Source organism: Papaver somniferum, chromosome 4 (genome assembly GCF_003573695.1).
Source record: "Papaver somniferum cultivar HN1 chromosome 4, ASM357369v1, whole genome shotgun sequence".
In the NCBI taxonomy this organism is placed as follows: domain Eukaryota; kingdom Viridiplantae; phylum Streptophyta; class Magnoliopsida; order Ranunculales; family Papaveraceae; genus Papaver; species Papaver somniferum.
Genome location: NC_039361.1, coordinates 119,420,125 through 119,492,213, shown reverse-complemented (window position 1 = coordinate 119,492,213; position 72,089 = coordinate 119,420,125). Strand labels below are relative to the sequence as shown.

General features: G+C 35.2%; 3 protein-coding genes and 1 long non-coding RNA gene across 6 annotated transcripts; 2 read left to right on the top strand and 2 right to left on the bottom strand.

Moving 5' to 3' along the window:
- Positions 1 to 34,709: 34,709 nt before the first annotated feature.
- Positions 34,710 to 35,754, top strand: LOC113276450. Its single transcript, XR_003324395.1, has 2 exons — positions 34,710 to 34,892; positions 35,052 to 35,754. It is a non-coding gene; the product is annotated as an uncharacterized LOC113276450 (long non-coding RNA).
- An 821-nt stretch (positions 35,755 to 36,575) lies between these two features.
- On the top strand, positions 36,576 to 43,579 carry LOC113276449 (carbonic anhydrase 2-like). 3 transcript variants are annotated; one of them, XM_026526049.1, is made up of 10 exons: positions 36,576 to 36,898; positions 39,432 to 39,520; positions 39,906 to 40,055; positions 40,663 to 40,711; positions 40,910 to 41,026; positions 41,172 to 41,225; positions 41,783 to 41,868; positions 42,662 to 42,767; positions 42,883 to 43,041; positions 43,357 to 43,579. In XM_026526049.1, the coding sequence occupies exons 1-10, from the start codon at positions 36,668 to 36,670 to the stop codon at positions 43,396 to 43,398; spliced, it is 1,083 nt and encodes a 360-aa protein (XP_026381834.1). In that variant the 5' UTR covers positions 36,576 to 36,667; the 3' UTR covers positions 43,399 to 43,579. The 3 variants fall into 3 exon arrangements, with proteins under 3 accessions (XP_026381834.1, XP_026381835.1, XP_026381837.1); XM_026526050.1 differs by lacking the exon at positions 36,576 to 36,898 and adding an exon at positions 37,313 to 37,434; XM_026526052.1 differs by lacking the exon at positions 36,576 to 36,898 and adding an exon at positions 39,081 to 39,105.
- Positions 43,580 to 46,129: 2,550 nt separating this feature from the next.
- LOC113274226 (putative exosome complex component rrp40) lies at positions 46,130 to 50,855 on the bottom strand. Its single transcript, XM_026523681.1, has 10 exons — positions 50,558 to 50,855; positions 48,191 to 48,318; positions 48,006 to 48,080; positions 47,781 to 47,867; positions 47,432 to 47,488; positions 47,214 to 47,306; positions 46,953 to 47,025; positions 46,731 to 46,806; positions 46,541 to 46,631; positions 46,130 to 46,411 (listed from the first exon to the last, which is right to left on the bottom strand). Exons 2-10 carry the CDS (start codon positions 48,245 to 48,247, stop codon positions 46,292 to 46,294), a joined length of 729 nt encoding a protein of 242 aa, XP_026379466.1. The 5' UTR covers positions 48,248 to 48,318; positions 50,558 to 50,855; the 3' UTR covers positions 46,130 to 46,291.
- Positions 50,856 to 51,692: 837 nt separating this feature from the next.
- On the bottom strand, positions 51,693 to 54,566 carry LOC113276448 (protease Do-like 1, chloroplastic). The gene is made up of 8 exons (XM_026526048.1): positions 54,092 to 54,566; positions 53,860 to 53,982; positions 53,566 to 53,737; positions 53,024 to 53,061; positions 52,680 to 52,878; positions 52,390 to 52,542; positions 52,173 to 52,307; positions 51,693 to 52,015 (listed from the first exon to the last, which is right to left on the bottom strand). The coding sequence occupies exons 1-8, from the start codon at positions 54,505 to 54,507 to the stop codon at positions 51,938 to 51,940; spliced, it is 1,314 nt and encodes a 437-aa protein (XP_026381833.1). The 5' UTR covers positions 54,508 to 54,566; the 3' UTR covers positions 51,693 to 51,937.
- Positions 54,567 to 72,089: the final 17,523 nt, after the last annotated feature.

The following is a 72,089-nucleotide window of genomic DNA, read 5'->3' as shown; positions in this document are numbered from 1 at the left end:
ATTTCCTTAGTTGATGTCCTTTACAGCCTAAGAGTTGCGTCAACTCAATTGAAGACTTTAAACCAATCTGCCTCCCACAATGTGATTTCCTTTTTGATCGTAGATCAAGGTGAGACTTGAAATCAATAGCAATACACAAAGTCTAGCTAACCTCAAAATCCGGACTATGCTTCCTGAAGAGCAGCCTAGATTATTATTCACCTCACAGGTATTAAACTTGTGGAATCAACAAAGTCTGAGACGAAGAGAACTTTGTGATTTCTATCTATCTTGATTGATGGAGTAAGATCAACATTCAAACAAGATCAGGATACTCGAGCTATCAAGATAAAAGATAGCTGGACTTGGCTTCACGAATCCCTATGAAGTCTTTTTAGTAGCTAAAACCTAAAAGGGTTTTAGGAAGAGGACGACTCTAGTTTACAACTAGGACACACAAAAATAGTTTTGGGATTCAAAGATACTAGTTGTTTGAGGTTCCCTTTTATAGACTTTCAAAGCATAGGTTGCTTTAGGTTTAAGCTAAGATAGATTTGGAACCAAGCAAACAATATTCATCGTTAGATGAATCTTTGAAATGTGATTGACATATCAATATATACACTCTGGTTAGGATAAACCGTAGCCGAACCGTGTACAAAGACATTTTTCATAAACAGTTAGTCGAAGCTAGCCGATTGAACCATAAGCTTAATGATTTTCATAAACACTTAAGACTTTTAAGTTTGAGTCACAACCATAGGTTATAATGTGATCAATCATGTCCATAGAGTGTTCTTAAAAATTTATTCAAATGCTAATTATCTCACATAAATAATTTTATGTGCATCTGAAAATATTCGACAGGGAAAGTACGTGTACCAGGTACGTGTACTCATCCTTGTTCGTGAGTATATTTGTCATGGTACATGTACCGGGTATGTGTACCCATAAGACAAATATATGTTCCGGAACATACATAACTTTTTCGGTTTGGGTATCGGGTATGGATACCACAACGGTTTCAGAAACGCCTGTTCTTTTTCGGTATGCATACTGGGAATGCGTATCATTCTAGGTTCACGAGTTCACAGACTTTTTGTAGTATGGATATCGGGTATGCGTACCACTAAGTCGCTGCCAAACTATAGCTACGTCGGTACGTGTAATGGGTACATGTACTACGGTTCTGTACCTATAAAAGTTTTCCCAATTTGTGAAACTGGTATGCATATTGTCTTGTATCCAGATTTTCAGTAGTTCTATATTTCTCTCTAGATCGATTCGAAACATTCCCAAATAACATCAATGACACATATCATTGTTCCAGGATATTTTCGAATGATAATCTTGAATATAACTTAGATTACGAACAATAAATTGTACTTAATCGAAATTCACCAAGTATGAACAAATGTTATTTAAGCTTAGTCATATATATTTCGAGAACTAATTACTAAGAAAAACTTGACTCAAAATTCTTGAATGCTTACTACAGTAAAACTTCGATAAATAATAACATTGGCACCAAGAAAAATTATTATTTTAGCGAAGTTATTAATTTATCGGGTTAAATTTTTGCTTATACAAGCCTAGTTGGGACCAGAGAATTTTATTATTTTATCGAAGTAATTAATTTATTGAGGATTAATTTATCGAAGTTCTACTTTATAGTTTAGTTAGTTATGCGACAACGTCTCATAGAGATGAATATAAATTGAGAAATGGGTAGTTCAGTCTTCACTTATCTTTTGTTGAAGAAGTTCTCCAAAAGCTTCGAATGATCTTCGCCTTCAAATGGTAGAACACAATGATCACTGTCGTGATGTCCATTTCTCAACTATATTTTTATCCTAATCTGATACTTAACTAATTCTAGACTAGAAATCAAGATATAGTTTTGATAACTAAATTTGACAACAAGCTTGAGATAAAAACACTTGTGAGTTCGACCGAGAAATGATTTAACAATCTCCCCCTTTGTCAATTGTGATAAAACTATAAGTACATATGGATAAAAAAAAATAAAGCTTCAAAAACTCTTTGAATGCATCACGCTTGATTTCCTTGGTTTCTTCAACACCTTGAATTCTTCGTTACTTCAAGATGCAATGATTCTGAACGTGTTTAATTCAACATCGTTGTTGTTGAAGATCCGTGGCAATAACAACTTTGAAAACCAATATTCTCAGTCATCGTTATACACAATCATAGTATTATTATCTTCTTCAGAGTTAAATTGTATCACAACTTTGAAGTAATACTACAATGATATGTTTCTCCCTCTTAATCAATACTTACATCTTTTGCATAATAAGTGAAACATATAGATATTGATTCACTCCCCCTTACATAATGATTCTTAAACCATATGTATGTAGTGCGAAACTACTAATTAATTCTCCCCCTTTTTTGTCAATAAAAATTGGCAAAGGTATGAAAATCATGGGATCGTAATGAATTCAACCAAAAGATATTTCAGGATTTAGAGAGAATTAATATAAACTTTATTTAGATGATATCACATAGTATGAATACTTAGCGCTCATCTAGGAGATTTAAGATACAAGCATCCCCAGTAAATTCCACAGCTACACACCCCACAAAGATATAGCAATTAAGTTCATTTAAGAACTCTCCCCTATTTGATGTCATTCCCAATAAAACAACATGAGTGACCTTACTTTGGTAAAGAAGGATTTTGTCGGACATTAAAAAACACATGGATTTGTATCCTGAACATTGATCTCAATGCCAGTTACGGACAAGGAGGTAATTTCAATTGGTATGACTCAACATAATAAAATCTTACGGAGTGTATAGTGCAGTAATAATACAAAAGTGTGATCACGAGTAGATCGGTACTGCAAGAAAATTCTCAAAGAGTTTTAGTTTATAGAAAACATAATAGATTTAACTTCTGAGCATATATGAGATATCATTTCAATTTACAAAAAGTAGAGGACACATATATCTCATAAGACTTTGCAATATGTTAAACCAATAATGATTACATACTGCAAGTTCATCTTCCAAAAACTCTAGAATTTAAATGAATAAATATAATAACATGAAAGATGAAAATCTTTGGAAATAGCTTATGTAATCACAATATTTTCTATACCAAACCCTAATTATCCTTCTCAAAAGCAAGAATAAATTCTCACAAGAAGTTTCCTAAAAACGCATCAGGTTATTTTTTATATCCTGAGCGGAGAATTCCTTTTCATTGTTGAAAAACTCGTTAATAATGGGATCATTCAGTTCTTCCAAGTCTTTTTAAATGTCATTTTAACTTACTGTTGTGCTCTCAAATTGCGCAAGGTATTTTAGACTGAGCCAACAAGTACTCGTAGTGAGTTACTTTGTCCAAGGATAGATTGATTCGAGATTTCAAATCATTCCTCTTAGACACAAATTTCTTTACTTTAGTCATGAAATCATTATCCCTATGACATATAGATAAAAGAAAAGTTGAGTTAGAACCTTTTTCTTCTCCAGACGATTTCTCCTTTATGATCCTTGATGATTTGATTCCTTCATACAGATAGACGTTAACAACTTCCAATACATCCGCTTTTGTGATACCTCTAGTTACAGAAGCCATTGAAGTTATCTTCAGGAAGAAGAAAGTAGCCCTAAATAGAAGAAATGACCATCCTTAAGACGGTACATAAACCAGTATGGCTTTAGAATGACCTTCCCGTCCGCGAGCCATAAGATACACAATTTTTTACGACCTTTTTACATTTTTTAATCATGCTAATTATTAGTTGGGTTATTTGGTTTTTGGTACCCAGGTTTGGTCTAAAATTTGTCCAGGCTTTGCATTTGGTACTTGGACCGGACGTTGACCCGCGTTGACTAGTTATACGATGATTATCTAACTGTTTGGCTAGGTTTGTTTTTTGTGCACCCCTTAAATAATTATATATTCACTACCAGGGTCCCAAAAAAATTGTTAACTCTTTTTGCAGCCCATCATATACATGGACGATCTAGATTAGATCTTCATCCATCAAAATAATTAACAACTTTGATTATAAAATTTGTTTTCTTTCTTCATCTCACAACTAATTAACCGAGAAATTCATTAAAACCATAAGTATATCCTTTTTATTCATCAGAGCCTTTACACACAGACAGAACCCCAAAATCTTAAAGCCATCTTCATCACCTTTTACCCGAATTTATTTTCTTTGATTTGTTTTTCCAAATCCTGAATCCTAATCTTTTTCCATTCGATCAAAACCTATTAATATTTTGATTTTTATTTATGATTTAACTGTTCAAGGAGCTCTGGTTTTGGGTATTTTAATTTGTTTGGTTTATGGAAAGAAGCTTAGTTCGGTGAAGTTTTGTAGAATAAGCTTATGTGAATCATAGTGGATTAAAAAGTAGGTAAATCATATGAATCAGACTTATGTAAGATAAATTAGTGGAGATTCGAAGAACACATTGACGTTGAAGTTTTTTTTTTAAATTGGTTGATGGGTTTTAATGTATTATAATTAAATCGTAGTGGGTTATGATCAGATTTTGCTTTTAACCAAAAATTGAAGAAATCAAGATTGAATTTAGGATTTTGGAGAAAATTGTTTCCCCTAAATCAAATTAGAAATTAGGGTTCTTAAGCATTTGTTCTGTTAAGAATCAGTTCATTGTGATTTGAGAATTGAACTAGGGATTGGGTTTATTTCAGATCGAGAAAAAAGAGGGGAAGCTATTGATAGACATGAGTATGAACAAACGATAGTGATTTCAACATAGAAACTCAGATAATGGAGAAGTAAGTGAAGAAATAATGGGAATGGTTTCGAAACCAAGAACACTAAGAAGGTATATAGTTGAAATTGCATATGAGGTGAATTTCGGATAGACATAAATCTTGTTAATGATCTTAACATATGTTGTTGTTGTAGCTATTGATTGTGGGAAATGAGCTTAACATATGTTGTTACTGTAGGTATATAGTTGGAATTGCAGATGATGGTGAATTTCTGATGGACATAAGTCATGTTAATGGTGTTGTTGTTGTCTTCAATGGATTGAAATTTAGATGAATGTTTAGGGTCTTGCATAGGGTGTGAATCTTGTTGGTAGGTTGAAGCTGTGACATTAGAGCTGGAGTTAAAATCAAGATTGTTGTTTGGTATAAGTGGTTGCAGTTTATAGAATGGACAGTGATGTTGCTGGGGTTGGTGGTGATTGTGACGACCCAAATCATAAACCTGCTTAGATGATAGGATTACAACCTAATTGAAAAATCCATTTCAAATTGACGATTTTAAGAATCATAATTTCATAATGTGAACTAAAACCAACTTGAACCCAATACTCTGATATTTATAAGTGAAGAACTCTCAAATGATATTAATATACTAGTACGTTGTTTTACAATAAATAAAGAAAACACATATACAAAAGATTCATAAATGTAACACAGTTCGGTAACGCTTTAAACTACGAAAATGGATATCTTCAAGTGCATCATTTCTTCTAGTAACTGAAACTGAAGTGGGAACGAGTGAGCACATTATCCCAAATGGGTGCTCAATGAAAACATCTCAAGTAATCACTAACATGTTTCACAGTTCTAAAAGAATATAAAACGAAAGAAACAAGAAGAAACTAATCATTCAGCTATTTATGCATCATGAATCAAGTATCACTCTAACCTCGCCAAACTCATTGGAGAAGAAGACGCGAGCGCAACCCTAATCAATAATAATAACATCGTCCACACATAGTGCCCATACAAACCATGATTCAGAATATTACCATCAAGATCAGAAAGTTAGACAAACAAGTATAATATTCACACGAGTGATTTCCCCAAAATGAATTAGTATATATAATAGCGAAATGGGGAAGAAGCCTCCCTACTAGGTAACAGGGAAGAAGCCGCCCTACTATCAATATTAATTATATACTGTCGAAACGGTGAAAAGCCGCCTACTAAATATATATTGAAACGGGGAAGAAACCGTCCTATTAAGTAATATTAAAACGGGGAAGAAGCCGTCATATTTAACTTAACAAAGAGCCGTGGGGAATCACATACACTCCTTGCGGGGAAACCTTACAACGCATATTACACGCACATCAAGACACATACAAACATTTACATAGATAGTAAAACACACAAACATGCCAAAAGTAACAAAAGCTCATCATGATCTCAGGTAGAAAGAAAGCTCATCAATTACAAGAAGGTTACAGAGTTCCCACCTAATTTGGTGACATGCCATGTCTACCTCAAGATTCGCAGTCCACTAGATCATCCTTTGAATCAATCATTGTTAATAAAGACCAATTGTTAATCATACAACCACTCTAAGAGTTTAGACAAAAGGCTCACACAAGAATCATACAAGTCTATCTAATGGTTCTAAACTCATTTATAGTCTTACACCTTTCATTATTTATCTCTAGCACATCTAAAGGTTTACTAGTTCAATCGGATTGGTTTCATAGTCGATTAAATAAGTCTTAAGAAGATCTATAACTTTGTATAAGGAACCAAAGGGTAATTCGAACCATAAGGGGTTGAAACAATCAATAATAGGAACACTAGCCCTAAGCCCAAGTCCACCGAACCGGCCCGCTAAATCTAAGGCCTAATCCATTCGGGTCAACTAATGGTCACTATCAGTCAAAGGAGTCAACTAACAGTCAACGTAAGTCAAGTCCATAATCAAAGTCCAAAGTCAAGTCTAGGTCCTGGTCAAATGGTAAAGTCTAGTCAACAGAGTCAACTCGGTCAAGGTCTACTGAGTCAAAACTGGCTAGGTCTGGTTATTGGGTTAACTCAGTCAGAAATTGAGTCAGACAAGGACAAACCGAGTCAGACTGCATAAATTCAGTCAGACATGCCAAAGTTTCAAGACTGAGCCAATGCACATGCCACAGAATCCTAATGCGCCACCTTGGTGCAACACATAACAACCTATGACAAAGTGAAGCATTTCTAATTTCCCTTAATTACCAATTCTAGTACCAACTGCAACACCATGCACTTCACCTCAACCGAATATAGTTATAACTCTCATTTATGTCACAATCCATTCATTCTAGTTCTAACTGAAATGGTACAGTTTTAACCAATCAACTATTATCTCACATCCTTAAAATCCCATCACTTGGAATTCATAATTCACCAGGGCTGCACAACATATTTCAGTCTCAAAAATGTTTGGTGTACCGAAAAGGTACACTGTGATGTGCACCGTGATTTTGGTGTGAGAGAAAAAAAGGTGGTGGACCCCACCTTTTACCCCACCCCCTGCAAATCTCCCCAGGGATGCCCTAATAGACCTTGGATTTCTTCACGGTGCACATCGCGGTACACACCTTCGGTGTGTGTATCATCTCTGTTTAAGTATTCTTTCCTTTTCATGTAGTCACTTCTCTTTCTCATTCCACCAGCACCATTATTAATAATTCAATCAACCTGCAACATATCCATCTGTTCAAGTCTCTCATCTGATACACATCTTCGTCTCATTACAATTTTTTACTTGCATCTTGACTGCAATTCAGAAGCCAAACATTCCATCTTCTTTGTCATACAACTCATAAGCTACAACACCTCCTAACACCACTAACCACTACTTCAGCTAAATCATAACATAACTCCTTCACAATAATCAAAACCAAACACTACAATAATATCAATTCACCATTCACAGCTTCACCTGCAAACTATTTCATTACCACCACTTGCGGTCATCTATCAACGATAACAACCCTCAAGAATTCTACTTAACTTCAATTCTAGCACCAACCTTAACTACAATCACAGTCATAACTTTTTACTCAACAAAACTCATCTCTATCTCATTTTTGTTGATTCCAGTACCACAATTTCAAACTCAGGCACTCTAAATCTTCTTCTAGTAATCAAAATTAACAGAAACCCTAATTCATCTTCAATTTATCGAACCCTAACTCGTGAATCTCAATTTCCTAAAGAAACCTAAATTAAAACCCCATATGACCTTTCCTACCCTACAACAACCCATGAAATAATTCACCAGAACAAACTCAATCTCATAAAGAAATAACAACAAATTAAGAACCCTAATTAAATTCTATGTTTACCTTTTCTATTGGGTTTGAATTCGATAATCATATCAACACCACCTCCATCAGATACCCCTAGATCATTCCCTACCTCGCTTGATCTCAAATTTTTGTTGACTCCTTTATCTCAATTATTAAACTCAAACCTAACTTTTTGATTCAGTTCTCATCGGCCACAAGAACTAAACCTAATCGAGTCTACAAACTCAGCAACCCAATTATTTCTACTAAATCTCTAATTATCCTCTGAATCTTCGGAGAAGAAGGAGAAAAGAAGAACAAAAGAAGAATGAAGAAGAAGAAATAAGATAATGAACTTATCTTCTCAATTTGATTCCGATAAGACGAAGAGAAGAATTAATGAGACACCCATTGAATCGGATATGGGCAGAATTCGATGCCCCAAGAAGAAAACCCGTCTGCCTTAATAAACTTTATTACAAAATGAATATTTTGCTCTTCATACTAAATTACTAATCTGATGATATCTTCTTCGTCCGGTATCCGAATGACACGCTCGAGCAGACCAATTCGCATAACTTTTCGAGATCTATCCAATGGGACTAGATTCGTATCTAAATTATTGTTAGATTAATTTTTATTCATTAAAATCTATATTAACTAACCGAGTTATTAGCGGCTAAAACATCTCTTGGCCGGTCAAATAGCGTTGACGATCTTAAGGGTCCTTACATTCTTCCCACCTTATATCATTTTCGTCCTCGAAAATCTAACCGTCCTTATGGTCTTCAAAACTCCCCACCTTATTAAAAAACTATCTCTCGACTAAATGAAAGTACTTCTCATACTTACAAACACGCGAAAATTAACTCATTTGAATGAGTTCAAAACAATATGAAATGTGGCTTTCTATAACCAAAATCTATAATTTGTAGATCTAGGTTCAACTATGTTGATTTAAATTATCACAAATAAGGAAGTCTAAGTTCCTCACACTGATTTTCTATTTAATAAATTAATGGTTACAGGCATATATAAGTATATTCAATATGTCTTTCTACAATTAAGAGTTAAAATTTGTAGCTCAGGGTTCAATTGACTAATTTCCCTTGTAAGGGATTATTGATTCTAAGTAAATTAACAGATACTCTATAATAGAATTTCAATATGAATCTGGAATCTATTAGAATTACTAATCTCATTATTTCTCTGGTTTTAGATTAACTACATGTTCATAATTCTAAACTAATTATTCTCTTTCTCCATTAGCTTCTAAATCATAATGTAATTGGTTTAACCTTCAATTTTTACTTCATACTATGTACGCATAACAAAAAAATAAATCAATCCATCAAATAAATCTTTTAGTTCTTGATAGCCTTTAGTGATTAAGATTTATCTCTCAACCCATCTTAGTTATAAACTAAACTAATACACTAACTGGCACTAACCATTATCTATTGTTGCCCATGTAAGATCTAATAGTGAGCTCTAATACCAAGTTGTGACGACCCAAATCATAAACCTGCTTAGATGATAGGATTACAACCTAATTGAAGAATCAATTCCAAATTGACGATTTTAAGAATTCTAATTTCATAATGTGAACTAAAACCAACTTGAACACAACACTCTGATATTTATAAGTGAAGAACTCTCAAATGATATTAATATATTAGTATGTTGTTTTACAATAAATAAAGAAAATACATATACAAAAGATTCATAAATGTAATACAGTTCGGTAACGATTTAAACTACGAAAACGGATATCTTCAAGTGCACCTTTTCAGTCATTGAATCAACCTGCAACACATCCATCTGTTCAACTCTCTCATCTGATACACATACACATCTTCATCTCCTTACAATTCTGTACTTGCATCTTGACTGCAATTCAGAAGCCAAACATTCTATCTTCTTTGCCATACAACTCATAAGCTACAACACCTCATAACACCACCAACTACTACTTCAGCTAAATCATAACCTAACTCCTTCACAATAATCAAAACCAAACACTACAATAATATCAATTCACCATTCAACCCCGCACTCAAACCATAGACAGCTTCACCTCCAGAAGAAAACCCGGGTGCCTTAATAAACTTTACTGCAAAATGACTATTTTGCTCTTCATACTAATCTGATGATATCTTCTTCGTCCGGTATCCGAATGACACGCTCGAGCAGACCAATTCACATAAATTTTCGAGATCTATCTAATGGGACTAGATTCGTATCTAAATTATTATTAAATTAATTTATATTAACTAAAATCTATATTAACTAACCGAGTCATTAGCGGCTAAAACGTTTCTTGGCCGGTCAAATAACATTGACGATCTTAAGGGTCCTCACAGTGATACTGAACCACGATGCGTCTAATGCCATGAATAAAGCTTTTTTATTGTCTTTTTTGTTTATGTTCTTCCTATTAGGGACCCTTGTTAATTGATAGGGTGTAGAATACATCCTATTTATTATCTATTGTTTATGCTTTCTCTGCTATTTTTCTTGTAAATTATGTATTTTACGCGTGTTTTGAGTTTTATAGCTACTTTGGAGTCATGCGGAAGAAAAGAAGAAGAAATCATCCAAATTGAGCGACAAGGGCAAACTAGTCATTTCAGAGGCGAACAGAATTCAGAGCCATTAAGATTGAGCTGACTCGTCTAACTCCCTTCCTTGACCCAGCTAACTAACAGAAGACCGTTAGATTGACAGTTAAATATAACGGTACCGGACGAAATATTCTGTCAGCGGCGATGAAGATTCCAGCGACCGGCAAGGAGCTTTCCGGTGCCGTATTCCGGTGGTACCAGTGAAGTTCCGGCGACTCAATTAATGAAGAATTTTCTAGACTCATGGGTTTGAAGGATTGGGCTTGGATTTGGAAAGAGAAGATGGAAGATTTGAGAAAGACTTGGATTTGGAAGTTGAGCTACAAAGGGAAAGTGGTGTTATTATGGAATGAGGATTCTATTCCTAAGAGGATTGCTAGGACATTGAAGCCTATAAATAGAGAAGTTCTCTACACAACTTTTACACACCTCCACACACACAACACTTGTGTTTTTGCTTGCTTTGAAAATTCTTCTTTTAATTATTTGTGTGAACTTTAAAAATTCTCCCTTTAATTATTTGTGTGAATTTCAAAAACATGAGTAGCTAATTGATTGAGGATGAATTCCTAGTTCTTAACATGTTTTGAGTTTTGTTTTTAAATCTACTTTGAAGTTTTTCACATGATTATCGTTTGTTTTTACTAATAGGAATGTTTATACATTCATGGTTGATTGATAGATTATTTAGGTGGACAACTAAATTGATTTGTTAATTGATCTAAAGCTAGTGAAAGTTAGGGGATAAGTAATCGTTTCTTGACTCTTTACACAAGTAGCAAACACGAGACCTTGAGGAGGGATTTCGTGGAGCAATTGTGTGTGGAAACAACGTTACCAAGTGGACCGTGAGCTAAGAGTCTAACTACTAATATCAACCTAATAAATTCATAAATCTTAATGTGTTTAACTAAATTACATCTTGAGTGAGCTACTACTAGGTGGTTTGGTGAATAGAATCCGGTAGTCGAGAACTTCCGTATCCGGTGATACTAGGGATTTAGAGGTTTAGCACTGAGCTAGCTGCTTTAACTACGGTTGGTGATAATCTGTGACTAATAAAAAGTGGAAAAGAACATAACTTGAATCATTGTTTTGCAACGAAGAAGGATTCCTTTATCTAATCTCTCTTATTGATTTCAACTTAAACTTTTAATTTCTTTATTTACTTTCTTTTGCTTTTCAAAACCACACCTCCCCCCTCCTTTTTGTGACAGCTAAACAAGTAAAACCTCTTGCTCATCGTGGGAACGAACTTGACTACACTATATTACTTGTTAATTAGGTGGAAAAATATTAATTAATTTGTTGTGGTTACGACACACATCAAATTTTGGCGCCGCTGCCGGGGAGCAGCGGAGCAACTTTAGTTGTTTTTTATTTTCGTTTTGTTTGCATTTTTAACTTTATATTCTAGATTTTTTTTCAGGTACCGGTTTTCCATGTATGGTGGACAAAATCAAGCATGTTACAACAATCAATACGGTTTTCAACCTCAAAATTATGGAAATTTCCAACCATCCTTAGGATACAGTTTTTATGGATATTCTCATATCAACAACCTTATGACAGGTATGTAAGTTAACAATCAATAGGAGGGGAGGATAGTTATGCTTCTAAATCTATGCGTGATATCCTTGGTGTAAGGCAACCTAGTTTGAGGGAACTTTAGAGAAGGTTATATCAATTGATCGATGAAGGTCTAGCATCGGATGAAGAAATTCTTCAAGATAAAAGAGCTTTAAGAATGGAGCGTGAAAAACGTTATTATATAGGTTTCGATGATTATTTTGAACCTTTTGAAAACTATTGTAACAAGCGTAAAGTTATTCCAACTCCGGATCATAATAACGATCATTCACCTATTCAAAAGGAGGAGATTGGGTGTGACTTTCCTATTGTTATAAATGGTGTAACACCCTCACAAGAAGATCTTACAATCTATACCGACGAAATTCATTTAAGTGAATGGCCCGATTCCGATGATGAAAATGTTGAAGAGATGATGCTTGAGAATGAAGCCAAATTGAATGATATTTTGGAAGACCCAATTGAACTTGCCAATGATTTTAATGATGTCAAGACTTTGGTTAAGGTAGAAAATAACGAAGAATGGTTGCAAGATTTGATAGAGGACCACGATATACAAGAGGTAAGTAATTCACTTGAATTTTCCAAGGATGAATAGGATACCGTAAAACAAGAGATTGTGCAAGGTTTGTTTAACACTTTGCGTATTGATTCTTCTCCTTTGCCTCTTATTGGTTTGAATGTATGTGCTTCGAAAGTATTTTTGGATGATTTTGTTTCTCGATATCCACCATTGGAAACACTTGATGCTAACACCATGCAGGTTTGCCAAGAGGAGTCTATAGAAATTCCCAAATTCTATGTTCTTTATACACTTCCGAGTGTGGACAAGAATAAGTGCGGGGGAAATTTCTATCGAGAGATAACATTATTACTATTTTCTTGTGCTAACATTTGTATGAAGCTATTGTGTGCAAAACAGGTACTATGGGTGGATCCCCAAATTTTCCGATTGTTAGTATATGGGGAGTGAATCTTGCAAGAGCTAAGTCGGGCCGTCGACTTTAAAACAAGCGCTAAATGGGAGGAAACCCATAGGTTTTGTATTTCTTATCCTTTATTTTTTTATTTTTGTTTGTTTATTTTTCTCGTTCCATATCATGTTAGGATTTCCCACCTTGACTTTACTAGGACGATTCAATTACATTGAGGACAATGTAAGGTTTAAGTGTGGGGGAGTGGTTAACTATATTTAAAAAAAAAATTGCATTAAACCTCCAACTTTTAGAGATTTTAGAGTCACTAGCATACTTCTAGGTATGTTTACATAGAGAATTTTGACCGACATAATTGAACTTGGAAGTGTTAGGGGACTACGTTCGTATTTCTTGCTTGTTAGAGTGTTAAATAATGGATTTAATCATGCCGGTGATGCAGATTAGGAGCAGGGAGACATGCATTATTAGAGTTGCTGATCAATCATTAGTGGAGACTACCCTATTTATATCATGCGAGGCACCGACCAGATTTCTTTATAAATAACTAAAGAGCTTTCTTTTGAGTGTTGTCACCGTACGTTAATTCCGGGTAGAATGGTGAGCTACCCAACCTCCCACCAATAGAAGCACTACTCTTTGATATCTTGAGTGCTAATTTTGTCAATCATGAGGGTGACGTCTACAGATGAAAGCCTCCTTCTTGTAGTTCGATTTGCAGTTAGCACCATTCTCTCTCTCGACAACAACGGATCCATAGAAACATCATCATCATCAACAAGGGAGCAACATTAAAATCTACAAGGAAAGTTGAAAAAGTTCAAGGTTTACAAGCAACGGAACAAGAAAAGAGAAAATTTTGTATCCAAGTAAAGAAACTAGACAATGAGCGGAATTATATATACATGTTAAAGACTTATTTACAAGAGCAAAGAAAAGGAAAAGGTGAGAATTATTGAAGTTTATGATTTCAAGATGATACAAGTTGTGAAGAATCAAGCGGTAAAGTACTTTTCCCACGGCCATGGTTTGTTTTTATTTTCACTTTGTTTTGTATTTTATTTCTCTTGTATCTAAAAAAAAGTAAATTAAAAAAAAAAATGATGGCAAGAGAAATTTTTGTTTTTATATTTTATAATAAGCCGTGGGGAAGAAAAATCTATAAGGAAGTTTCAAGCGACAAGGATTTAAGGTAAAGAGTTACAAATTGTCAAGGAATTACGAAGTTCGAGAGTTTATCATCAATAGTTGAATCCGAAGTCGAAGACCAAGAAGATAAAAACGAGGAGCGGAAGACGTATCTATTGGATGCTGTGAGAGTGGTGTTATCATCATTGCAATTGGATGTGAAGGTGAGTAAATAATCTCATCCTCGATAATAGTGGTTGATTTCCTTTCTTAGAGATCGTCAGAAAAATGGGTTTTCAAAATGTGAAAAGATGTGGGTTTTTAAAATATTTCGGAAGTTGTCCTTCCCACTATTCAACGTGTTGTAGGATTTCTCTTTTCGTTCCTACCTGCACACATGTGAGACCCATAAAAGTACGTCTTTTGAGTGCAATTTCATAAAACCCTTTTTGGTGAGGCAGAAGTCGAGGGGAAATGCTTATTGATCGCTCTCAAACACGCATTCTCTCATTGCGGTGTGGTTATTTCTCACTCAACATTTAAGAATGAGAATATGTTCTTTAGTATTTCTAACTTCTTATTACTAGCATGCAGAAACTCTATGTCCTCATAACTCTTTGGATGCCTGGGACGCCGAAACGCTTTGAAGTTGTAAGTTTTAGTTTGATTTGCTCGAGGACTAGCAAAGTCTAAGTGTGGGGGAATTTGATAGGGTGTAGAATACATCCTATTTATTATCTATTGTTTATGCTTTCTATGCTATTTTTCTTGTAAATTATGTATTTTACGCTTTTTTGAGTTTTATAGCTACTTTGGAGTCATGCGGAAGAAAAGAAGAAGAAATCATCCAAATTGAGCGACAAGGGAAAACTAGTCATTTCAGACGCGAACACAATTCAGAGCCAGTAAGATTGATCTGACTCGGCTAACTCCCTTCCTTGACCCAGCTGACTAACAGAAGACCGTTAGATTGACAGTTAAATATAACAGTACCGGACGAAATATTCTGTCAGCGGCGATGAAGATTCCAGCGACCTTCATGGAGCTTTCCGGTGCCGTATTCCGGTGGTAACAGTGAAGTTCCGGCGACTCAATTAATGAAGAATTTTCTAGACTCATCTAGACTCATGGGTTTGAAGAATTGGGCTTGGATTTGGCAAGAGAAGATGGAAGATTTGAGAAAGACTTGGATTTGGAAATTGAGCTACAAAGGGAAAGTGGTGTTAGTATGGAATGAGGATTCTATTCCTAAGAGGATGGCTAGGAAATTGAAGCCTATAAATAGAGAAGTTCTCTACACAACTTTTACACACCTCTACACACACAACACTTGTGTTTTTGCTTGGTTTGAAAATTCTTCTTTTAATTATTTGTGTGAACTTTAAAAATTCTCCCTTTAATTATTTGTGTGAATTTCAAAAACATGAGTAGCTAATTGATTGAGGATGAATTCCTAGTTCTTAACATGTTTCGAGTTTTGTTTTTAAATCTACTTTGAAGTTTGTCACATGATTATCATTTGTTTTTACTAATAGGAATGTTTATACATTCATGGTTGATTGATAGATTGTTTAGGTTGCCAACTAAATTGATTTGTTATTTGATCTAAAGCTAGTGAAAGTTAGGGGATAAGTAATCGTTTCTTGACTCTTTACACAAGTAGCAAACACGAGACCTTGCGGAAGGATTCCGTGGAGCAATTGTGTGTGGAAACAACGTTAGCAAGTAGACCCTGAGCTAAGAGTCTAACTACTAATATCAACCTAATAAATTCATAAATCTTAATGCGTTTAACTAAATTACATCTTGAGTGAGCTACTACTAGGTGGTTTGGTGAATAGAATCCGGTAGTCGAGAACTTCCGTATCCGGTGATACTAGGGATTTAGGGGTTTAGCACTGAGCTAGCTGCTTTACCTACGGTTGGTGATAATCTGTGACTAATAAAAAGTGGAAAAGAACATAACTTGAATCATTGTTTTGCAACGAAGAAGGATTCCTTGATATAATATCTCTTATTGATTTCAACTTAAACTTTTAATTGCTTTATTTACTTTCTTTTGCTTTTCAAAACCAACCCCCCCCCCCCCCCCCCCCTTTGTGACAAACTAAACAACTAAAACCTCTTGCCCCTCGTGGGAACGAACTTGACTACACTATATTACTTGTTAATTAGATGGAAAAATATTAATTAATTTGTTGTGGTTACGACACGCATCATTAATGAATACATAATTATGTAAGGGGTGCATAAAAAATAAACTTCAAATAATTAGACACGTCATCATATAACTGGTCAACGCGGGTCAACGTCTGGTCCAAGTACCAAACACAAAGGATGGACAAATGTTAGACCAAACCCAGTATTTGGTCAAAACCTGAGTATCAAAAACCAAATAACCCTTATTAGTTACTTATCCTCACGAAAATCATAGTTGTGTCAACATAATATTGAAACATGTTCTTAGCTCAAATAAACAAGGTTTAGAGCACAAGACTTAATGATTCAAAAAATATGGACAACTGAAAGACAGTGGAACACAAATATCCATTCCAGATTTTGGAGCTGGCTCAACAAGATCTCATACACCGATACCTTTATGAGATTATTATGAGTTATTTCACGTTGACGAGGTGTCAACTCGCGAATAATATATTCCTTACTTCTCTTTAAACTAACTAGTAATGTACGGATAAGCAGTTTTGTCCCAAGGGAGAGTTGATCTAAAGTTGTCAAGTCAATTTCTGAATAAGAATAATGCAAGACTATGGACAAATAGCAATGCAAATATGAGGATGAGAATGATCAAGGACTCTTTCTTAGTTACAAAATGTAAATCTTATTGACATAGATAGTTTCTGCAAAGTATCTTATTACTAACAACCCTAGAATAATTAGTACGCTCAACTATTCCGTTATTATCTCCTAAGTTCACCGGACACAGAAGCGCTCGACTACCAAATTCTACTTATCAAGTTTCCTAGAAGTATGCTCTCTAAGTGTGACTTAAACAAGTGCTTTACGTTTTATGAGATGCAGATGGTAATGGAATGGTATGCAGATGATATATGAGACGCCGATGAATAGAGATGTGCATATGATGGATACAATGGTTGTTTAACGAGCAAAACTTGCTGAAACTAGGGTTGTGAGTAGTCGTGAGGGGTATTGGGATATGATGTACCTTTGGATCCATTTTATAGCTTCATTGCTTCTTATTGTAAAATCCTGCAGAATAACCTCCTCATCTCCTCCGTTCATCCCACAAAACTGACGGAAATAACCCATATTCATGGCTGGTTTCAGGGAAAAGTTTTACAAACTCAATCTTCCAAAATTCGATCAATGTTTCCCTGTTTATCTCAACTTCTAAGATAATTCATAACCGACCAACCCTGCCTTGTACATAGCCATATGATTCATAACCGGTAAGAGAATGGTGCAGTCGACTACAGCTGCCATTGGTCACCTTCTTGGGTCTAAAACTTGACCCAACCTACACGAGTTTGAACCAATGTTTTCCTTTCCCATTTGAGATCAGAATGTAGCTCGTATCTTTAGACTCATTTGATGCATAACTTATTATTGATGAAACTTGGTTCAGCGACAAGAATAATGGTATATCACTTCAGTTATACTCCTTTCTAAGTTTAAAAGCTCTGGCGGTTCAGGCATTTTCTCGAACAACTGCTATGCAGTTTCTGGTAATAAAGAAGGTATATACATTTTGTTGATTTCTAATCTCACTGTATCTCCTTTCCTGTATATAATTCAAATATAAAACAAACCCATTCTTCTCATTCATTTAAGAAATCAAATAATGCGTTCGATCTTCTACATCCATCTCTCAAAAGACTGGCAGACAACATCTTTTCTACATGTTTTGCCGATCTTAAACTCTGTTCAAAATGGTACTTCCCAGAAACTCATTTTTCCTAATTTTATGAGAAATCTAAAACCTTAATTATCTCCTTTGTTCATTACCATCTTCAATGGTAAAATAATGAACTTAGTTTCTGCATTTACGCACAAAACAGAACCCAAATTATCATAGACTCGTACCCATCTTCCCATTTCCACTAGATGTCTATCCATATCTCTTGGACCGTTGACATCAGACCTGAGCTTGTTGGAATGAAGGATCTTGATGCTGCACTTGTTTGGTTTAGTGGGAATTGGGAATACAGTTGAACTGGGTAGTAATAGTGCTTGACTCGACCTAGTTATTTCCTAAGTTCTCTTAAACATTTTATTGGCAGCCCTGAGTAAAAATTGCATCTGCCTTCAGTGATTTTTGTATTTGAGACTTCAAAGCCTTCTCCATTTACTCCAAAATTTCAAAGGTATTGAATTAAGCTCCAGTTTCTCTTCTTTCATGTAACATGATTCCAAAATGCTTTCAAAATAAAAAACAAACGTAATATACACTAATTTACAAGAGAAATAGCAAAGAAAGCATAAACAATAGATAGTAAATCAAGGTGTTTAAGACGCCTATCAAATTCCCCCAAACTTAGACTTTGCTAGTCCTCGAGCAAACTAAATTAAACTAAAATAAAATATAACTCCCTTTCGTCGAGGATACGGTTACACTTAGCATGTATAACAAGCCTCTAAACCCCTGGGTGTCCCTAGTGGATTACAAGATATATACCCACAAAATATGTACTCCAAATCATAGCTACTTTTGAACGATAGAGGATAAACACTAAACAATCTATTTAGTTGGCATCTAATCCCGACTCAGCTGAAATATACCTCATCGTCGAAAAAAAATTCCATCTACTTAGAAAGGCTAGTATTCATCCTAAATTGTTCAAAAATCTCTAAAAGTTAGAGTTTTGTATATGTCAATTTTTTTCTTCTTATGGAACCCTACTCCCACACTTAAATCAAACATTGTCCTCAATGTTCCAAACCATTGCAAAAATAATAAGAGGAATACTTGAAAAAGACAAGGAAGTGAGAATTGGAATCGTTCACCTGATTGACTCATACAAGTATTGTTCAAAACAGATTTCCCATATATCAACAATCTGAAAATTTGGGGATCCACCCACAAAACAATCTGCACATATAGTAATAGCTTCACAAGAATATTAGCAAATAGCGTGGAAGGATCATACAACAAACATTTTTGACAAAATTGTTTGACAAAATTTTTGAACCATTAGATTAGAAAAATCTTGTGGCCCATAATTGTGCTGATGTGTCGAATAACTACTTCCTTTTTTCTTATTCGTCTTCGTTTTAGCCGAGCCAAAAACTAAGCCTTAATAAAAGGGAAAGTAAATCTTTGCTTCAGCAAAGAAAACCATGATCAATTAGACTGAATAGATTGGAAAAAGAAAACCATGATCAATTAGGAAATATTTTCTTCAACTTCTTTCTCTTTCTCCTACTATTTTTTTTGATCAGGAAACGAAGTTGTCCTAAACAATATCAAGTTTCTTTGAATCGTATATTCACGTGTTCTATAAGTTTTATGAGTGATTCATGGGTACGATGATAACAAATTAAACTTGTGTATTTTCTTTCTTTAATTAACTGATCATTCCTCAAAATAAAGTTAATTTGATTTTTCCATTAACAAATGAATGATAATGTCTACATAATATCGAAACTGCTTGGAGAACTAGCAAGTGAGAAATATATGTCAGATATAGAAAAAAGAGTTTAATTCGTGTGTGTCCACTACCAGCTGATCCACAGCATGTGTTCTTTATAATCATAAATTTGGTGAGCCTATCCACGATGCATTGGAACTTTTCCAGTAAGAAACTTATGTTGATTAAGCTTAATTATGGAGATCTAAATCGTTTCATAATCTTTCTTTTTTGCATTGATATTGTTTAAGAGGAAAAAAGGAGCAGGTGAAAGTCTGAAAAAGGATGAAGCTGAAGAAAAGATCTCTTAACTGATCGCATTTTTTTCCTTTTATTAAGGCTTAGTATTTGGCTCGGCCAAAAGGAAGCTGAATAGGGAAAAAATGAAGTAGTTAATTGACATATCAGCATCATTATGGGCCACCAAATTGTCTAATCTAATGGTCTAAATTTTTTTTCAAAAACGTTTGTCAAATGTGTTTGTCATAGGATCCCGACCAAATGAAATTATCATCCCACGAGAGTCACCCCCACACTTAGTATTTTCTACACTCGGAAATGTATACAAAACATAAATGGAAGGCGCTTCTATTCGTTCCTCTTGGAAAACTTGCATGGTCTTAAACTCAAACGCATATGGTGGATACTTGGAAGCAAGGAATTCAGATAAAACTTTTGAATCACACAATTCCAACCCCAAATGAGGTATTTTCCTAAAAGATGGATTACCAACTCTATGAGAAACTACAAGTTTGGGAGGATCATCATTAGATAGAGATTCATGTAGAGGGTTAGACAAACCTTGAAAACTTCATGTATTACGGGATCCTCGGTATTACTGGATAATTCCTTTCCCACATTACAAATATCATCATTATCACTCAATATCTTGTTAACATATTCACTGGTTTCTTCTATAACCAAGTCCTCCTCATCGGAAAAGAAATCAGAATCTTCCCCAAGCAAATCATCATAATCCCTACGTTCTTCGTTACAAGTTTACTTCTCATTCGAAGTATCGACTATCTCTGGATTTGGGGTAGGGTGCACAAATAAGTCATAATCATTATCACTCTTATAAACAACATAAGTCTTACCATCAATAACTGTAGTGTTTTTAGACTCAACTTCTTCCTTTTGAATAGGAGAATGATCATTATGATCATGAGTTGAGCTAGTAGCACCGTCATTATCAATATTTTCCAAAGGTTCATCATCCTCGAAATCTTCTTCTTGGGGTTCTTCTCCATTATCCACATGGAGGTTAACCTCCATATGTATGGCCCTAGAAATTGCTTGAAGAGTCTCTTCCGTTACTCCCTATTCTTCCAAATGCTCATATTGCTTAAAGATGTTAGAGCATATCTCGTTGAACCCACCAAGCGTTGGTATGTCAAGTTTGGTTGTCATATTTTAGTGAATCAATACTCATGTTAAGAGTCGCTTGATTATGTACTAGAGTCAACTTCGTATAGGTTATCTTGAAAGTATTAGGATATGAGACTTTACAAGTATTGCGAAGACTTGAAGATGTGAAGAAGCAAGGAGCTAAAACGACAACATCATCCTTCCACTTGAGGTTAGTGATATCTGACTTGAACTGTTTCATTTGCTAACGTATCTTTCAAGTCGTGCATGTTGAAAACAAAACTGAGAAGCATGATTGAACTTTAGATAGACATAGTATTAAGAAATACAATACGAGGTTTATTGCTTAACCATTAAACTTTGCAGATAAGACATCGACATAATCGTTTAAATGCTATTGTGATTATGTATGGGTATGAGGTGAGGATTTCATCCTAGGGAACAATGTTTTACATGTGTTCTAAGGAAGTAAATTCATGAACTTGGTTTGTGAATATAAAAGTAAATTGCCAGGTGTTATTGTTATTCATTTCATATCTTATGAACAACCAATATTTGTGATTAGTATAACCGTTCATGTCTTATTTGTGTTCTTGGTAAAACTATTCACAAAGGCCTGACTTATGTATTGGGATGACTTTTATTAGGGAAAACGATCTTAAGTAATCACCTGAGATGGTATGTCTGCCCAAATCTGGGTAAAGGGGAACGATCCTAGTAAGAGGTTCAATACATCACAAGGGGAATCGATCCTTGTATGAGGTGCATAAAGTTTATAGCAGAAAGGGGAACCGATCCTATGGACACGTGCAACACGTTTTTAGGCAAAGGGGAACCGATCCTATGGACATGTGCAACACGTATAAGTTGGATACCATATATATGTGGGGAACCGATCCTAGTACCTAGTCAACCAATTTTTGGAAAGCTAGTGTGAATATGCACAGTATTCACATGGAGGTAGAAACGAAACTTATTTTGGTAGAACCGTCACACCCATGTTTTGCGGTTGAGTGTTCTATATCAATCGCATAGTTCTTGAAAGTCAGATGAACCAATTCTAAACTTGTTTGGAAGTGTGGCAAGTCGGTTTCAAGGTTGTAAGTATGAAAGAGGACTTACAAAGTAAGGATGTCGACATACTTTGAACATGTGCTATAAAATGCTAATCTTTAATTGTTCAAAGTTATTCCTTAATAGCTAAGGGAAGAGAATCCCAGGATCGAAACATAAATAAGTTAAGAATCTTTTAATTAAGGTTATTAATTTTATTTTTAGGAAAATAAGAATAAGTGATGTGCATTTACTAATTAGAGATTTTCCAAGAGATTTCGATTATTATTTTTGGACAGCGCATTTCCAGGAATTATGAAAACCGAATTTGTGATTTAATGGATATCTTGAGAATATCTTAGGTTTTGGAAATTCCTTGGTGTCCAAACTTCCTTGTCTATAAATACCGAAGTTTGCATTTCTAGCAAACTAATCCTTCGTAACAGCAAACTACCTCTTGTTGTGCTGCTACTGGTGAAGCCTCCTATTCGGAGATGAGAGTAACCTAATTAGGCGAAATCTCTTGCAGCCGCTCATTTTAAAGTCTTCTTTGGGATTGAGAAGCTCTATTAGTACCGTTGGTGGGAAACTAGATAACTGCAGTTTATCTTTTGTTTTCGATTGATTTGATTGACTAACAATGGTTGAACTTTGATCGCACCTAGTTTGTTTATACTTGAGGATCTTCTCATCTGATATAAGATTCACTCAAACTAGTTCAGAGTTTCGACAGGGATCTTTAGACTGTTGATAGTTCTAAAGACGATCTTGTGATAATCCATTGTTAACAGACTCCGTTCTGTGCGTGATTGATCACAAGAGATTCAAGTGATTGTGTGCAGGTATTTATTATAGATCTAAGAAGATTTAAAGACAAAGAAGATATTGAAGATTGCTGATTTGAGGTTCATAATCTTTGGTGTGCACAATACCTTTTTCGGTAAAAAGAGGATCCAACTATAATCGACTTTATCCGTGTGATAGAATTGGATTGATTAGTTGAGTAGATCGGCATCAACACAATTCTTTAAGAGTGTTGATTGCAAAATCTTAACGATTACTTTGGTAATTGATAATAAAATAGATCTAAGGACCTGACGAAAGAGTTTATGTTAAGATAAACAGAAGAGCCTTTGTCCAACTCATATCACTTGGTTGAAGAGAGTTGATACCAAACAGATTTTTTATTTCTTTACTGTTTGGAATACGAACCAAAGGAATTGTTCCAAGTACGTGACTTATTTCATAAGTTGGAGGCGTGGGAATACAGACGAAACTAGTGAACTATAAGTTTAGTTGCTTGGTATCAACTATACGAAGTTAAGTTTAATTTTGTGTAGCGGCTTAATCCTGAGAGTATTCAATTCTGGACAAGGTCCCGGGGTTTTTCTGCATTTGCGGTTTCCTCGTTAACAAAATCTTGTTGTGTCATTTACTTTTATTTTCCGCAATTATAATTGTATTTATTATAATTTAAAGTAAATTACACATACGTTAATTCCTATTTACTTGATAAGTGATCCCATTGTGTTTGGTTTAGTCCGAACCTTTTTATCAAGTAATACTTCGATGTTGGATTGTCTCGATCTCGTATCCATAGACGATCACACGAATTGTGAACCGATTAGTTGCATTGTCTTGACTCAGTCCATAGACAATCACTTTCGGAGAAAGGACTTAAAGGTAGGAAATTTTTTAGATTGAGGTATATTTGGGTACCCTCGTCTTTTCAAAAGAGTTTCTTTATGTTAACACGTTTTCCGCTACTACTCACAATAAGTTCTCTAGACTATGTCTCTTACCATTGAATGGGTGAAATATCATAAGTACGATCCAGAATAGGTCTAGATATACAATCATAAGGTTCACTTGGTACGAAACTCGAGACATTGGGAGTTGAGTTAATCTACTTCCATGTACGTTGCAAATATTTGAATTCTTAAAACATATGCATGAAACTAGATTGGAACTCGTGAGAAGTATAACTATCCCCCCATCCTAGTGATTGTCCACTTACATAACCACCAAAAGGTTGTTGTGATATATGAGAATAATCACAACGTCTTATATAATAGTCATCATAGCCAAAAGATTGATTTTAATTATATCCCAAGTATAGTTGGAAGTTATTGTAAGATTGAGTCTGAAAAACCAGAGTTATTACCATTAAATGCACGGTTTTGCGAACCAAATATGTTGTATTCGAAAGGATACATCTTGAAAAATTATGCACACAACTCGTTTAGAGACTTACCTCTTGTTACCAATTGTGCACATGCAAAAAGAATGATTGTACCTAAAAAATAAGATTCTAAAAAGATAAATTAGTAAAATCCAAGAATAAAGACTAAATGCAAAAAAGAAAATTAAATAACAACTTAAACTACCGACTGTCCTCGGCAACGGCTCCAATATTGGCGAGGTGTCGAGCTCGCAAATAATATATTCCTTACTTCTCTTTAAACTGACTAGTAGTATACGGATAAACAGATTCGTTCCAAGGGAGAGTTGATCTAAAGTTGCCAATTCAATTTTTGAATAAGAATAATGCAACACTATGGACAAATACCAATGCAAATATGAGGATGAGAATGATCAAAAACTCTTTCTCATTCATAGAACATGAATCTTATTTAAATAGCTAGTTTCTGCAAAGTATCTTGTTACTAACAACTCTGGAATAATTAGTAAACTCAACTATTCCATTATTATCTCTTAAGTCCACCGGACACGAAAGCGCTCGACTACCGGATTCTACTTATCAATTTTCCTAGAAGTACGCTCTCTAGGTGTGACTTAAACAAGTGCTTTACGTTTTATGAGATAAGGTTTGTCCTAGTGATGAATTCAAAATATTGAATCACCTACTAGTGTCATTCGATACATACAAATACTTAACAAAATTTCATCACCAATACTCATATAGTGCTACTTGTATTTAGGTTTTCTAGACAATTACAATCGAAGAATTCCAAAATTAGCATTAGAAGTATCAATCAACCATTCAATTTGCAACTTAAAAGATTCAAAAATAATTCATATAACAATATTGGCACGGTATTGAATAAGCAATAACAAATAAACTGCAAGAAAACAAGATTTTTTAAATATCAATTTGAATTCATGTCTGGACGTTGAAGTTGTCCCTAAACAGGTTTATCCAAAACCATAAGTCAAGCTATGCGATGAAGATCATGACTCAAAAAAAAAATGCACAACTTTGAAAATCAATGATCGGTCAGGCTGGATGCTTTGGCATAAGCTTGACTAATCTATTTATCTAGTGAGATTAGATTTCTTTCTTCTTATTATTTTTTATCCTTGTTGTTCTTGGTAGGAAAGAGACAAAGTTAGGGGAGAGGAATAACGAAACCCAAAGTACTTGCGGAGCCGCTGTGTATCTTAGTACTCCAATTAACCTACAAAAGAAACCTAATTTACATCTTATTGCTTAATCTTATATCCATTCAACAAAAAATAAGTTTAGATAAACACGAAAACAAACACACATAACCTGAGATTCTGATTTGGGGGTTTCAAAATTTTCGGGGTTTTAATGGAAACCCAATAGATATCATAAGTTTTCTTAGCTTGTTTGTTCGTTAAGAGTAGAAGATGGAAAACCATTAGATGGACTTAGAACCCATTATCTTGGTCTTCCTCATGAGAGATGGAGAGTTTTCATTGATCATTTAATGGAGAGTATCACGATGGAATTTAAGAGAGGTGGGAACGTACAATACCGCTCTATTATAACTGACCACCATTAGATTTAAAGAACCTAGGTGGGGGAAGAAAGATCTTATGCACCAGTTAGAAAAATGGATATATCTCAGCCGCTCCATGACACACCAAAAACTTATGTTTTGTAAGCATAGGAAAGTTATGTATTTGGACGACACAATACAGTAGTTGCGAACGACCAAGGGTCTATTTGGCACACCAATATTACCAATGCAAGGTATTACCTATTAGATGTAGTAGCAATTCCATGAATTTGAACTACATGTCAAATCCAATTACAAATATAATAAAAATGATAAATACAAAATAAAGTGAAAAATTATATGATTTTTTTTATAAAAAAAATGTAAAAGAGAAAGAAATTTTCTAAAAATATAAATAGGTCTAGTAATGGCATTAAACTTTTAGGTGGACCTGTGAAAAAACTCAAAAAAATCAAGGACTCTCAAAGTGAGATGTTGTTACTTCACAATTGTGTTGGGGTGTCCAGATTATATTTTGCTATGCGTACCACCAATCTTGCAGTTATACAACAAGCTACTGACCTCTTTGATGACCATCTACTCAAGCATATGAGGCTTTTAATCACGGGAGATGGAGCTGGTTTTGGGCCTTTGCAGCAGAGACTATCTACCCCGCCCATCAAAGACGGTGGTCTTGGCATATATAGTACGGCAGATACTCGCACATATTGTTATCTTGCCTCTCAGAGTCAGACCACTTCGGTACGAAAGGTGATACTTGGTACTTTATTCTCATAAGATAATGGTTATGCTTATTAGATGGCTCTTCAGAAATTCATTCAGGTATGTGGATTTCCTTCTACTTATTGCTTCTATGCACTCCTTGGCAGTCACTTATTTTGATGCAGTTAAGAAGCAAATCCGTGTTCAATTTTCATTATCTGCGATATATTACATTCTATGGCAATGTAACTGGGTCAAACATGCTCAAGATTACTATTTGGTTGTTCCCATTAGTGGGTTGGATCAATGCCTTGGGCTCATATAGTTCATAGCGGTAGTTTGCTATCGCCTTGGTATCCCCTTATTTGTTGAAGATGGTTTATGTTCGTGCTGCAATAGACCTATGGATATTTTTGGTGATCATGCGCTTCATTTTGCTAAGGATGTTGGCCTTAAATTCCGTCATGACTTGGTTCGTGATGTAATTGTGAATATTTGTTACAAAGCTGGTGTACCTGTGGGAAAAGAAGTTTCTCTGAGAGTTTTGTCAGATAATAACAAGGATTTACGTCCACCGTACATCCTTGTTATTAAATGGAAAAATGGTTAGGATGTGTGTTTTGATGTCACAGGTGTCTCACCCTTCACTGGGGAGGGTGTTCGTGCTTTTGTTCCAGGCCAGGCCATTTCGAGGGCAATTTCGTGTAAATCTACTAAGTACTTGGTCGAATGTGTTTCGCATGGTTATGGTTTGGGTGTTTTAGCTTTCACTACTTTTGGGGGAGCTTAGTAAGGATACTATATGTTTTTTCAAGCGTTTGAAGAATTGTTTAGTTAGTAATGATGCTGGTAGTGGCATAGGCAGCTTTATTTTTCATAGACTAGGCGTGGCTATTCAAAAATGGGTTGGCGCCCAGCTTGTTGCTCGGTTGCCAACTAAAAACTCTATATGATTCTTATAGATGTAAATATTTAAAAAAATAAATAATAAAAATAAAATATTTAATGTTAGAGTGAAATCAAAAGTCAAACAGGTTTGATTTTTTCGATCTAAAGGGAAACCAAATAGGTATATCTGTTAGAGGAAGATTGGTATCGAAAGTCTTCACTTAGGCTGAAGCAAGTCTTAGGCTGTAAAGTACGTCAGTTGAGGGAATCAATTGCGTAGAGCCTTACGAACTTCACGAGACGTAAAGACCACGACCAAAACTGAGTTGCTTGGAAGGTGAATTCAGTTTCAACTACATTCCAATCTGAAGTCTGATAGTAGGGTAGTATCTGTAGCGGATTAATACAGTTTGGTGTTCAAATCTGGACGAGGTCTCAGAGTTTTTTTTGCAGGTGCAGTTTTCCTCGTTAACAAAACTTATGGTGTCTTGTGTTTTTCCTTTTAGTATTATATTTTTTTATCTTTATAATAGGATTAACATAAGTAGTATGTAATTAATCTTTGTAGATAATTAAGCTCATACTAATTATGATTTATTACGAGACTTGTTCTTGTAGAATTCGTATCTTGAAAGATTGATAACAAGTTACATACTTGACACAATTTAGATCCTTTTTACTTGGATACGACTAGATTGATCTTGGATATTGATTTTTGAGATTGTCCAATTACTCGTTCATATAATCAGGTTCACGGACTTTAGTGTCTTGACTTTATGATTGTGAATAGAAAGAGATATAAACTCTATGTACATATTATCAAGGATCTTTAATTAGGTCTACTTGAAATTGGATTAGGTTTTGTTCGTACAGGTTGCCGAACGAAAAAGTTGGTGGTGTACTTGGCACCATTTCCTTTTCACTCAGTACAACTGAAGGTGGTACTCAGTACAATAGATGTAGTGCTCAGCACTAAGAAAGTCGTGGCTCTCAAGAACGTCATAGAGTCCAAGTAGTGCGGTGCTTAACATTGAGAAAACACATCCGGTCCTAAAAGGTACTATGAAAGAGGCCTAGCACTCAGTACCAAATCCACCTGAGACCTAGGGGTGACATTATGGATCTCGGGTCTTTCTAAAGACCCATAATGACACTAAGGAGTCTTAGGTTTAACGGAGGTTATACTCAGAGCGAGGCGACGGAGGATCTTCGCCTCACAGTGATAGAGATTCTTTAGGACGATTGAGTCTATCCGTTCAGAATAATTGGTCTTCTTTGGATTTGAGATAGGTTCTCTTCATTTAAAAGTCGAATCTCGTCTTGAACCTTTGTTATGGATGAATTTTTGGCTTTATCTTGATCAAACTGTGCTTAAGTTCGAACACTTCTTTGCATAGCCTGATAGATGACAGTACTCATGGTCTTCAGTACTTGGACTAGGTTGGGCGTTTTGGCAAAATGACACTTGGACTCTAAAAATCAGCATCTACCCCAGTATAATAATAATTTGTGAAGACAATTCAGCGTGCATAACACAAATTAAATAAGATTACATCAAGGGTGATAAAAGGAGCATATTTCACTGAAATTATTTTATAATCATCACGTCCATAAGAATAACGAGATTGATATCCAAAAGAACAACGAGATTGAGAATTATCTTGATTTATTCCCCAAGTCCTTACTAATCAAGGTATTCCAGAAGCTGGTTTAAGGAAACATAATACGCCACACGTACAAGTAAACAAATTACCAAGCATTTTGTTCAGAGGTTGTTTTTGAACTATAACGCATTGTACTTTTTTTTTCTTCGTCAAGGTTTTATTCCATTGGGTTTTCCTCGTGAAGTTTTTAATAAGGCAGCATGTGCATATCCAACACTGATCTAAGATGAGTTGTTGTACTCTTTTTTTTCGTCCATTGGGTTTTTCCGTCAAGGTTTTAGCGAGTCAATTTTCTTATATTAGTGGTCGTCCAAAGGAGAGTGTTGTATATCAGTGCCTATTAGGCCGATAAACATAATTTAATCGGGATTAACTTGACTTAGTCATGTTGATCTACTATGGACATATTCACGTCTATATCAACGTGGCAAGTAGATATTCGCTGCATAGCAAGCATTTGGGCCTATATATAAGCATGATGTATTGGTCGATCAAATGAAAAAACAACAACACTTCTGTTATATCTTTTACTAGAACGAGTACTCAGTTACCATCATATTACTAGTTTTGTTGTTTTAATATACAACTAAAATACTATTAATTAATAATTAGTGAATAAATAAAATATAATCAAGTTGTAATAATAGTAGGAAAATGAAATTATCATGCGACTCTTAACGAAGACAGAGGATGGATGAGTTGGAGCAAAGATATTATTGAAGATTTCAGCGTTATAAAGATTTGGTTCATGGATCCCTCTTTTATTTACCCGGCATACATTAGAGGGGAAAGCTAGACTCAGCATGGATGATTTGGTGGGATTATAAATCTAAAAAAAATATGTTTTAAGGAATTTGAGCAACCAAACACACCGCGAATTTGCAGTTCTACCGAATTTCCTGGTCCATAAACTCTAACTTCAAAATTCCACAACCAAGCATGCCATTAATTAAAATTTTCCTACTCATTTGTCATTTTTTATTCGTCAACAAAGTTGGATCCCAAAAGAAAAAAACAAAAAAAATTTCATGTAAAGTCACTTTAGTAATCTGAAGCTTGGGCTACATCGACTAATTTATAATTGGCCTTTAACACCTAAAGCCAAATGGACCGAGACTCGGCTAATCTTCATTACTGAAGGTAGGGGTGAGCATTTGTCACGTAATCCGCCGATTTAACCGGGACCAACTGTTCATTTGTGGATGGATGCCCGGACCGTTCGTTAATGGGTTGGATGTGGATGGAATTTTTGAAATCCACGGATAACAGATCGGATCCGGATGGAACCTTGAAAATCCATTGAACATCCATATCCGTTAAATTAAGGGAATTCATATAGTTCTAGAAAATATCATGGATCATTTAGGAACTTTTAAGATGTTTACTTCGGGTGTTGTACATGATATTTTTATATTTGTATACATATATAGAATATGTAGGTTTTATAAGGAGTCACTAGGGCTTAATCCGTGCCATAATGGTACGGGAATAATTTTTATTTAGTTATGCATTTTTCGACATATGAATATTGAATATAATATTTATTAATATTAAGTTTACCCTTCTTATCATTATAAAAGTAAAGGAAACCCGATAGATATTTTTATTCTTCACTCCATAAATTCTTTCTAGCATTTTCCGCCTTGACATTCTCCCATATTATGCCTCTCCTTCCTCGAGTTGCATCCTCAAACTAGCCATGAAATTATATCATAATTAATTTTTACATATTTCCCCCCTCCCCCCATAAAAACATTATTTGATATGTTTTTTAGTTTACTTTTAGTTTACAAAGATATCTTATTGATCCGCTGAAATGGTATTACCTTTCTGCATCTTCTTTATTTTAATGAACGATGTTAGGATCTTCATGGACCATAGGAACCTACTATGGTCTCGACCACATAGCACCGCTGCTATCCCTACTTGACCACCTTGGGATAATTGGTGTGCGGTTTTAATATAAAAGGCGTCGGTGATACGTAAGGAGATGCCAAAGCTTATTAAGATCCATACGTACTCCTATTTCTTCCATGTGGGACTTTCCCTAGCTATGCATATGTGGTTTATCGCGCCACATACTCAAACAACCTCTACCTTGGTGAGATTAAACAACTTTACCAGTCCAATTAGACTCCGTCATATGATTACCATCTGTATACGTTATCCATCGGTCATGATTATTGTCACTATGCACCATGGAATCCTACTCCACCTTGAGTTAATGAGAAGGAAAGTACTAACTCCACCTTGAGCATTTCCTTTCCCACTTAGAACCCTACTCCACTTGAGAGTTAATGTGTGATACATTACTCCATCTTGAGCGCCAGTTCAAACTTGAGCATTGCATTGTCGATATAGAACCCTACTCCACCTGAGTTAATGGGTGAGACACTAACTCCACCTTGAGCGTCAGTTCAACTTTGGTCCTTTCCTGATCCACCTTGAATCTGACTCCATTTGCGCCATAAATCGGGTGACATCCACAACCACTTTTGCATTCGAACAGTCCCAACCACGGGCTATGATACCGATTGTTAGGATCTTCACGGACCATCAGATACTACTCAGGGCCCGACCACATAACCCCTAACCCCACTTGACCACCTTGGGATATGAGGTGTGAGCTTTTTAACTAAAAGACCTCGATGTTCAGTATGAAGATGCCCAAGCTTATTAAGATCCACATGTATTCCTATTTATTCCATGAGGGACTATCCTTAGTTATACATATGTGGTTTATCGCACCACATACTCCAACAACCGAGCGAAACCAAAACATTAAACTATGTAAGATGTAACAAAATTGCAGCACCTGAACTCGTTCGTCTCAAGAATAATTGTGTAGATATTAACAGTGTTCGGAATAGTTTGAAAAGAGCAAAAATCAAAATTGACTCTACAATACATAATGTATTGTGTGTTCATACTATTTCAATGACATAATGAAAAGCTAATTCATTCACTTAAGCTATTGTATTTTAAAATGTTAAGTCATTTCCGATGGCAACCATTTTACTCACATACGATGTAGTTCTAGTTTTTCAAAATTCCCAGATACATTATGTACGTAACTCAATTCGGCAGGAAGAGTTCACCGAATGGAATATAGGTAATGACTTGTCCTTTCGTATCACTGTGCACTTTTCAACATAGTTGGATCCAGTAAAAAGCACTGTATTTATGCATTCTTGGGCGAGAGTAATCTAGTGATGGCTACCTCACAGAAAACTGTTGATGGATGACCACATCAGTGTCAGTTGAAAATCCCAACCACGGTGACCAAGTGGGGATAGTATTGGCGGAGGATCAGGTCTTTACAAATGGTATTAGAGTCGACCACGGGTTACCTGTCGAGGGTGAAAGAGTATGCTTGACTGATTGTGTCGAGAAAGGGTCTCATTAGTGAGAAAAAATGCCAGAGTCAAGGATTGAACATATTCCGGAGCCGAGGACGGCTCCAAATTAAGTTGGCGTTATTATAGTACTCCGACTTGGCAGTTAGGATTCGTCAAATGGAATATAAGTAATGGTTTGTTTTTTCCTAATACCGAGACCTTTTCAAAATAATTGGCTTCATAGTTGGCGAAAAATCTTTATAATTAAGCATGCTCGGTATTGAGTAATCCTGGGATAGGTGACCTCCTTAGAAGCTGTTGCTGGATGACCGTAGCAGTGACCATTGAAAACCCCATACCTTCAGATGATCACAGTGTCTAAGTTAGGACATTATCGGTAGAGGGTCAGTCTATTACATCCTACGACATTACGCTTCCAAATGTGAAGTTATTCATTGCATAAAGATAATAAAACCATGATTAGTTAGTAAGACAAATCATTAAATACTTAACCTAATAATAATACACTCTACTAACAATAAACTTTGTTATCCATCATCATTGAATAAAAATAACATTAAATCATTTATCAAGAAACACGTGAGACGGTGCGAAATTACTCACGGGCACCAATACTTGCCACCGTCACCATGACCCACTTATATATAATTGTTATCCAATCTAACTAAGTTTGATACTGCTTTTTTTCTTTCAAAAAAAAGTACTTTGAAAACGTATTTATATAAATATTTTTTCATCCTAGTGTTTGGTATAGATTTCATAAGTGATTTTTATGCAAAACACTTTCAAAATCTATCAATTTCAAAAGTAAATGGTATAGTTCACCCTAATTTCATATTTTATTTTCCAATTCTATCCTATTTTTTTTTATAACTGACAAAAATTATCCTTGAATCTATATATCACCAATTTGTATTCGTTATATTTTATTCTTTAAACTTTAAAGATTATTATTTTTTATTTTCAAACTATCACTGAAATATCCTTTAATTTATCAACAATAAATATTAAGCAATTATTGATTTTTAAAAAGTGGTTAAGAAAAATAATATTTTTTAGTAGTAATACTAATTAGTAAATTTAATATTACATATATGTACTCTAATGGTAGAAAAAATTACTTATTATAAGCACAATAAAATAGAATAAACAATTTTAATAGATATGTCTGTTTTTGTTATTTTCTCACTAACTATAGTTGAACCTGATATTTTCCCACTAAAATAAGTTTTACCTTTAGTTTATAATTTGCAACCATTCAGTTGTCTTTTTATTTTACAGAGCTCGGTATAGTAACGTACATCGGCAATCATTCAATTGCTTTTTTTACATAGCTTGGCACAGTTACGTGCATCGGGAAACTTTTTTTGTAAATCTCGCAGCAATACCAAACTAATGCTAAGTATAAAAATATATTATTATCATCATTAAGAGAATAATTTATATATTATCATTTTTAATTTGACATTTAATAAAATATTGTCATGGCAAATTAATAGAGTGTTTATTATGAAGAGTTATGGAACTTTAATGACATGATAAATGTTGTCAGTTGATGCATTTCTAATCCTAATCACAACCATCACTTATGACAAACGATTACATCCCTAGATTTATCTCTTGTGAGGACAAATCTGAACCGCCACTTACATGGGCAAAGTTATCCAAACTGTGTTTTATATTCTTGATTCGTGTTAGTTTTATTTTCTTTACTATATATTTTAACTAAAACAAATTCATTGGATTATCCGCATCCAATCCGTCCATCCGTGTATCCATTGGATGCTAATCCCTTGGATGTGAATTGAATGCGGATGCCAAATTTCAAATCCGTAGTGCAATGAATTGGATGTGGATGAGGTGAAAATCGGTCCATACCGGCTCATGCTCACCCCTAATTCAAGGAAATGTACACCTATGTTGACACTTTACTTCTTTGAAATCAATAATCAAAATGTCTCAAATATGACCGAATTATGTCAACATTATTTCCTCACTATACTCAAGTCTTCTGAATATAAATACATCAATCCGCTCCTGATCGCCAATCATCTTCAAAGAATTCACGTACGTTCTATCTCTCATGGAGGAAGCAATTCAATTATGCAGAGCTCAAGAAAAAGTTTTCGTTCGGAACACAAATCACTTCCACTTGAAAGTGGGCGATTGGTATTTCATCCCTCTACAAGGACTCAGAAACAATCCAGTCCAGTTGACGACATGTAAGTTTGTTATTAGTTACTAGAATGTATCTCCTAGCTGTAATATTATATCTGTCATCGTAATCAAATGGAAAACATTTTCATACAAGTTTTCAGATGTCGTGTGGCTTTTTACCGGCGCAAAGGTTTTATTGTTTCTTTTTTCCTTTTATTGGCAAGACGTGATCAGGCTGGACTGGTGACCCATGAAATGAAATCATTCCAACGAGATTACACCACGTATAACTTGTCAGCAAATCAATAACCACTAGAACCAGATGTCGTGGTGGATAATATGCACAACCTTATCAACACATCTCTTTCTCTCCCGCTTTTTCCCATCACCATCCACCACTCATATTTTCATAGCCAATACAAGTTTATGGTCGTGCCATGTGGCCCATCAATATTAAGCGCTCTGCAACAAACAATCACCAACCAACTCGGTACATAAAAAGTTAAAAACTTTTATCTGGAGCTCCATGCCTACTTTGCAGGGGATAAGAGAATTTGAGCCATAGCTAAGCTAGGTAATAGTACTACTACCATCTGTTTAGACGCTTATCGGGGAGTCGCAATTTTACATTTGCGAGACAGGATACTACAAATTGTGTTAGTGGGAATGTGAATGTGTTTAGATTAAACAGCAGATACTACCACCGGGGTTGGAGGGAAATCGAAAGTGGCTATGTAATCATACCGTTACTAAGGTGCTAGTGATTTTCCAACTGCAGAAAGAACTAACAAAAATTATAGTCTACGAGACTCGTTTAATTATGCAGAGAATTAACAAATTCCTCCAAGTACATATAGTGTATACATCCGAGAATATAACGATTGTAAGGATTTTATCCGAGGGTAATATATAACTAGTTTTGCGAAAGTACTTGGAGACTGCTCTAGCAATACAAAGATAAACGTATAGTTTTCGCGTATTGGGATTAGGCCCCTAGTAAAGTCCAGCCTAAAAACCAATCCCTCTGCACAGTTGGTTTTTTTGGGTCTTGATGTTAAGTATATACTGTATCTCATTACTTGAATTTAAAGCTCATCGGCCATCAACTTTTTACTAATCAATAAACATGTGGACAGTGCTACAAATTTCATCGGTAGTGATAGGTTTTTCACGTATGTTAGGTGAAAAATCTATCACCATAGTATAATTATCACCGATAGCTGTTTGCAAAGGTACACATAAGCATGAACTACATTGCTAATTTCGCATGGCCAGTGACGATTTCCTCGTCTGTTAGTGAGATTCACGCAAGCATATTCACAAAAAAATAACTCAAAATTACGAATGACGTGGAAAATGCATTCATGGGCAATTACCTAAATTTGTATGTATACATAATACACTTGCCTTTTAGCAATTTTTTCCGGATAAATTTTTAACTCTAGCTAGTAAGGGTATTACTGATCGATGAATAATTGACGATGAGGATAATGAGGTTTGAGCTACAAAAAAATATGCTACCACACAAGATGGAATGAAGAGATAAGCGGATGATAGAATTTATCACCAACATGAAGACATGAATAGATGAACGATGATAAAATTTATCTCCAGCATACATTTCTTATCCCTTGCTAGGGCCAGAAGCTCCGGTTTACTCATATCTCCCTTTCATTATCTTCTCAAATCATATTCATACCTCAAATCCTCAATGTACCACAATCTTTTGTATTTTTCTCAATAACTAAAAAACAAAACATTTAAGAAAAAAATCGCCGTTGAGATCGTTGGGATGGTGACCTATAAAACCCCTTGGCTCTTGGATTCCATGCATAGCTAAATGTCGACCACATCGATCATCTCCGTCTCCCTACCTAAATACTCATCATCTACTTACCTTGTAAACAAACCATCAACACTAAGACCTTCAGTTTTCTGTAGAGTTAGCAGCAACTCTTCTTCATCTTCTTCTACTTCATCACCTTCTTCTTCCTCCTCAAAATACACTCCTCAGCTCATCAGTAGCCGCCCTGTCTTTGCTGCTCCAGCTCCATACATCACTCCTACTTTGGTATAGTTACAATCTCCCTTTCTAACTCACTCGCATTTTACTTCCATTACTTGTCACATCACCAACTCCCTAAATGGAATGTTACATAAATGAATGTAACATCATGCACTATTGTATATGTCTACATTGCTAGTGATTAGTGGAGTTTAACACCAAATTATGCAATGTCAGCATTTTAATTAGCTAAAATAATCATTTTTCCCGCCAACTAATACAGTTGGCAATGTGACTCAGACATTGATTTATTTGTTGATCTCTTACAAAAGTTCCCTCAAGCCATTTTCCGTTTAACGGATTAAGCAATCCCTTATTGTTAAATGCATATTTGGGGTTTTCATACTTCCGCAAACTCATTTGAAAATCCTAGTAATTATGTTTTCATTTTTTTTTCTTGGGTTTTTCTTTTTAATCTAGATCAGTTGGAGGGGGAATCCTTTGAAAGTTGATTGATACCTCCAGCGTCATCATCCATGGCTGGAAAGATAACAAATTGTTGTTTAATGTTCAGTTGCATTCCAAAGAAGAAACCTACCTCTGTAAGACCCTTCCCCATCATGCCCACAAACCATGGAGAAACTTAATTTGCCTACATTATGCATCTAACGTGCGTGCTTAACAACACCACCCTCACTAATATAATCAGCAACTCTCGTTTAATCATCATTAAAATAAATCTTCTGTCGTAACTAAATCATTATATTTTTTCCTTATCCAGCAAATAAAAGAGCTTCTGTCGAGGGTGTGGTCTAGCTAGTTTACTTACTCTTTTAAGTTAATTAACAGTTGGGGTCAATGACTTGTTTGACTTTGTTTTATGTATTTTAAAACAAAAAATTAGGTAAAAAATGATTACCAAATACACAAATATTTATCCAAAATAAGTACATTTTGTTTTTAAACTCAATAATGATACAATTCTTTAACATAAACCTCTTGTCCTCATATATTTTTTCCCTATGTATTATTTTAGTATATCTAATCTTTGTATTTCCAGGGAATAATGTGACGACCCGATAAGTGTCATTTTTAAGTATAATATTTAATTAGTATTTGTTAGTTAGAGAAATGTCTCTTTAAGTTAAGAGAAACTGAGAAACCTAATAAGAAATGGAAGCATTACAAATTAAGAAGTACTTTAAATACTCTTTGGCTAGCCTGGAACTCTGACCTTTAGGCGATCAGAAATATTGCCAAAAGACATCAACATTGGCCAATGTTGATGCTAACAGTTATTAACATACGTTTTTCCTTGCAAGTACTAGTCCGTTTACCAGTTATAACAATGGCCTCTTCCATATCTAAACAACCTTTTTGGGACATATATGTTACGTCGAAGTGTCGAGTGTCAAATATCTAGATGAAGGAAATCAACCATGACGCCTTGAGGGGAACTGTTAACTTATTCTTCAGTCTTCATTGGCCTTAGCGTTCAATGAATAGCCAGCGAAAGGTGGTCTTCTACCAAAGCGGGTCCCATTTCTTCATCAAAACGTGGATGTAGATACATGGATAGCAGTCATGTCACTCCTTATCATCATAGTCATGCCGTGTTGACTTGGCCGCCAACTGATGATTTTAATCACCTTAGAGTTAGATGACCCAAGCTAGAAGCAATAAAACTGATAAGAAGGGACGATATTCAAAACTACAAAACTAGATCAAAAAGGAAAATTAGATTTTCACTTGCTAATTTCAGCAATTTAAATTAATTGATTAGTCCTTCGCTTTTCTAAAATTTTCTATTTCCGCCGGCCAATTTGACCCTGGTTAAGATAACCTTAGTTAACTTATTACAGACGGAGACCGCAAAATGCGAAATATTTTTTTAGCAGGGAACAAAAATAAATGAAAAGGGTACTATAAATACAATCGCCTTTGGACATCAATAGTATGTGTTTTTTTGGTTTTGTGCAATAACAAAAAAAAAGTAAGTAGGAAGAAGTTCCATCAATCTTTTGTTTTTTCTTTTGGTGTTGGTACTTCTCTTCGTCCGAATTTTCAGGTTCTGAACCAATCCTTAATCTAAAAATAAGGTCCTCTTTCAAGATGCGATTTATTGCACGGAAAATTTTCTCCCGGGATTCCTCTTTTTTCTATTTTCGGTCTTCTAATTCTAACATCATCAAGATTCTCATGTCATATATGCATTCAAAATATTTCCAGAATCTTTAATCACCTTATTAACAGTATTGTTAATTACAAATTTCGTAAGATTTTGCTACTAATTTTGATCTCTTTAATTTTGTGAAGAATTAAATCACTAGAATCTCTAATCAATACTCACCGAGTGATCATATTAATTGCAGAGTATGTGTATGTGTGTGTAAATCTTCAAATCGCATCATCAGTTTGTCTTCTGAATCATGTTTAGATCTCTGATGATATCAAAATCATCAACATAGTTATTCTAGGTTCTCTACAATTTGGATTCTGAATGATCAGTTAATAGTTGTTCTATTGGATATCAAATTTCATCCGTTTTTGTATCAAATTTGACTCGATTATAACATTTTTTGTGATTAATTAATTGCAGAGAGAAGAAGTTCAAATCGTTGAAGAAGAACAAATGGCGTCAAAGGATAACTACGAAGAAGCCATTGCTGGGCTCAAGAAGCTTCTTAGGTACATGGAGCTCTAATGAAAACCCCATTTACAAAAGAAAACAAAATCACGAAGTTTCCTTTCTCTTTCTGCACAGACCTCTGTCAATAATCTACTCATTAAATTCAACCGGCGTAGTTTTCGAGACTTTTTTACTTTTCGTTTTCAATCCAAATTCCAAAATAACGTCCTCTACATTCTCATTTCTCACTGATCACCGCCCTCCTCATCTGGCATAGACGGTTTTCTTTTTCCTTTTCTGTTTTTTGAAGATAAGATTCAGTTATTGTTGTTACCTGAATGTGACCCACTTAGACTTCCGTAGATGATTTTTATACGTCAGTACACGAGTACTCCGTTATCAGCTTTTGTTTGTTCTTAATTTTGATTTCTGGCCTTTTTGTAGTGAGAATAATGGTCTGGAGGCAGTTGCCGCGGCTAAGATCGAACAGATAACAGCTGAATTACAGACTACCGCCAACGGGAAAGCCGACGGTTTCTGCCCAGTTGAAAGGATCAAAACTGGATTCGTCCAATTCAAGAAGGACAAATACGAGTAAGTAAATCCACCACTTACGGTATCAAATGAATCATTCTTTTTGGATTTTTTTTTATTAGAATCTTCCAAAAATAAAGCTGACTAAAAATAGATTTTCCGTAATTTTGCTTTTGAAGTAATGAAATTCCTGCCAGTACATATGAATTTTTTCATTTTACCAGGCCATAGTTATTTTTAGGATCAGCTAATCTTAAAGGTTCTGAAATCTGAATAAAATGGACACAATTTTTGGTGGGTTGGTGGTGGGTCCAGCAGAAAATGAAATACTCTTTCTTGAATGATCTTGGCCATACATGTTGGTTGATCATATCAGATAAGAATTCTTTGGAAGGCTTTATAGGGGTACTATAACTGGTACTGATTTCTGACCAAAATGCACACCAACTTTAGATGCACACTAACTTTGGAATGGAATTACTGATTGGTTCTTTTTCTGAGATATTTGATAGTACTGCGAGATAAGGTAAAAAACTGATCCGTTGTACTGTGGGACAGTTCTGTAAACGTAACATGCTATTGTCTGTTTATTTAATGAAGTCAATTTTTGTTTCCAACTAAATGGGGCTTGTACTTAAATTTTTATTTATTTTTCTTTGTTCATCAGGACTGATCCAAAACTGTATGGGGAACTTTCCAAGGGTCAGAGCCCCAAGGTAAATTTAATGAATTCAGTTCCTGACGGTACCTACTTCCCGTTCAAAAAGAAGCATTTTCTTTGTACTTCTATCACTGCTTTTCAAGTTATGGTCCAAAATTTTGGTGGTTGGTGCATACAAGCCAACAAACTCAGTCGGTAGTTTTATTCTGGTCTTGGTTATTATGATCTGATCAATTTGTGATGATATATGCAGTTCATGGTGTTTGCATGCTCTGACTCTCGAGTGTGCCCTTCCCACATCTTGGGATTCCAACCAGGAGAAGCTTTTGTTGTTAGAAACATTGCTAACATGGTTCCAGCCTATTGCCAAGTAAATATTACTACTTCACTCTGGGTTTACGTAGATATTAGTCTACAGCCAATCAAATATAAAACAAATATTAGTGTGAATATTTCATGCTTCAAGCTAACACAGCTGAGCTGATACATTTGATCTTGTTTTTTAAAATTTGCAGAACAGGTACTCTGGAGTTGGAGCTGCCATAGAATATGCTGTCTTGCATCTCAAGGTCTACATTTCTCATTTCCTCTTTCCCTTTTTCTTTTCTAAATTTTCTAACGAATTTGAGAAAAGAGTTCACTTCTTTTTAGTTTTTCTTTCCCATCCAGCCAATAAGTGAAAAACTTTTGTTTTTTTTCCTTTAAAATAAACTGTCCACTCATATGATGGCATGGCACTGTGACTATATCAAAGCGGACAATTTTGAATTTAAAAAAGAAAAACGTTTTTCCATCATGAAAACGATTCTTATACACCACATTTGCTCAGGCAAAATAACAGGTAACCCTTGCCCATAAAGAAAGAACAATAAGGGAGAACCCTTATCTTTCAAAAAATTATCCAATTGTTTGATAACAACATATTCGGATTCTTTGGTCCCAAGAAGTAGACTGTACAAAAGACTCCAAGACCTTTCCCCAAGAGAAAGCTTTTCAGTGTATTGGAGCTGGAGTCTTATCTCCTAGTATTATCTTTCTCTTCTAAGCTTGGATAATTTGAGTAAGTTTTGATAAGCATTACAAGGGAATATGCTAATAATATTAATATCCATATTCATTTGAACAGGTTGAGCATATTGTGGTGATTGGACACAGCTGTTGTGGTGGGATCAAAGGACTTATGTCTCTTTCTGACGATGGCTCCACTTCTACGTAAGTCCCCACTCTTCTGTTGTTCTCTTCATCTTGATGTTTTTTGCATATGTTTAGGTATCTTCCTTAAAGTTTTAACATTTTTATGGAAAATTAAGAATTAAGCAAAAAGACTCGGTAAAAATGATCTCCCGAACTTCATATCTTATCTCTGATTATGGTTATAGAAAGTGGGGTTTGTTTGCATATGTGAATTAAGCGTGTTTGCTTTTTACTTTTGCTATTCATTTTTTTCCTCAAAACTTTAGTGTCGGTGCGGACCTGTCTCCACGCGTATCCCACCTAATCCATGTACAATTAAGTACGGATAAGTACTTGGTCGTTTAAGGTGGATTGATTAATGAATCAATAAGTTGTTTCTAATTTCAACCAAAACGAATTTTCTTTTAGTAAGTCACAAAATTCTACTCCCCCACACCACAGATTAATTTGGTATGGTCGTATCTGGCAGACGAATAACATTTTTTGATTTTGTTGTGACAGTTTCTTGTATCCGACACTGTGAACCCATTAAAGTTCATATACGGTAATATGACACTAGGACTTTATAGGAATGCCCACTTATCACGTTGGATCCTTGTCATTTCCCATTATCATTGATCCAACTAAAGATGAGCTTTTGAAACACCTAAATTAGTGGATCAGAATCTTCACTACTTGTGATTAACATATGCATTTATCCGACATTAACAGAGTCATGTTCCTCTACTAGATCTTGGGTTCTGAAGTTTCAAATCACTGATTGATCAACTAGTTGCTAATCACTTGTAATATTGTTAAATTGAAAATGCAGTGATTTCATCGAAGACTGGGTCAAAATCGGTTTACCAGCCAAATCCAAGGTTAAGGCCACAGGCGGTGATGCACCAATTGCAGACCTTTGCGAGATGTGTGAGAAGGTAAGCATTTTCTAAAAAAAGCATATGTACTTTTATCTCAATCTCTGGCTGATGTACCTCTCGACTAAAGATTTTAACTAGCTGTGGCACATCGTGTCTTGTGTAATATGTGCAGGAGGCAGTGAATGTATCACTTGGTAACCTTTTGACATACCCATTCGTGAGAAATGCATGCATTAACAAGATATTGACATTGAAGGGAGGTCATTACGATTTCGTCAAGGGATCTTTCGAGCTCTGGGACTTGGAGTTTGGACTCTCCCCTACTTCCACCGTATGAAAAACTACTACATCTCCAGTTCCACACCTGTTTCATTGATGCTTATCAATAACATCCCCATCTCTTCGAAAATCTTTGTTTTTCCTTCACCTCGTTGCTGAGTTTTATCCTATATATCTCTTTCTTTGTTTCACTATCCGTTGTATTTCTTGTTGTTATTATAACAATATATATATCAATAATAGAAGAAAAAAAATGTGATGGTGGAAAAACATTTCATCCTTTTGATTTACATGTACTTATTTTGTTAAGTTGGGAGCGTGTTTGCTATTTTGGTACTACATCTTTGTCTTCGCTTTTTTGGAGCAGGTACGAGATGTTGCTACGGTTCTGCACTGGAAGCTTTTTTAGACGACGCATTTTCACCCATATACAGAGGTGGAAAAAGGGACATCTACCTAGTGTTCAATCGAAGATGACCATTGTATTCTAGATCGATATTCTACCTTTTGGACAATTAGCCCTGAGAAATAGGGTTTGTAACTCGATTAAATCTTTATTCCAAAATAGATTCAGCTCTAAGTTGCATCAAGTATAGTCCTCCACTCCAACCTTTTGTATCTAAAAACGACATCATCCAAGCAGACTAAGCTACTAACAATAGTGTCTGTCAAGGATCTCTGCTAGCCTTTTGGGTATTAGAAAGAAAACAATGAACTTAGAGGTCTTAACTGCAGTAGTCTTTTAGGCCTTAGAAAATAGCAGAGAAGGATGATATCTTGAGAACGGCGCATTGCAAGTTCTCTACGGCTAAGAGCAAGACATTTTAACTTCACCATCATCATATATCAGACTTAAATCCTTCAATTCTCTAACTAGCCTGCTAATTATTTTACTTCTAGCTTGCCCATTCTGCCAAGTAAATTCTCTTCCCAAAAAGTCAGCTCAGACGACATGTTTCTTTGTTAGTATTCTCCAAGCAACTGACGGTAATGAAGACCTCCCGTCCTTCGCCCTTAGAATGCAGTTGAAATCACCCAACACTGCAGCCTGGCATCCAACTGATTCCAAGCCTGCATTAATAGATTGTTATAATCCCTGAGAGAGTTTGTAATAACTTTACTTGTCTACCATAACTATTTACATCTAGCCTACTACAGTATTTCTTTCTACCCACTACCCAAAATTCAAATGAAACACGTCACTACTTATATTCCAGCTTCCAGTTTCCTGCAACAAGCCTGTTGTACTGTGTGATCCATAAATACATAGAACTTCCGCCTTATGTTCTCTACATTATTCTTGCAATTTCCTTCTAGCTCTTAATCTGAGATCTTGCTAGACCTCCAATATTCCAATATGACAAAAACAAAAACAAAAAGGACAAAATAAAGTTTCCACGGCCAGTTGATAATGAGCCTTGCATTTTTAGGGGCCACTCAAAAGGAATTAGGGACCAACAATAAGATAAAACAGGGTCATCCAAATCTAAATAGAGTTCACCCTTATCAATTTTTTTTCGTAATAACAAAATTGACATTCAATAATCGGAAGTTAAACAACAATTCGGTAGGTTTTTTTTTTTTTTTTCTGAATTTGGTGCGACCATAATCGGTAGTAAATTGTGTTAATTAAACTTCCGAATATATAGTGTCCCTAAAATGAGATTATTCAAAAATCCTTCAATTTTCGAATTTTGGTACTATCATAATCGGTAGTAAATTTAACTTCTGAATGTATATTGGCCCCAAAATGAGATTTTGCCAAAATCCTTTAATTTCTAACTTTGGGACTACCACAATCGGTAGTAAATTGTGTTACTCTAACCTCCGAATATATTCAATTTTCGAATTTTAGTACTACCATAATCGGTAGTAAATTTAACTTCCGAATGTATACTGGCCCCAAAATGAGTTTTTGAAAAAAAAACCTTAATTTTTCGAATTTTGGAATTAACATTCGGAATTAAGGTAAGTGAACTTAACTTCCGATTATATAGTGGCATTTTGAAATGAGAATTACCACATTCGGTAGTATTTTAAGTTAATTAAACTTCCGAATGTATACTGGCCCCAAAATGAGTTTTTGAAAGAAAAAAACTTGATTTTTCAAATTTTGGAATTATAACAATCGCAAGTAAGGTAAGTGAACTTAACTTCCGATTATATAGTGGATTTCGAAATGAGAATTACCGATATTCGGTAGAAGTTCAAATTAATTAAACTTCCGATTATATACTGGCCCCAAAATGAGTTTTTGAAAAAAATTCTTCAATTTTCGAAGGTACTACCATAATCGGTAGTAAATTGTGTTTATTATCTACCGATTGTGTTTAATTTTTAGTACAGAAAAATTGACTTTTTTGAATCAAGAATAATCGATAGATAACAATCATTTTATCTACCGATTCTGGTTATTGTTCATCATTTCTTAAGAACATCATCCATAATCGGTAGGTAAAGTAGATTTTTATCTACCGATTATTTTCCTGCTACTGTAAATCCAAGAACATCAACCATAATCGGTAGGTAAAATAGACTGTTACCTGCCGATTATATTCCTGCTACTGCAAATCCAAGAAAATTTCGGATCAAATTTTGATTCAAGTGATCAAATTTTAATTTTGGATCACAACTACTATCATTTATTCGTTTTGTTCATTTAACCTTTTTTTTTTTTAATGTTCTAAGTTTCAACTTTAATGTTAATGAATTTTGGATTTTAATTTTAAACAATCAATCGTAAAATTTGTTTGATCGATGATCTTTGGTTTCAATCAAAATTAAAACGATGATTTTTTTTTCGATTGGTAGAAAAGAGAAGAAGAAAAGGAATGATATAATTATGAAAATAAAGGATATATATTTAGATTTAGTATAAAGATGAAGGACAATATAGACAATCCTCTATTTTTAAGATACCCCTTAACCCACTTCCATGGTTGTGAATAAATGAATGGCCCCTAATTCCTTTTGAATGGCCGATAATGAGTGAGGCCTTTGTGATTGTTGACAAACTCTAGCAAAATTAAGGTTCTGGTCTAGTATTGAGCTATCTCAACCTTACCAATGAATGTACTTGGAGGGACGGAGGGAGATGGAGGGAGACCAATAGTGAAAGTTTTACGAAACATGACAAGACCTTAGGGAAACGCAAATATCTACTCGGTAATTAAAAAACACCACAACTGTCTGAGTGATTTACACTAAACCTTGATCTGAAAGATTGCAACCATCTTAGTTCTCACAAGATACATCTGAAGAAAAAATCAGAGGAACTTTCATGGTTTTATAGATAAGTTAGATCATTGGACTCTCTGCAAGAGTGATTCCACCATAATTCTTTGTTGCACTGAAGTTAGAGGTTCTGACTTCATTATAGCATTTGCGACAAGGATGACTGTAGATGGAGCCTCGGCATTCACCTGTAGTGGACAAAAAGACATTGTCAAAAGAAGAACTACTACTGTCTCCTAGTAACTAAATATAACAAGCAAGTAACACGATTTAATGTCAGCTGTCTGGCAGCACAATATAGGTTTCAAGAGTAATACCCAGACACGACCATTTAATCCAACTGCAATCTCAAAGGACAACTTCTTCCCTAGAGCCTCAAGAACTGGACAAGTTGGAGTACTGAGCAGTCTAATGAAGACGAAACAAAAATGATAAGTTAATCACAAATAAACTTAGTATCATCCAATAAGATAACATGACACTATTACTGAGGCTGCTTGAACTCACATTCGTGATAAACCGGTTGATGTTTCAAACATGTAGCCATCTTTTAAAGCACCAAATTCCGCAGCTTTACCATTGACTATTAAAAAAGGACAAAAAGATGATTTTAGACAAACATTTTAAAATTCTTATAAAACATGGGTTCCCTAAACTGATTCTCGTATAACATGAGACAGATAGCCACAAGCACGAACATTAGAGACGAATTTAATAGAGATAATATACCGTCGGTACAGGAGAGCTCTGGATTCATTCCCATATTGGCTTTGACCACCCGAACATAGATCAAGGAACCAGGCTGACAGGACAAGCAATTTTTTGTCAAATATAGTCATATATATTGAAGCAGCAATACAGAACAAAGGTTCCAAAAGACTTTAGGGTTTTCCATAGGATTTGTAATAAGACACATGAAGCTAACAGCTACACATGCTCTTTTATCTCTCCTAATTAGAAAGTATAACAGCTCAAGATAGCTTGAAATACCTCAAACTTTGGTATGTTTCTTCTTGTTCCTCCTTCAAATGCAAGAACGGGTAAAAATGCCACTGCTGGTCCTTTTATGTCCACCAGAAAGTTCTGCCCACCAGAAACCAAATACATCAAGGGACAATCCAATAAGAATTAGACCACACATTCAATGAAAACATAGAAATGCAGAGGTACTAAGGTGTCCAACAATAATGTATGGAAAAGTTGCTTACATCTGCCTTAGAGTCGAGCACAATACCAAGAACTGTATCATCTACACATGGCACATACTGAACAGACAGAACGAATAAAACACATAGTTAGTATACGGAAAGCAAAATTACCCAACAACAACTCCCGCCTTGCCTAATATATACTAGCTTGTTTATTGTCTAAAATCATTTGTCCGCAGCTTGGTTGCCGAGTATCTGAAGGCCATACTTTTGATACCAAAACCCGTAATGTTTATGTATCGATCAGGAATTCAAAACCGGTAAAGTTAAGGTGTCAGGTGAAATGTACCATAATCTAATGATATTACTCCAACCTAAACATACATCAACACAATAAACATAAACTAACCCTTTTCTGTGAGCTTTCAACCCAGTACTTGTTCGGCTTTGAGAACCTCAGCTTCCCTGACTTCATCACAGTTATCGAATCACAGTCCTGCCCAATTAAAACAATAACCATTTTCTTTACTAGAACAACACAAACTATGCACCCCCAAATGAGGATTACACAAAAACTAAGAAATGTCAAAATTTTGAAAAAAAAAATTAGTAAAAAAGAAAAAACCCATTTTACCTGACGTAACCCATCACCTAATTTTATGGTTTGGTTTGATAATTTTGAAAGATCCAATACCACATCTCCTGGAACCTAAGTCAAAGAAAAACAGAATTGATAACAATAGTTACAGTTTCGATTTCAAAATTCTATTCAAATAAGACAACGAAACAAGAGATTACTATTACTGTAGTAGTTCATACCACTATTTTGTCGAGCATGGTTGACTGTGAATCAGAGTGCTTCTTCTCATCAACCATTATTTCCTCAAGAATCTTGAAAAACTCTAGTGAGTTTAAACTCTATTTAAATCCTTTTTTTTTCTCAGTCTCTACAATTAAAACAATAACAGCGGCAATACCTCAGACTCTTGTGTGAGAGAGTAAGTAGACAGAGAGAATCAGCAGAATTGGGGAAGAAGAAGAAAAAATAATAGAGGTATAAGAGTCTGTTTTAGATTCAAAAATATGTTTGGTATGCACTCTCTTAAAAACAATAACTTCATGTAAATACAAATTGACTGATACAAAAAGAGCCAAAGAGAAAATGATAGTGATCAATGAGGCGAATTAAAGACAGTTTGCTTGTGTCGGCGGGAATCCAATAATTTCTGAGTCCTTGGTAAGAAATTACAAATATAAAAATTCAACTACAAGAATTGAAATGCAAACACAATGACAATTTGTCACCAACAACTTTATCCACAACATTGCATATGATATGATGATAAGGTAAGGAAAGTAATGAATCACAATGGAAAACAAAATAGCGTTAGATGTTTGCTGAATAAAAGAGGCTTCTATGCTGCATCACTGGCTGGGCTTGGTAGAGATCCCACACTACAGGATCTTGTTATAAGCAGTAGTTTATCACTACAGTATATAGATAGTACAGGTTTGAGATGATGTACAACCTATTGTTTAGAAGCTATAATTACAGTGTAGCGCTAGCATTATCTCTCCTTGAAGACATATAATATAACCAACACCAAACATTCAACCCGTAAAATGACAAACTCAGCTTCACAACATATCTTTCACTAAGATTTTTCCATTAACAATGTAAATACCACACTAAGAAGTCAGGTTCATGAGACCTAGAGTCAAATGAGGCTAGTAACAGCCTCACATTAGGGAATATAAAATTTCAACTTGGCCTGTTCCATATGTTAGAATATTCCTAGGATGAACAACTGCTAAACCCTGGGACCTGACAAAAGTGAGTGTTTTTGATGTTTTTCTGTAAGTTTGAAATATGCCGTTGTATGAAAATGGTTGCCCTTACTGTATCAACGATACAGCTAAATCAGATATTCATTTAATTTTGTAGTTGTTCGAAACTGGTTAATCTACAGCAGCAAAATTAAAAATCAGATTCACAATAACGAATATGTCTTAAGAAATGTACCAGTCTGGATGCTTATCAAGAACTCCAAATATTACACAACCATCCCTAACGGTCTCAATAGATACACAGACAGAAAATTACCTGGTGAAGATGGATCAAGTATGCCAAGATGGAAACATCCAACTGAGCCATCACTTCTCCCTACAACTAAACAACCTTTGACTGCTGATTCACTAGTTATGGTTGTTTCAGGTTGTGAATTAGCTTTTAAATCGCATTTTGTGGGTATATGGTATATACTCCTATCAAATTATCAATACACTAAATGAAATCCACTAATACCATCTCCACCAGCACTATGTTTTTAAAAGCATGTAATAATCGACTTATCCTATTAAACCAAAAAATATGCAGTTGTTTCAGGTCTAGCCAAACATGTAACAACATCACAAAGCTTGGTGTGCTTTAGTGGCGCGTACAATAAATAGCTGAAGCATCTATTTACATTATACACACATTAAGGTCCCTTGCCAACAAATAAAACTATACTAATAGAAAGGAAGAAATACCCACATTAGCATAAAAGTTCCAATGCATCTAAACTTTGCTAGGGTTCTGTTTGTATAAATCTGTAATTGAGACTAAAGTGCGTTGTTACAAATGTGAAGCAAAGTATCAATCTCAATAACCTGAAATTAACAAAATCTCTTGTTTTACTAAACTGCACTATCAATAAATCATGGATGGCCCATTACAATTTATTAAAAAAAATGAAGCAATTTAATTTTTAAACAGGGAACACTAACCCAATGATAAAGGAGGGAGATAGTAAGATTGAATAACAAACCCTTCAAAATCATTGATAAACACATGTGAAATTAAATCCCCGAAATTTACAGAAACCCTAGAATTTCACATTACAAAAATCAAACAATTCTTTATATCCTTGATTGATTGTCTGCAAATTGCTTGAAACTTAGGCGAGGATTCAGTTGCAGGGTGGATTTTAAAAGTTTTCGTTGTTTAGAAGAGAAAGAGATGAAAACTTTTGCATGTCTGATCGAGGAAGTGAAAAAAATAACCAACTCAATCCTTTATCTCCATCATCGGGGGGAAGATTTAACACAAAACCCCCAACATAACATATCTTACAAAATGTCAAACAAAATTGATAAATATTCACTAATTACTAGGAAGAAAGTAAGACGAATAAGAATACTCACCCGCTGGTACTGCGAAAGGGGTTGCTTAGGAATGGAGGAAGAAGAAGAAGAATATTGACTAAAGTTGGTGATGCTGTTGAAGAAGTAATTCTAAGAAGATCTCTCAGTAAAGCTTGCTTACTGGGGTTTGGATTCTTGGGTTTCAAAACATACACCTGTTGATCGTCGAAGAAATTTGAGAAGAAAAGTTACAGAAACCCAAACTTCACACAGGCTAGGCCGCTAGGGTTTAAGCACGCTGATACCTGTAGGTTTGAGGAATGTTATGTCTTGAGAAGAAAAAGAGAAAATCGGTTTTGGCTGGTTAAACCCTGGGAGACTCATTAATACCTAAAGGGTCCGACTTCGTTAAAGGGTATCCCAAAATTCACTTTTTTTTCTTTCTTGAACTCTAAGGTTCGATAGTGTGAAGTGTAAAAGACCAGCTAAATGATTCACCAAGCAACAATGACTCTTTTATTAAGAGTCTCTTCCGTAACCTGATTCAACTGCAGCTCATCAAACCAGCTACAGATAGATTCTTCAAGACTGAGATTTGATGGTGGCTGCACTCCAAATGCTATTGTAAGATAACATGAGACGCAGTTTCTGGAAGTTGAGAACAGAAAGAACAGGCATGATCCAGCTTAGGAATGAAGCATGCTAGTTTGTCTCTTGTGGGCAGGATATCCTTGATGCACTTCCATAAGAATTGCCTGATTCTTGGTAGGATTGTCAGCTTCTTGAAAATTCTTGGTAGGATTATCAGCTTCCGTAGCTTCTTGAAAATCTGCTTCTGCCAAACTTGATCACAGATTTCTCCAGAGGAAAAAAAAAGACTTCTCAAGGATTATCGAAAGTGATTTTACGAGAATTTTCTTTCTTTATCAAACCCTTGGAAAATAGAATTTGGTTAACAGAGCCATTTGATTTACCAGGTTGTTTCTTATATGCATTATGAATTTCATTTTTGGACTAGTCCATTCGCCTGAACATTTTCCAAGCCGATTTGCTCGTGTTAATCCATGAATCAAAATTCATTCTCTTAACTCTTCCAAGAACGAATTGACAAACTGTAGTACTGTGCTGTACAAAGAATACTATGTGGAACACTTTAATTTTTAGGTTCTGGAACACTTTAATTTTTCAGATGCTCAATGTTGAGCACCAATGTTTCACTTAGAATAAGAATCACAGGAATTGAGGAATGCTAAAACTTTCAGTACCTAATGCGCGAAATATAAAAGAAGATTAAATTGGAACAATGGCGCTATTATATATGTACAACTTTCGACATAAAAATACAACAGTGCTACTACACCTCGATATAGAGTACAGCTTTAAGCTAGGAAATGTGATTCAGTTTAGCCACCATGAAATTTTCCTAATACATTGTTAGCATCATGTTTCGTCAGCCTTTGGCTCGAGGACCACAGGTATTTTCTCTTTGTGATCACCGCGTAACACCTCTACAGTCACCTGAATTCCAATCAAGTATTCAGTTAAAAGCTTTCTTCATTCAGAGCCTTAAATTAATTTTCACTGAAATCATGTGTTAAGTTGTTTCCATTGGAACAAAGTCATTTGTAGGATTTGGATAACATCATAGTGAAAGAAAATCAGGTATGACAATTACCTCGTCACCAACGTTACACTGGTCGAGAATTCTGTATAGATCGCTCCCATTTGAGACCTTTTTCCCATTCACAGATGTTATGATGTCACCCAGAATAAGTCTTCCATAGGAATCTCGTTTGGTTGCCAACAAACCCTTGACAAAGAAGATCAGTCAGTTTTGCTGATAAAAGAAGTCACATGCAATAAAAGATAGGGCAAAGTACAAAAACTTATACCGCTTTTCCAGCAGGACCATTTGGTGGAGCATCTAGGACAAGCACCCCACTAACACCAAGCTGCTCCACAGACTGATCAGGTGCAAATTTAATTCCTAAAATGGGTCTTGTCACTTTCCCAAACTTTACCAACTGATCAACGATTCCACCTACCTGCACAAGGAATAAAAGCAAACGCAATACATCAGAATCAACACGGAAAAGAGAACTCTGTTTCAGCTATAATTTACAGATCTGGATAGTATTAAGGTCTAAAATGAGATCACAATTAAGACAAAAGTTGAACATACAGTGTCAACCGGAATTGAAAATCCAACACCAGAGGATGCACCAGATGGAGAATAGATAGCAGTATTAATCCCAATCAAGCTTCCTGAACTATCAAGTAAAGGGCCTCCACTGTTACCAGGGTTAATGGCTGCATCAGTTTGTATAACATCCTGAATTGGACGACCGGTAGCAGCAGAACTAATTTCTCTTCGAAGTCCACTACAGCACCAAAAGATAAACACCTCAGAGGAAAGATCTATAGTCAAACCTTAGAAATCAACTTTTAATGTGGAAGTCATGCATGAAATTTATGAAGCTGCCATAGTGAAGTCATGAAAATTGTGAATATTATAAAGATGCTTACCTGATTACACCAGTTGTAAGTGTGTGGTCGAGCCCAAACTGCAATTTCAAAAGGAAAAGTTCATGTTGTTAGTTACATTGAACTCTATATCTAACTAATACATACAAAACCAACGCCTACGGTAGGATGAAAGACATCTTGTGCAAGCTAAGTTACTTCACAACACAGTCTGCAAAGTGACAAGAAACACCAATAAGTGTTGAGCAACATGAGCACTAGGATAGTGCACTTTTTCAGATGAACGAGCAACAACTACTTTTGAAATTTCCATACAAACAAATTACTTCTGAAAGTTCCATACACCTCAATTTTCAGCCATGTTACTCCGTTCTACTACCAATTGGCTTTGAGTTTAGTCTTACATGGGCTATTACCATGACTGGTTCGCTATTCCAAATGGGCTATAAGGAAAAATTAAGAAAATCTATATCCTATCATTTGATGCGAATGAGATATTGTATAAACCCAGAATTGGGTGCACTAGTTTTTCAAGCCATTCATTACCTCGTACAAATGTAGAACACAGAACATATAATACTCACCGGGTTCCCAATGGCAAATACTTTCTGACCAACAAGCAAGTCCGCAGAGACACCAACAGGTATCGGTCTCAATTTCTCTTTTGGTGCATCAACACTCAACACAGCAACATCCTTATCTTGGTCAAATCCAACAACTTTTGCTTCAAATGTTGATTGATCAGCAAGAGTGACCCTGTATATGGTGGCAAAAGTTGATTAACAAACTCATTGGCACAATTTCGTAACAATTTAGTGTCTCTGCCAAGTGAAATGAAGTCATAACTAAACATTTACTGAATATATTCAAGAACCAACCTGAGATCAGAAGCGCCACGAATAACATGATAATTAGTAACAATATGACCATCTTTATCCCAAACAAAACCTGACCCAGATCCCTGTGGAACCTCCAATACATCCAAAGTAAATGCGTCCTGCCTAAAATTGCACAGACCCATCAAACCCGAACCTTAAAACACAAATTCCATAACTCTAACCAATCAAAAAAGAAAGAAAAAAATCTCAAATTCAATGGATTAAGATATACCTGACTGCTAGATTAGTGATATAAACAACTGAAGGAGTATTTTCTTGAAAAAGACGAACAGTAGCGAGTTCGTCAGTCTGTAATTTGCGTGGAGAAGTAACAACAAAAGCTAAAGCTGGATCAACGTCAGTTAAGTAAAGAGAGAAAGACAAAGCAAGCGAAGTACAGAGAATGAACAATGAATCTTTAAATGAAGATAAATCCTTGTCGATGAAGAATTTGGAGGTACTGAAGGAGACATTTTTACTTGTGTTTTGTAATAGATGAGACGAAATTGGGGAAAATTTAAAATTAGGGTTTCGTTTGAGGAAGGGAGTTGACTTAGAGAGTATGAAATTGCTGTTAGTTGGTGGTTTTGGATAGAATGATGATGATTTCGGGACAGTTGCAGAGGCAATGAGTGAATAAACTGCCATTCCTTTGGTAATACTTGTTGAGAAGTGATTTGATTATTTAAGTCTCTGACTCACTGTTTTTATTGTTTGGACTTGGAGATTTTTAACATCTAGAAAATAGAAATGTGTATAATCCAATGGCTGTGTGGTGATTGATAACGGCTATGAAATCTGGTCAGGTGATTTAAATCAGCCGAGTTTGGCCACCGGCACAGTTTTTATTTTCACCAGTTTGAAACCCGTGCTACACACCTGGACTGCTGGAGCTTTTAGGCTAATATAAAATAAATCAATCTAAGTAATCTTAAAAGTACTTAGATTACTTTTATGTCCACTGAGGCGGGGCGAACCAATAAGAGTTCATATAGGCTAATATAAAATTATTATCCAACGAATTGACAATTAACAATTAAAACTATGTAATTATAAATTTCTGATAATCAATAAGGTTTATGTCCACTGAGGCGGGGCGAACCAATAAGAGTTCATATAGGCTAATATAAAATTATTATCCAACGAATTGACAATTAACAATTAAAACTATGTAATTATAAATTTCTGATAATCAAATGTGTAATATTATTTTATTCTAAAATTCTCACATGATTCAAAAACTAATTTCAAACAATCAAATAAAGCAGTAACCAATTCTTCAAATAAATTATAAAATAAATCAATCTAAGTAATCTTAAAAGTAAAATAGTTTAACTCTAAATATTAAAGCGTAATTAGATATTTTTTAGTATTTTACCCGTGCTACATACCGGGTATGATGAGAATTGATCCCATTTGGTGAGGCGGGTTTTCACCGCGTAGCTGTTTAAGAACGGGTACCAATTAACAAATGCAGTACAACAATTATCATTTAGTAGATTAAATGTTGGAACTAAATTCACCAATTACAAACTGTTTAAACTTTTAGAGATTAAAAGTCCTCTTAAAGAAAATACAACACCAACTTTTGGAATCAGTAAACTTCATGGTATCGCCAATATCAGTATTCTAAAAATTATTCATAAGGCTAGATTTGAAGTTTGCTACTCAAAGTAGCACTACACCTACCATTATTCTTGCTAGATTTTAGAATACATATTTTTTGGCTAATCAACTTTTGCAACTTAAAAGTAAAGAAACAAAGTCGTAATAATATTCTACCTTAAAATCCTAATAAGGACTTCCAGTTCGGGTAAATCATGTTTGTACTTCATCCTCTATACACTCCACCATCTTCCTTACGTACCATATCACACAATTCTGTTAAGAATCAAGCAACCAATTCAAATGCTCTTCAGACTCCAACTCGTCTCAGTAAAAACAAAAAAAAATACACTCACTATATAGTTATATCAATAGTGGTTATAAGAGATACTAAATGAATAATAATACAAAATATGTTGCAAAATAGTGCAAAACATATGAAGTGTTTCCCGTCGAAGATAATGTAATCAAAAATATATACTGACATGTTTTTATTCAGAAATCATATATTAGATATCTTAAAAAAAATGATATCAATATTAAATATATTGCAAACTCTAAATAGTGCAAAGAATATGAAGTGCTTCCCGTCGAAGATGATGTAATCAAGAAAATGCACCGATATATCTTTCTTCATAAATCATATACTTGTGTTAAGAACCAATAAGCGACCAAATCAATTGCTCTTCCAAGATCCAACTCTTTATAATGAAACGAAAAATCACGCTCACTATATGGTTGTATCAATATCTGATATCAGAGACACTATAAAAAAATAATATTAATAAAAAAAAATAGATGGCCAATTATACATAGTGAAAAGCATATGAAGTGCTTCCTTTCGAAGAAAATGTAATCAATATATCTTTCTTAAGAAATCATATGTTTGAGATACTAAAAAAATGATATCCATGTTAAATGTATTGCAAACTATAAATAGCGCAAAGCATATGAATTGCTTCCCGTCGAAGATGATGTAATCAAAAAAATGCATTGATATATGTTACTTTATAAATCATACACTTGTGTTAAGAACCAATGTGCTGATATATCTTTCTTCCAGGCTCCAACTCTCTATAATTAAACGAAAAATCACGCTCAATATATGGTTGTATCAATGTATTAGAGACACTATTAAGAGAAGAAATATTTGGATAATATTAATAAAAATAATAGATTGCCTACTCTACATAGTGAAAAGCATATGAACTGCTTCCCGTCAAAGAATATAAAATCAATGAAAAGTACTAACATATATTTCTTCAGAAATCATATACTTGCGTTAAGAATCAAGCAACCAACTGAACTGGTCGTCCAAACTCCAACTCCAACTCCTTATAGTTCAATGAAAAATCACATGACTATATACTTGTATCAATATCTAATGTTAATATTAAATAGTTTGCTAACTCTAAGTCGTACGAAGCATATGAAGTTCTTCTTGTCAAGGAGATGCACTGATATATCTTTCTTCAGAAATCATATACTTGCTTTCAAAATCAAGAGGCCAACTCAACTACTCTTCCAGGCTCCAATTTCTTGTCACTAAATAAAAAACTACACCCATTATATAGTCGTATTGATATATGATATTAGAGACACTAAAAAACACACAAATTGACATAAAATATATAGTTAACTCTAAACAGTGCAAAACATATAAATTGCTTTCCTTCAAAGAAGATGTAATCAAGGAAACGCATTGATATATCTTTCTTCATGTAATCAAGGAAATACAACCAGTACTACGCACCGGGACCGATGTAAATTTTTGATTTGGTGTGCCCGGTACCGTCACGACGGATCTAAAGACTCCAATATATCTTTCTTTATTATATATTTCTTTATTAGTATGATTACTTTTATTGGGTAGCAAAATTTGATACACTTTGATAATCCAATATAAGGATTCTTTTCACCAGTTTCATTATATTTTTTTGGCTAAAATATATTATTATTTTTTTAGTATGGAATTTTATCGACTCAAATTAATATTTTTTAATTACATAGAATGAACAGTCCGAGATTTTAAAAAACTTTGTGAACTTGGTGCAAGAATAGGAAATAAAATCTAAACCAAAATGGACTAAGAGTTTCATTAACCACCCAAAAGGAGGGTAAGCGCTTCCTTGGAACTTGGAACCAGAGATATAGCCCATTTTATAGAAAAAAACTTAACGGACACTAAATCTAAACAGTTTTTAGACCAATCATAAGCCATGGTTTCGTGGACGACAAATGAGAATAAAAGTAAGGCAAATTTAAACGTGGTCTTTGGCTATAAATACCCCTTATAAAAATAATTTGGTATCTCACAGGTTGTGTAGTAAGCCATCTTCTTCTTTTTTTTTTAAAATGACTGCAAAGATTATCTATTAACATGATTAGTTGTGATTAAAAATTGAAGCATATGTTCTATGATCGGTTAAGAAAATGTAAGGAAAAGAGGAAAGTGTTCCTTTATTAATGAACTCAATTGTTCAGGAATTAGAGAAGACTGAAACTGGATCTGTTTATCTTAAAACATTGAAAACAAAAATTTTGTACAAATATATTATGTATTAATCGAACAAATAGACCTCACTAAAATGTTTGTGCCCAAACAAAGATAGAGGTTACTGATGAGAAACAACTAAATAAGATGTAGTGAACGATTATAAAGTAGGTCAGAATGAGGGTTCGTGTATAGAACTTCCCAAATCTATAATAATGTTTGCAGCAGGGAAATTTTTTGAACCATTCCTTAAAGAAATAAAATATATAAATTCGTCTGAATGCTTTGAAGTATTGGCTAGAAAATTCCCTTATTTACACTCACTCGACTTACCCGTAATCTTTTCTCCATCTATAACCTCCATGCGAAGTTTTCCAATTAAATATCAACTGGGATTGGTGGAGGTGTTAGCAACTCCCTCCAGCTCATTAGACCCGTCTCTGAAACCTAAAAAACCAAATACAACAAAAATCATTATATATCTTTAAACCATAGAAATTCATCTATTTAAAAATCCTCTACTCTAAGCCAGTACCAATAAGGTCCCATGTAGAATGAACTGATTTCAAAAAGTTATTCTCAGTTTCTATGCAACACAGGGAACAAACAACAAAAAATTCAAAACTTGAGTTGACATATTTAGGTTACAACTTCTTTTAGCACATTTGTTAATGAGCTAAAACATACCTTATCCAAACTATGCCCTAGGCCAATATCAGTACTCTAAAAATTATTCGTAAGGATAGATTTGAAGTTTGTTACTCAAAGTAGCACTACACCTACCATTATTCTTGCTAGATTTTAGAATACATATTTCTTGGCTAATCAACTTTTGCAACTTAAAAGTAAAGAAACAAAGTCGTAATAATATTCTACCTTAAAATCATAATAAGGACTTCCAGTTCGGGTAAATCATGTTTGTACTTCATCCTCTATACACTCCACCATCTGCCTTACGTACCATATCACACAATTCTGTTAAGAATCAAGCAACCAATTCAACTGCTCTTCAGACTCCAACTCTCCTCAGTAAAACAAAAAAAATTACACTCACTATATAGTTATATCAATAGTGGGTATAAGAGATACTAAATAAATAATAATATAAAATATGTTGCAAAATAGTGCAAAACATATAAAGTGTTTCCCGTCGAAGATAATGTAATCAAAAAAATATACTGACATGTTTTTATTCAGAAATCGTATATTAGATATCTTAAAAAAAAATGATATCAATATTAAATATATTGCAAACTCTAAAAAGTGCAAAGAATATAAAGTGCTTCCCGTCGAAGATGATGTAATCAAGAAAATGCACCGATATATCTTTCTTCATAAATCATATACTTGTGTTAAGAACCAATAAGCGACCAAATCAATTGCTCTTCCAAGATCCAACTCTTTATAATGAAACGAAAAATCATGCTCACTATATGGTTGTATCAATATATGATATCAGAGACACAATAAAAAACATAATATTAATAAATAAATAAAAACGGATGGCCAATTATACATAGTGAAAAGCATATGAAGTGCTTCCTTTGGAAGAACATGTAATCAATATCTTTCTTCAGAAATCATATATTTGAGATACTAAAAAAAATGATATCCATGTTAAATGTATTGCAAACTATAAATAGTGCAAAGCATATGAAGTGCTTCCCGTCGAAGATGATGTAATCAAGAAAATGCATTGATATATCTTTCTTCATAAATCATATACTTGTGTTAAGAACCAATAAGTGACCAAATCAATTGCTCTTCCCGTCTCCAACTCTCTATAATTAAACGAAAAATCACACTCAATATATGGTTGTATCAATGTATTAGAGACACTATTAAGAGAAGAAATATTTGGATAATATTAATAAAAAGAATAGATTGCCTACACTGCATAGTGAAAAGCATATGAACTGTTTCCCGTCGAAGAGTATAAAATCAATGAAAAGTACTAACATATATTTCTTCAGAAATCATATACTTGCATTAAGAATCAACTGAACTGGTCCTCCAAACTCCAACTCCTTATAGTTAAATGAAAAATCACATGACTATATACTTGTATCAATATCTAATGTTAATATTAAATAGGTTGCTAACTCTAAGTCGTACGAAGCATATGAAGTTCTTCTTGTCAAGGAGATGCACTGATATATCTTTCTTCAGAAATCATATACCTGATTTCAAAATCAAGAGGCCAATTCAACTACTCTTCCAGGCTCCAATTTATTGTCTCTAAATAAAAAACTACACCCACTACATAATCGTATTGATATATGACATTAGAGACACTAAAAAACACACAAATTGACATAAATTATATAGTTAACTCTAAACAGTGCAAAACATATAAAGTGCTTCCCTTTAAAGAAGATGTAATCAAGGAAACGCATTGATATATCTTTCTTCATATAATCAAGTAAATACAACCAGTACTACGCACCGGGACCGATGTGAATTTTAGATTTGGTGCGCCCGGTACCGTCACGACGCATCTAAAAACTCCAATATATCTATCTTTATTTTATCTTTCTTTATTAGTATGATTACTTTTACTGGGTAGCAAAATTTGATACACTTTGATAATCCAATATAAGGATTCTTTTCACCAGTTTCATTATATTTTTGTTGGCTAAAATATATTTTTTATTTTTTAGTATGGAATTTTATCGGCTCAAATTAATACTTTTTAATTACATAAATGAAATTGGACCATCTAAGTGACTAACTCAAAAATTCAACAGTCCGAGATTTTAAAAAACTTTGTAAACGTGGTGAAAGAATAGGAAATAAAATCTCAACCAATAAGGACTAAGAGTTTCATTAACCACCCAAAAGGAGGGTAAGCGCTTCCTTTGAACTTGGAACCAGAGATAGAGCCCATTTTATAAAAAAACTTAACGTACATTAAATCTAAATAGTTTTAGACCGATCATAACCCATGGTTTCGTGGACGGAAAATGAGAATAAAAGTAAGGCAACTTTAAACGTGGTCCTCGGCTATAAATACCCCTTATAAAAATAATTTGGTATCTCACAGGTTGTGTAGTAAGCCATCTTCTTCTTTTTTTTTTTAAAAATGACTGCAAAGATTATCTATTAACATGATTAGTTGTGATTAAAAATTGAAGCATACGTTCTACGACCGGTTAAGAAAATGTAAGGAAAAGAGAAAAGTGTTCCTTTATTAATGAACTCAATTGTTCAGGAATTAGAGAAGACCGAAACTTGATATGTTTATCTTAAAAAATTGAAAACAAAATTTTTGTGCAAATATATTATGTATTAATCGAACAAATAGATCTCACTAAAACGTTTGTGCCCAAACAAAGATAGAGGTTACTGATGAGAAACAACTAAATAAAGATGTAGTAAACGATTATAAAGTAGGTCAGAATGAGAGTTCGTGTATAGAACTTCCCAAATCTATAATAATATTCGCAGCGGGGAAATGTTTTGTATCATTCTTTGAAGAAATAAAATATATAAATTCGTCTGAATGCTTTGAAGTATTGGCTGGAAAATTCCCTTATTTACACTCACTCGACTTACCCGTAATCTTTTCTCCATCTACAACCTCCATGCGAGGTTTTCCAATTAAATATCAACTGGGATGGAGGTGTTAGCAACTCCCTCCGGTTCATTAGACCCGTCTCTGAAACCTAAAAACCAAATACAACAACAATCAGATATCTTTAAACCATAAAAAGTCATCTAGTTAAAAATCCTCTACTCTAAGCCAGTACCAATAAGGTCCCGTACCGGGAACAAACAACAAAAAAATTCAAAACTTGAGTTGACATATTTAGGTTACAACTTCTTTTAGTACATTTTTTAGTGAGCTAAAACATACCTTATCCAAACTATGCCCTAGGCCAATATCAGTACTCTAAAAATTATTCGTAAGGCTAGATTTGAAGTTTGCTACTCAAAGTAGCACTACACCTACCATTATTCTTGCTAGATTTTAGAATACATATTTCTTGGCTAATCAACTTTTGAAACTTAAAAGTAAAGTCGTAATAATATTCTACCTTAAAATCCTAATAAGGACTTCCAGTTCGGGTAAATAATGTTTGTACTTCATCCTCTATACACTCCACCATCTGCCTTACGTACTATATAACACAATTCTGTTAAGAATCAAGCAACCAATTCAACTACTCTTCAGTCTCCAACTCGCCTCAGTAAAACAAAAAAAATTACACTCACTATATAGTTATATCAATAGTGGGTATAAGAGATGCTAAATAAATAATAATACAAAATATGTTGCAAAATAGTGCAAAACATATGAAGTGCTTCCCGTCGAAGATAATGTAATCAAAAAAATATACTGACATGTTTTTATTCAGAAATCGTATATTAGATATCTTAAGGAAATGATATCAATATTAAATATATTGCAAACTCTAAATAGTGCAAATAATATGAAGTGCTTCCCGTCGAAGATAATGTAATCAAGAAAATGCACTGATATATCTTTCTTCATAAATCATATACTTGTGTTAAGAACCAATAAGCGACCAAATCAATTGCTCTTCCAGGATCCAACTCTTTATAATGAAACGAAAAATCACACTCACTATATGGTTGTATCAATATACGATATCAGAGACACTATAAAAAACAAAATATTAATAAAATAAAAAAAATAGATGACCATTTATACATAGTGAAAAACATATGAAGTGCTTCCTTTCGAAGAACATGTAATCAATATATCTTTCTACAGAAATCACATATTTGAGATACTAAAAAAATGATATCTATGTTAAATGTATTGCAAACTATAAATAGTGCAAAGCATATGAAGTGCTTCGTCGAAGATGATGTAATCAAGAAAATGCACTGATATATCTTTCTTCCTAAATCATATACTTGTGTTAAGAACCAATAAGCGGCGAAATCAATTGCTCTTCCAGGCTCCAACTCTCTATAATTAAACGGAAAATCACATTAATATATAGTTGTAACAATGTATTAGAGACACTATTAATAGATGAAATATTTGGATAATATTAATAAAAAGAATAGATTGCCTACTCTACATATTGAAAAGCATATGAACTGCTTCCCGTCGAAGAATATAAAATCAATGAAAAGTACTAACATATATTTCTTCAGAAATCATATACTTGCGTTAAGAATCAAGCAGCCAACTGAACTGGTCCTCCAAACTCCAACTCCTTATAGTTAAATGAAAAATCACATGACTATATACTAGTATCAATATCTAATGTTAATATTAAATAGTTTGCTAACTCTAAGTTGTACGAAGCATATGAAGTTCTCCTTGTCAAGGAGATGCACTGATATATATTTCTTCAGAAATCATATACTTGCTTTCAAAATCAAGAGGCCAACTCAACTACTCTTCCAGGCTCCAATTTCTTGTCACTAAATAAAAAACTACACCCACTATGTGGTGTGACAGGCAAAGACACACAGAAGCTTGCAAGTATACAAGGTCAAGTTTATAGAATAGAAGGAAAGCAGGGGAAAGTCCACAGGGAGTGGGAGCATACAAGAAGTTTTCCTAAGCTAGCAAAGGAGACAGGGCACTATGGCAGTGAGCAAAGCAAGGTAATGTGGCAGATTCAAAGAACTAAAACAGTTACACAACAAAGCAGCACAACAGAATAACAATAGCAGGGAACCAAGGCTATAAGCCAAGGGCAAGGTGAGGATTGTGCACTGATTTCAGTGCACAACAGCTACAAATTGCAGGAATTTAAACAAGAAAAACAGGCAAGGAGAATAACTGATCAGGAAGCAAAATAGAACTGAATAGAGGTGACTGCAAAGGGATTGGTGGTTAAGCCAAGGCTTAGGATCCACCTTGTGTCCTAATCAAACAACATGTTTCTAGGTTGAGTTTGATCCTATGCATACATCTAGAAATAGAAGAATACTAAATTGCTCAATAGTTTGCCCCTAGCATTGGATGTCTTTTGACAGCATAGCCAATCACAGGCACTATGAGCATTGGTATCTCCCATTTGCTCAATCAAAACATACATCAGGAGAACTATCCTAGCAACCTGTCAATTGACAGTACACAAGGATTCAACAGAGCCTTAGCTTAGTGCTACTTAGCTCATGCTCAACATGTTACAAACACAAGCATTCATCATACAGAAATAATTCAAACATAACATAACAATCAACTGTTAATTGCATAAGAAGACTGAAATTGAAATTCATTAACTAAAAATTGTCTCAATTCTCTACTGGCTAATCCAGAGAGATACACAGTGTCCTTCACACACACCACATAATACCAATTTATACCCCCCAAATATCAGTTTAGGGTTCACAGCCCCTTTTCCCCAAAAACAGAAAATTAGGTAAATTTGGTTTACCTAATTTTGATGAGATACTCACTCCATCTCGTCGACCCACTCTCCAATTACTTCTTCTCGTTCATCTCCTGCTCCAATTGCTGCTCTAACATCAACTTATATCTTCAATTTCTCACCTAGGGTTTCAGTGATGAGAGATGAGAAATTGAGGAGATTAGTTGATGAAAAAGAGGTAAAACGTGATAGTGATGATGGGTTTTTGGTTATAGGTAGAGTAGAGTGATTTGGTGGCGTAGATGGTGGAGTGATTTGGGGAGAAGACGGTGGTGATGGAGACGGACATGGTGGTACTGTTGCAGAGAGGGGGGGGGGGGAAAGATGGTGTCGATGGGTTTGAGGAAGGGTGTGTTTGGCAATGGGTATAGGTTAGGTACTAGGGTGTTGAGCAGGTGTAGAGGATTTTGATGTTTCGCGAAGCTGGACCGATGGATGGGAAGATGGTAGGTGGATCTGACGGCGATGCGGAGGCAGGCGATGAGCGACCGTCGGATGAAGAGATACAACGAAACGAACGGTACTTGATGGAGTTAGGTACTGTAGTGTAAGGCGGAGATATCAAACTTCGATGCACAGCAAGGGAGCGACCGTCGGATGCTTCTGAGAACTGATCTGACGGCTGAAGACGCAAGCGGGTATGGATTTGGGTTTTAGGCTTTTGGGTATAGAATATGGGTTTGGGAAATGAGTTTGGGCTTGGAAAACCTTGAGCCCACTTCTTCTTTAAGAACAACTTTCTTCTTCTTGAGCCCATTTCCAGCTTTTTGGACGTGCGCTCCATTCTTTGCGGCTTCCTTGCGTAATTTCTCCCGGCTTTTCAACTTTTCTGCTCTTTTTGCTCCGCAACTCATCCAACTTTATTTATTACCTAAAAATGCAAAATTAAGTAAAAAATATTTATTCTTGAAAACAATGAAAATACAGAATATGGGATAAAATGTAGAATTAATGCATAAAAGATGAGTTAAATGCCAACAAAAAGGGATAAATATATACAATATTTGGCACTCATCAAATACCCCCAAACCTGAATTTTACTTGTCCTCAAGTAAAACAAAACTAAGGAAATCCTAACTATACCACTGTCGCTGGTCTCTCGAATGCATTTAGCGTATGCACTAAGCCTTTTAAACCACTAAGTGTCCCTAGTGGACGAGTTGAAGTCTCGTGAAGGTTTGCTTAGAACGTACCTACAAAGTTCTAGGTCAAAATATAAGCTCAGATTCCATCAAATGTGACATGTGCAAAACAGTTTAAGCTCACAGCAAAATGGAGATGTCAATCTAGCTATCGAAGGCACAATCCTAGCACTGATAACAAAAAAAGACATGTGATAAGAGTGTAAAGTGTATCTACACATGTGTAAAGAAAGATCTGAAGTTATGACTACTAATCACCAAGAGATAGTTTCTCAGGCTAAGAACTGAGGTCGAAATCTAGCTAGCTGTCCGGACTTTACGAGAATTGTGAATGAGTTGGAGGTATTTCACAATTACTCGCGTTGTACATCAATGGCATACACCCTCCTTGCTTATTACAATAAACAACAAAATGACTATTTACATGACTCTTATTTACATTGACTATCTCTTTTATTTTTGGAACAAGAGATGATGGAATTGATAAATACTTGATTTTTTTTTTTTTCTGATTTTTTTTCTGTATATATTTTTTTTTTTTTTTTTTTTTTTTTTTTTTTTAAGGAAACACTTTTGATACATATACAAAAGGAAACAAAAATTACATGACACTTTGCAAGAGGTAGCCCTTTTTGATGCACCCAGTTAAATTCGATGGTTGTCTTTCTTAATGTAACCTCCACCTTCTATCCCAACCAACCAAAGAACAAGCTAGTCAAGTTTCGTTCAGTATTCTAAAGTGATTGGCAATCGTAACTTCCTATCAAACACCTTGAAGATCGAGGCCATACATGTATTGGTAGATCGTGCGCGTGCAAATTTCTTATCACTATGTGAATTGTGCTAGAATCAGGGTGCCTAAATATCTAGACTAAGACTCCTAATAAAATACATATTTGCACAAGAGTCAACATTTCAAGGTAAATGAGCTCCATTTTTATGATTTTTTTCATTTTTTAATTTTTTTAATTTTGATTTTTCAATTTTTTTGGAATTTTTCAATTTTTTCAAAAAGAAGAAGGAGTTCGTTTTCAATTATGGCAAATTATCATGGTATCTACTCTATACCCCCAAACCTAAACTAAACATTGTCCTCAATGTTTCAAAATATGGAAAGAATTAAAACAATATATGAAGAGGAACATGCTGAGTAGAGTAAAAGGAGAGAGAATACCCGATTGTACGGCGGAAAGCTCGTTATTCAAGGCAAAAATCCATCATATTAGGAGTCACAATGGATGAGCACAAAATATATACAAAAGGAAATTTAACTAACACTTATCTACTTTTACAAGAAAATTTGGTTTAATGATTGGACTTTTTGGAAAAAATTTGGTTTTGATGGGAAAACAAAATTTTGGTTTTTAGGGAAAGATTTGGAAAACTTTTTGGTTATTTAGGGAAAGAGTGGACCAGTTTAGTCCACATAGACTGGGTCCTCCAGGTTGGTTGTTTCAATGTCGGGTGGAAATGGCTCAAGGAATGGCTTTAATCTCTGCCCGTTGACTTTGAAAACGTTCTTGTTGGAGACATCCTCCAGCTCTACAGCTCCATGAGGAAAAACTGTGCGTACTAGGTACGGACCCTTCCATCTGGAACGCAGTTTTCCTGGAAAAAGATGTAATCGGGAGTCATACAGCAAGACTTTCTGACCAGGAGTGAAGGATTTGCGCAGAATACGCTTATCATGAAACATCTTCATTCTGCTTGTAAGCTTGGCACTGTCATAAGCCTCATTTCTCAATTCTTCCAACTCGTTGAGTTGAAGTTTCCTTTGAATTCCAGCTTCGTCCAGAGAAAAGTTCAGCTCTTTGATTGCCCAGTAGGCACGATGTTCTAATTCCACAGGTAGATGGCACGGCTTTCCATACACTAGACGATAGGGGGACATGCCAATTGGTGTCTTATAAGCTGTTCTATAGGCCCACAAAGCATCATTCAATCTCAATGACCAATCTTTCCTGGACGGGTTGACCGTCTTCTCCAGAATGTGCTTAATTTCCCTATTAGACACTTCCACTTGTCCACTAGTCTGAGGGTGGTACGGTAGGAGTAGCAACCTTGTGAGTTATGCCATACTTGCGTACTAAAGACTCAAAGTACTTGTTACGAAAATGTGAACCGCCGTCACTGATGATAGCTCTAGGGGTACCAAAACGTGAAATATGTTCTCCTTTAGAAATGAAAGTACCACCTTGTGGTCATTTGTTCTGGTTGCTATGGCTTCTACCCACTTAGAAACGTAATCAACTGCGACTAGGATGTACAACTTGCTGTCAGACATGGGAAATGGACCCATGAAGTCTATCCCCCAAACATCAAAAATCTCCACAATCAAAATGGGGTTCAATGGCATCATGTTTCTCCTCGAAATGCTTCCTAGCTTTTGACAGCGTTCACAAGCAACACAATAATCATGGCAATCCTTGAACAATGATGGCCAATAGAATCCACACTGCAAGATCTTTGCAGCGGTTTTCTTGGCACTGAAATGGCCTCCACATGCTTGGTCATGACAGAAAGATATCACATCTTTCTGTTCAGTGTTGGGGACACATCTCCTAATGATTTGGTCGGGCAGTACTTAAACAAATATGGGTCATCCCAAAGGAAATGTTTGACTTCAGCCAGGAATTTAGAGCGGTCTTGTCTCGACCAACGTGAGGGCATCCTACCTGTAGCGAGGTAGTTAACAATATCAGCAAACCAAGGAAGGTCTGAGATAGACATCAGCTGTTCATCTGGGAATGATTCTCTAATCAGCTCACATTCATCAATAGACTCTAAAGTTAATCTAGACAAATGATCAGCAACCACATTCTCACAACCTTTCTTATCACGGATTTCGAGATCGAATTCCTGTAATAAGAGTATCCATCGAATAAGGCGAGCTTTAGCATCCTTCTTGGAAAGAAGATACTTCAAAGCCGCATGGTCTGTGTATATGATGATCTTAGACCCTATCAGATAAGATCTAAACTTGTCTAATGCGAAAACGACGGCAAGCAATTCCTTCTCGGTAGTTGAATAATTGAGTTGGGCATCATTAAGGGTTTTGCTAGCATAGTATATCACATATGGTAGTCTATCAACTCGCTGTCCTAAAACAGCACCAACAGCATAATCAGAGGCATCACACATAAGTTCGAACGGAAGCTTCCAATCGGGTGGTCGGACTATAGGAGCGGTGGTGAGAAGGGTTTTTAATTCCTCCCATGCCTTCACACAAGCAGCATCGAAATTGAAGGCAACATCTTTGGAGAGAAGACTGCACAGAGGTCTGGAGATTTTGCTGAAATCTTTGATGAATCGCCGGTAAAAACCAGCATGACCTAGAAATGATCTGATCTCCTTCACAGAGCAAGGTTGTGGTAGATGTTGAATGAGGTCAACTTTAGCTTTATCCACTTCAATTCCTTTTTCTGAGATGATGTGTCCTAGAACTATTCCTGAATTCACCATAAAATGGCATTTTTCCCAATTTAGAACAAGGTTCTTTTCTTTACATCTGGATATCACGAGGGCAAGATGCTTCAAACATTCGTCAAACGAGGAACCAAAAACAGAGAAATCATCCATAAAGATCTCGAGAAAACTATCTATCATGTCAGAAAAAATGCTCATCATGCAACGCTGAAAAGTAGCAGGTGCATTACACAACCCGAAGGGCATACGTCTATAAGCAAACGTCCCAAATGGACACGTGAATGTAGTTTTTTCCTGATCTTCGGAGCAATGTGAATTTGGTTATAACCGGAAAAGCCATCTAGAAAACAGTAGTGACTGTGTCCAGACACACGTTCTAGCATTTGGTCAATGAAAGGGAGCGGGAAGTGATCCTTCCTTGTTACTGTGTTCAACTTCCTGTAGTCGATGCATACTCGCCATCCTGTGGTTGTACGAGTAGGGACTAATTCATTCTTGTCGTTCTGAACTACAGTAATGCCTGACTTCTTAGGCACAACTTGAATGGGACTAACCCATTTGCTATCGGGAATTGGGTATATGATACCCGCATCAAGTAGTTTCAGGATCTCTCCTTTGACTACATCTCTCATGTTAGGATTAAGTCTCCTTTGCATTTCCCTCGATGGTTTGGCATTCTCTTCAAGGTTAATGTGGTGCATGCAAATGGTGGGACTAATTCCTTTGAGATCTGAGATGGTCCATCCTAAGGCCTCTTTGTGTTCCTTAAGTACTTCTAAAAGCTTACTTTCCTGTTCCGTGTCTAAACATGATGAAATAATGACAGGTAAAGTATCAGAAGAACCTAGGAATGCGTACTTCAACGTACTAGGCAATGTTTTCAATTCAAGCTTGGGTGGCTCAACAATGGATGGAATAAGCTTGGAATCAGAGAGTAGGGTGGTTCCACTTCATATTTCCTTTCAGTGACGTCCATTTGAGGTACAGATTCGAGCAGAGATAGGACGTCACTACAGTATGCATCATCATAGGAATCAGGGTTAAAGTTCTCCATACATGCTTGAAAGGGGTCGACGGATAGAATGTTAGTCAACGAATCTTGCATTAATCCTTCAATCATATTAACTTCATGCACATCATCATCATCAAGATTCACAGGTTGTTGACTAATATCGAACACATTCAATTCTACCGTCATGTTACCAAAAGACAGTTTTAACACTCCATTCCGACAATTAATGATCGCGTTGGACGTAGCCAAGAAAGGACGTCCTAAGATGACAGGAATGTGACAGTCTGGGTTTTGTACAGGTTGAGTGTCTAAGACAATGAAGTCTACGGGAAAATAGAATTTGTCAACCTTGATCAAAACGTCTTCGACCACTCCACGAGGAATCTTGACAGATCGGTCTGCCAGTTGTAGAGTGATAGATGTTGGTTTCAACTCCCCAAGACCTAACTGCTCATAAACAGAATATGGCAGTAGGTTAACACTTGCACCTAGGTCTAATAACGCTTTATTGACCGTGTGTTCTCCTATAGTGCAAGAAATTGTTGGACATCCTGGATCCCTAAACTTGGGTGGAGTTTTGTTCAGAATGATGGAACTCACCTGCTCAGCTAAGAAAGCACGTTTTTGCACATTGAGCTTGCGCTTTTGAGTACACAAGTCTTTGAGGAATTTGGCATAAGCAGGGATTTGCTTGATTGCTTCAAGAAAAGGAATGTTGATGTTGACTCTCTTGAACAGATCTAACATCTCATTGTAATGGGTACTTTTCTGTTGATAGATCAATCTTTGAGGAAATGGGGCAACAGGAGAATGAGTTGGCAAAGGGACATTCACAGCAGTAGAATTGTCAGATTTTCCAACTTGCTCAGTTCTTTGGTTTTCTGGGGTTGTGGAGACAGCGTGGAATTTGTATCAGATTCATTAGGTTCGCCCACGTTGTTCTCGATGACTTTACCACTTCGGAGGGTGGTAATGGCATGGATTTGATCAGTGAGGTTTCAGTGCAGGATGTTGTGCCTGTTTGAAATATCCTCTTTGGATTTTGTTGGGGTTGGCTCGGAAGTTTACCCTTTTCTCTCTCACACATTTGATCCATCTTTTGATCTAGATTTTTCTGACTTTGCATCAAACTCTGGAACATTTCCTCTAGGGTGGATAATCTCTTGTCGGTATTGTGTTGAGGATATGATTGTTGTTGAGAGTTTGATTGTTGTTGAGGGTTTCTCGGGTGTTGATAACCTTGATTGTTCTGATATCCCTGATTGTTTTGATAGCTCTGATTGGGTTGAGATGGTCCTCCTTGAGTGGGTCCTTTTGACCATGAAAAGTTAGGGTGGTTTCTCCATCCTGGATTGTAGGTCTGTGAATAAGGGTTATGCTCTGGTTTTTGAAACATGGCATGTGCCTGTTCAAGCCTAGATTCCTGGACTGCAAGCAAATCGGGACAATTTTGGAATTGATGGTTGGGATCGTTACAAGCGGCACAAACAGACGAAGCGACATGTTCTCGGAGAGTAGTGGTGGAAGGTTTTGAATTTTTATGTAGTTCTAACTCTTCTAATCTCCTAACTATTGATGCCATGTTTGCTTCCCTCAAAATCCGCTTCAATCCTAAAAGCCTTTGCTTCGGATGTAGTCTTTCTGGTTTCACGGATGGATTCCCACTGTTGCGTCTTTTCAGCTACTTCAATCAAGAAGTCCCAAGACGCGTCAGCAGTTTTATCTACGAATAGACCATTACACATCGACTCAACCGTTGTTCGGGTGGACACATCTAGACCTTCATACAAAATTTGCACAAGTCTCCATTTTTCAAAACCATGATGGGGACATTGGAGCAATAATTCATTGAATCTCTCCAGGTATCTAGCTAAGGTCTCACCTTCTAATTGCACAAAGCTATTCAGACTTTGACGAATTGTCGCAGTCTTGTGGTTCGGGAAAAACTTTTTGAAAAACTCCTTTATGAGGTCATCCCATGTCATGATGGATTGAGGCTGTAAAGCATAGAGCCAGGCCTTTGCCTTATCTTTCAGGGAGAAAGGAAAAAGCCTTAACTTCAGGGTTTCGTCGGTCATTTGAGTGAAACGCAGAGTTCCACAAATTTCCTCGAATTCTCTCACGTGGTGGTACGGGTTTTCATTCTCAACACCTCTAAAAATAGGAAGCATCTGTATTGTGCTTGATTT

What these genes read in the sequence shown, in the direction of transcription:
- LOC113276448 (XM_026526048.1), bottom strand. Translation starts at nt 54,507, where the DNA reads ATGGCAGTTTATTCACTCATTGCCTCTGCAACTGTCCCGAAATCATCA. An exon ending in CGTGGCGCTTCTGATCTCAG is followed by an intron (nt 53,738 to 53,859) that starts GTTGGTTCTTGA and finishes CACCATATACAG; the next exon opens with GGTCACTCTTGCTGATCAAT. An exon ending in TTTCAATTCCGGTTGACACT is followed by an intron (nt 52,543 to 52,679) that starts GTATGTTCAACT and finishes TTCCTTGTGCAG; the next exon opens with GTAGGTGGAATCGTTGATCA.
- LOC113274226 (XM_026523681.1), bottom strand. Translation starts at nt 48,247, where the DNA reads ATGGTTGATGAGAAGAAGCACTCTGATTCACAGTCAACCATGCTCGAC. An exon ending in GAAACATACCAAAGTTTGAG is followed by an intron (nt 47,026 to 47,213) that starts GTATTTCAAGCT and finishes TTGTCCTGTCAG; the next exon opens with CCTGGTTCCTTGATCTATGT. An exon ending in TCAACCGGTTTATCACGAAT is followed by an intron (nt 46,632 to 46,730) that starts GTGAGTTCAAGC and finishes CGTCTTCATTAG; the next exon opens with ACTGCTCAGTACTCCAACTT.
- LOC113276449 (XM_026526049.1), top strand. Translation starts at nt 36,668, where the DNA reads ATGTCGACCACATCGATCATCTCCGTCTCCCTACCTAAATACTCATCA. An exon ending in CCAAGGGTCAGAGCCCCAAG is followed by an intron (nt 40,712 to 40,909) that starts GTAAATTTAATG and finishes TGATATATGCAG; the next exon opens with TTCATGGTGTTTGCATGCTC. An exon ending in GACTCTCCCCTACTTCCACC is followed by an intron (nt 43,042 to 43,356) that starts GTATGAAAAACT and finishes TTTTTGGAGCAG; the next exon opens with GTACGAGATGTTGCTACGGT.